The 72,089-nt window shown below is 41.3% G+C and overlaps 1 protein-coding gene and 1 long non-coding RNA gene across 8 annotated transcripts; one reads left to right on the top strand and one right to left on the bottom strand.

Moving 5' to 3' along the window:
- Nucleotides 1–14,263: 14,263 nt before the first annotated feature.
- On the bottom strand, nucleotides 14,264–28,886 carry LOC112545186 (uncharacterized). Its single transcript, XR_003088631.2, has 3 exons — nucleotides 28,749–28,886; nucleotides 24,804–24,957; nucleotides 14,264–18,763 (listed from the first exon to the last, which is right to left on the bottom strand). It is a non-coding gene; the product is annotated as an uncharacterized LOC112545186 (long non-coding RNA).
- Nucleotides 28,887–37,084: 8,198 nt separating this feature from the next.
- HNRNPA3 (heterogeneous nuclear ribonucleoprotein A3) lies at nucleotides 37,085–58,638 on the top strand. Of its 7 annotated transcripts, XR_012905231.1 has the most exons (14): nucleotides 37,085–37,323; nucleotides 40,461–40,563; nucleotides 46,083–46,205; nucleotides 46,285–46,431; nucleotides 46,521–46,731; nucleotides 46,949–47,038; nucleotides 47,126–47,245; nucleotides 47,329–47,403; nucleotides 48,575–48,745; nucleotides 51,547–51,672; nucleotides 51,756–51,825; nucleotides 55,470–55,548; nucleotides 57,346–57,420; nucleotides 58,321–58,638. XR_012905231.1 is itself a non-coding variant. In XM_014571718.3 (13 exons), coding segments are annotated over exons 2-12 (1,221 nt in total). In that variant the 5' UTR covers nucleotides 37,169–37,323; nucleotides 38,301–38,433; the 3' UTR covers nucleotides 51,809–51,825; nucleotides 51,918–52,289. The 7 variants fall into 7 exon arrangements, 6 of the variants coding, with proteins under 6 accessions (XP_006119524.2, XP_014427204.2, XP_006119522.2 ...); XM_014571718.3 differs by lacking the exons at nucleotides 55,470–55,548; nucleotides 57,346–57,420; nucleotides 58,321–58,638 and adding exons at nucleotides 38,301–38,435; nucleotides 51,918–52,289 and having other exon boundaries at nucleotides 37,169–37,323; XM_006119460.4 differs by lacking the exons at nucleotides 55,470–55,548; nucleotides 57,346–57,420; nucleotides 58,321–58,638 and adding exons at nucleotides 38,301–38,417; nucleotides 51,918–52,289 and having other exon boundaries at nucleotides 37,169–37,323.
- The last annotated feature ends 13,451 nt before the right edge of the window (nucleotides 58,639–72,089 follow it).

Consider the following 72,089-nt stretch of genomic DNA (forward strand, 5'->3'; position numbering starts at 1 on the left):
GGTGGTTAAGCCACGGTGACTCTTTTTTAGGTCTCTTCCTATGTTTTTTTAATTTGGGGTATACGTTTAAGTTGGGCCTCTATTATGGTGTCTTTAAAAAGTTTCCATGCAGCTTTCAGGGACTTGGCTCTAGTCACTGTGCCTTTTAATTTCTGTTTAACTAACCTCCTCATTTTTGTGTAATTCCCCTTTTTGAAATTAAATGCCAGGGTGCTGGACTGCTGAGGTGTTCTTCCCACCACAGGAATGTTGAATGTTATTATATTATGGTCACTATTCCCAAGCGGGCCTGTAACGGTTATTTCCTGGACCTGATCCTGCGCTCCACTCAGGACTAAATCGAGAATTGCCTCTCCCCTTGTGGGTTCCTGCACCAGCTGCTCCAAGAAGCAGTCATTTAAGCCATTGAGAAATTTTATCTCCGCTTCTCTTCCTGAGGTGACATGTATCCAGTCAATTAAAATCCCCCATTATTATAGAGTTCTTTATTTTGGTAGCCTCTCTAATCTCTCTCAGCATTTCAATGTCAGTATCGCTGCCCTGGTCAGGTGGTTGGTAATATATCCCTACTGCTAATTTCTTATTATTGGAGCATGGAATTACTATCCATAGCTATTCTATTGAACATGTTGATTCACTTAATATTTTTATTTCATTTTATTCTACATTATCTTTCACATACAGTGCCACTCCGCCACCCACCCGGCCTGCTCTATCCTTTCGATATATTTTATATCCCGGTATGATTGTGTCCCACAGATTTTCCTCATTCCACCAGGTTTCAGTGATGCCTATTATGTCAATCTCCTCATTTAATACGAGGTACTCTAGTTCACCCATCTTATTAGTCAGACTCCTAGCATTTGTGTAGAAGCACTTTAAAAATTTGCCACTGCTTATTTGTCTGCTCTTCCCTGATGCATTGGATTCCTTTGTATGTGGTTGTTTGTCTGCTCTGGCCCATGGTTTGCCCTCTCCCCTCTTCTCTTTCTGACTACAGCTTAGAGAATCTCTATCAATGGATTCTCCTCTAAGAGAAGTCTCCCTCCGATTTACGTGCATCTCTGCACCAATCGGCTTTCCCCCATCTCTTAGTTTAAAAACTGCTCTACGGCCTTTTTAATGTTTAGTGCTAGCAGTCTGGTTCCACCCTGGTTTAGGTGGAACCCATCCTTCGTGTATAGGCTCCCCCTCTCCCAAAAGTGTCCCCAGTTCCTAATAAATCCAAACCCCTCTTCCCTGCACCATCGTCTCATCCATGCATTGAGACTCTGAAGCTCTGCCTGCCTACATGGCCCTGCACGTGGAACTGGAAGCATTTCCGAGAATGCCACCATAGAGGTCCTGGATTTCAGTCCCTTTCCTAGCAGCCTAAATTCTGTGCATTAATGTTCCCATATCTTCCCCTCCCTGCCCCCCAACTCCTGCTGGACCTAGGCAATGAGGAGGAAGAAGCTGCCTGATTTGAATGAAGAGGAGACAAGAGCCAAACTGGGGAGGGAGATTTGTGTAGTGAAGGAGGCAATTGCCTGTGAAGTTGGAAGGTTTATACTATTTGAAGAACGGGCACCCACAAGTCCAAGCTCTAACTGATTATGGGGAGACAACAAAGGAAAAACAGGAACAGGAATGAGGTCAAAGGCTGAAAATCAAGGAACCAAAAGAAACAGAGACTCTGACACAGTGCCCATCATCCCTGATAACTGGCTTAAGTAGTCAGTGGATCCTACCCAGAGGAATTCTGCTCAGAGATGTAAGGAGACAAGGGACATAAATAAGCCCCACAATCAAAGGGTACCTCACCCCCATTTAACTTCCATTTTGGCCAGTGTCAAGAGGAGGCTGAAGAGGAGATCATGTGTCTCTGTGGAGCCTAGGCTGGATTATGCATAGGTCTGATTTACATAAGTCAGTGTGGGGAAAAATGCAACCAGAACCTCAGTAAGGAGTTCTGGAGGAGCCAGAATGGGCAGGGAAGCCAACAGTCTGTGCGGGCTCCTGGGCAAGATGGAGGGAGCTAGCTCCATGCTCCCCGAAAAGGTGGGGCCTGAGGCAAAAAGGGGTGGAGCTTGGGGCAGCCAGCCTTCTGCACTGCCCAAAGTGCAATGCACACCCCCCACTCCCGGAACCACATAGAGCATATGGCACAGCACTCCAGCAATTATTTAAAGGATTCAGGGTTCTTGCCACCACTCTTTGAATCACTGGGCCCTGGGGCAACTGCCCCTTTTGTGCCCCCATCCTCACTGGTGGGCTTGGAGACAGATTGAAGTCTGAAATGGCAGCCACAGAAATGACAGTGCTAGGGGAATTTATGCAGAAGAATGTCACAAGACATTACCGAAAAGAGAAAGCAAAATCATTGTAAGTGGATATAAACTAGAAGTGGAACAATACAAACAGGCAGCAAAAATACCAAAATGGGGTTCCATACAGCTGTGGAAAACACAGAAAAATACTGCCCTTAAACAACTAAGATCTTTCTTCACTGCTGTATGATTATTTGTTTTTTCTATCTCAGAACCACTGACATATGAGCTATCCCAAGGAAAAAATACCATGAAAACAAGGCACTTTAGCTTTCTTGCCATGTAAACTAGGTTGGGTCAACCATAGGTGAGGATAAAGTGCTGACCTTGCCTGGTTTACCTCATAATAAAACTAACGTGGAATTCACTTCTTCAGGGCAGTAACCCGACATCATCATTTGTGTTCGTGTAATAGCAAGTGCTGTACATTAGAAATCCTGTGATGAGAGCAAGATAAGAATCTATCCAGAATTGCTACCTGATCCTCATATGATTAAATGATAATAATTAATATGTTACACAGACAAATGTAAAAGAAATATTTCACTAAATCTTAGACCTTATCCCACAAGACTAAGATTCTAAACTATATAAATGTCAAAGAAAAGCAATTCACAAAGATTATTCTGATCAATTAAAAGAGACTGGCTTGTGCACAACTGCATAATTAAGATTCAAATAGTTAAGAAATTGTTAGTTGAGAATTCCTTTATTCAATGTACCAGATTTTGAAATTCACATTAAAACAAATATTTTTTCAGAATTTTAACAAAGCTTATACTAATTTCAAATTTTAAGACTACGTGAGAATCTCAAAACTCAGAATTTCTATGGAATTAAGGTACATTTGAATACATCAAAATTGAATATCAATATGGTATCATATTTGTGTTCTGCCACTTCACTACGAATATGTATTGAGTTAAATCACATTCATTGCACATAATAATGCTGAGATTGACTGTCTCTGATCCTCAGTGTAAGATCTCTTCTTTTTTGCGTGAGAGCTTTTTTGTCCCTTTCTAGTTCATTCTTTCATTGTATGTATTGAATATGGCATTGTTCTAGTCTCTGAATATTATGGTTTTTGTCAGCAAAGTGTAACTGTTCTAACAAAGCTCATTCATCAATACCAAGAGCCTTTTTAGACCTAAATGCTATCTAAATGAATTACAAAAGATTTAGTTAGAAGAATGGTCTTTTCCTAAAACATCTTAAATTGGAAATGCAACTAAATTAATGCAGTAATGCCATGACTTTTTATGAATGAATAAAAACAAGACAAAGGCATAACCTTGAAATATTCAGAAGCAACATATTAAAGACAAATAGATAGGTTACTGTCTCTCCTGATAATAATGTATATTTAAAGGTAGCCACTAAGGTGTCAACACCAGTGGATCAATTCAATTACATACTGTTAACTTTTCCCACTTAATCTAATTTATTAAAGTTGCTGTATTTGTAGAAAATCTGTACCTATAATTTAACAAAATACTATAAAAACAACCAGGTCCAAGAAATAACTAATTTAGTTTATTTAAACATACACACCTGTTACTAATATAAACACTTGCATTGTTCATCTAAAGGTCCCAGAGCCATTATTCCTTTATATTCAGGAATGAACCATGGCTAATTACAATACTCCAATTCTGTGATCTAAAGAAGAAAAGAATCCTGTTCGGCAAGCTGGCCTTAAACATTTTTTGTAAAATGTAAGGAGTTTAATAACTGAGTAAAATATTATTTAAAACATTTGTTACCTATGTATACACTCAAAACACCAATGGATAATGATAATTCTTTGCACCTCTGTAGTGCCTTCTGTAGGAGGCAATTTAATTAAACCACACTACAGCACTGCAAGGCAAATGAGTATTCTTATTCCTATTTATCCCACACTGATGACATAGGATTTTTCTGTACAGATCAGTGGGCCATGTAAAACATCTGACTCCAAACTCTTTCCTTCATTGGAATCCATGATCCAGAATCACAGTTGGTGTAACCCAGCATAGTGATTTACACCAGCAGAGTAATGGTCTTCCATGTGTAAATCAACTTTTTCAGTATATTTGTTTAAAAGATATGAGTTGTTTAATTCTGCTAGCTGTCAAACAGATTTGTCAGACTGTTCTCTTTGGGAAATCCTAGTGTTCATATTTGCAAATTTAATAAATTTAACAACAATCTAGTTTAACATAAAATGGATTCAAATATAGACTTTGAAAATGGATAAAGGTTGAGCAAGAATGTGATACACAGATAAACTATTAAATACACTGCATAATACAGTATCTCATTTGTTTGGAGCTAGTCTTCTGATTCTATTTTTACTCACTATGATTTACCACCAGTATCCTCTGGGTGATAGTTAAGGAAACAGATGCTGGGAATCTCTGTCCCTCTGGTTCCTGAGAGGAGGGCTCTGAGTCACATTCATGACCAGTCTCTCCTTTGTACTCACACATGCAAAGGGTGGTGGAATGAAACTTAAATTACTGCTTGATTTCCAGTTTCTCATTGCCAGTTTCCTCAAAGTTTCCACTTACGTATTTTACAGTTTTACCAGTTTCATTTAAAACAGACTTTTATTACATGTTTCCCCTTTCAAAACCTGAACTGCATGTTCCCAGGACAAAGTTAAATTCTTTTCTTTGAAAATATTCTGTATTTAGGATTTTCCAAATGTAACTAGATAGAAAAATGTACAGATCTGAGACTAAGTTAATTATTAACAGATGTTTTATTCTGATTTCTTCCTGTGACACTGGGGAAAAATATTTGTAAATAGAATAGGATCTTAGTACTTGAGGATGAGAAACATATTAGCTCATCAGTTTCATCCCATAAAAGGGAGGAATAGAGCTCTCCAGCACAGGACATATATTATACAGATATTATTATATGGCGTGTGCTTATTTATAAAGGCTATCATAAAACTTTGTGTGTTTGAGTACATAGGAAAATATTGACAGGACTGTTGGCTTAAAGTATTTCCTAATGGGTTGAAAAAGTCACAGGCCAAGGTAATTTTAGTGGTCCTCTCCAGTGCATTAGGACATACCAGGTGTGACCTTGCACGCTATTGAACTCAATGGATTTTTTTTTAATTATTGCCAAAACATGCAGCCTCCTAGCAGTGAAGGAGTTAAACTTCTTGCTTTTTACTGTTTAGAGATGTCTGCTTGGATAGAATAAGTCACAGCACAATTCTGAGATGTGGTCCAGTGCTATTCAACAATGTGTTCTGGCCTGGTACAGTTTATAGAAGAAACAGTATAATTAATTTGGTGGAACAGCTGGATACACAGAATGCAATTAATTTTGCTCTGAATATTAACAGTTCCACAGTAGTGGGAAAGGGATGATATCAGTCAATAGATTTTTAGATTAAATAGTTTGTGAGCAATAAAGCAAATTAATGCTGGCATTATAACAGCATTTAGATCAAATGGAATATGAGAATAAATTTAACAATTTAATAAATATGCACACACATTTACATAGGAGTATATAACATGTAAATTTCAACCTCTAGCCAAAAAGTAGAGAGAAGAGTCAAAGAATTAGATTACTCTGTTCATTAAACAGGGCAAACATGAATCTTCCTTAGTTTATTAGTTCATCTTATAATATGTAAATAGATATATCAGAACAGTGCATAATTAACATCCATATGTTGAAAAACTGCATCTCAGATCATCAAAAATACAGGAAATGTCTCTTTAACAGCTTCTTTCAGGAATATTTCTCTAGTAAATGCTGGAGTTCCAGACAGATGGTCACTGAACAAGAAATAGTTGAACAGTGGCACCCAGAGGTGAAAAGTGTATTGCTCCTAGAGATTTACATTATTTGCAGTAATGTATTTCTGAACTACCCTTTCTGTCACTCCCATTTTATGCCTTCCTCCTTCTCCCAATCCTCTTCCAAATAACAAATTCCAGAAATAGTCATTTTTGCTGCTGTTTGGAAGAACATATTGCAGTTTTTAAGAAAACCAGCTTTTTTGTAGCAACTTCCTAGTGCAGTTGGGTAGAGAAACTTTTTTCCCTATATATTTTCTCTACTCCCCCTCCCCCCAAAAAATAAAAATATTCAGATGTAGTGTTAACAACATAAAATCCTGCACACACATTCTAAACCAGCAAAATGTAATGGGTAGGGACAGAGTATTAGAGCAACCCTTAATATCCCACTCAAGGAGGATGGTGGATTTTGGAGGGGGCGGGGGGAGTTGGGAAAGGTGGTAGATGCAGGCCTGCCACTCACACAAGTGGTCCATATTCTGCAGAATGAAACCGCTTTCAATAACTTTCTACAGGCTGTTCTATTATATAGCATAGAAACTTCAGCAGAGTGGCACTACAAATGGCTCAGCACACTACTGAATATATATTAATACACGTAAAGGCCAGTTATTTATTTCACCTAAACCTTAATTAAATACACAAAAAGAAAACGTGTGGTTCCCCTGCACTAATCTAAGCAAGGCCCAATAAAATCAGGCCCATTGATTTTTAATTAGAAAGGCTATCCACGTTTGCAATTAACAATGGTGCCTCTATTGCGCAGTTAAGAGTAGGGCCCTGTACCTGCGCTGAATTGCGGCAAACCATCTCCACACGCTGCCTCCAATAAAGCTTCTGCTAATGGGGCCGAAACAGGGCAAGGATTTCTACAAATGCTTGATTATAAAAACAACAAAACTGGCCTTTCCTTTTGGCTCAGATCTGAAAGATGTTTATTTAACTGGGGCAGAGGGGTCTAGGGAGGCAGTTGGAATTAATCTGGCCCTATGGATTTTCATTGGCAGCTCACTCATTTTGTCTGCTGTCTTCCCCACACACGGATGTGTGTGGGAGGGTGAGATATTATTATCACCATGTGTGAGGGGCAATGGTGATGTGACACAGGCGCCAGAATAAAACTCGTCTTCCCTTAGCTATGCCTCCAGTTCACGCTTCCATAAACTCTAGGCAGAAAGAAAAATGCTCCCCAACTTCTCTGCTCCAGCCCGCACAGAATTTCATTTCAATGGCCTACCATCCCTGCGTCCTACAGGAGCCATCAACTGAGGTTAATTTTCAACAATTTATGGAAAAGGATATTTCTCTTCACCGGCCTTTCAAGCAGGATTTAAAACAAATATGTAGAAGCACCTGAGGAAAGGAATTATGGTTTCATGCAAATCAACATCCACGCCCCTCCCTCACTCCCAAATGAGAATGGGGCAATTTGCATGGACTTTTTTGCACTCGAGGTCCAGTACAGTATCATGCTGCATGTTACAGTGGAATGTAAATTGCTGGGCTGTGAAGCACTGCAGGCAGATCCCCTTTGCAATGCAACGATCCCGTACAGATCGCTACCATAAATGTATCAAATGTCAACCTTATTGCAGATTTTAACAGATCTGAGTGTTTATTACACATCAGTCATATTGAGCTATTAAGTTGCACTGCTTCATGCATGGGAAATCAGTAGCTGCTCCAAATGCAAAGCCTCTCTGGGAAGGCAGGAGGGAGGGGAGGACATTTGGAATATGCTGCAGTAGGTAATGGCGCCACCCTGTGGCTTGACATATAACTCTTCTATATGTACAAAATAAAACAAAACCTTGCAGTGCACAGTTATAATTTGCATGCTTAAATAAGTTTTCAAATACATCATCAGGATGTATTATTATAAAGTCTGACACTAAGCAGAATACGACAATGGTAAGCATCAAGTGTTTTTTTAACATATAGCTCTGTGATTTATTGACATTCAAGACATTTTTCGTTATTCATACTAACAGAAGTTTTCACTTATAATTTGCTCTTTTACAGAAAAACCCAATAAAGATTGATTCAGACATTCAGTATCAGTACAGAATCCTAGCTCATGTAATATGCAGCCTTTCAACTGCATCAATCATTTTTTGATGTCCAGAAAATATTTTAATGATCCCATTTATAACTGTTTGACTTTATTGTTCTCAATATGTGTTCTTTTAGCAGTTATGGACAAGGTTTTGGCTACATTGTTTTTACATTTTAAGTTTTGGTTCCCAGAAAATGTCATCTGTAAAATGATCTATTCCTTCTGAAAGAAATGTTACTTAAATGCAAGACTCAAAATATAAAACTTAGCAACAATGTTTTGACCACAATTCCACTTTCAGGACTGAGCCATAAAGAAAAAGATATGGAAATAAATTATATTTATTGCCAAGCTTTAAATAAAGACAACTTCATATAAATATATAGGACAAGGAGGAAATTTTTGAAAAGGGAGGGAGGGAAGAAGGAAGGAAAGAAAGAACTACTGTACCTTCTAAATAACCACAGTTGCCTTATATAGATGTATGAAGAAAAATTAACAGTCTTTACTGTTAAGACCAAGTAAGAGAAAAGTTGAAACAGCATTAACGTTCTTGTTTCAACATAGGATGATAAGTGGAATACTAGGGTGAGGGTAGTTTAGCCTTCCTCCTCCTACCATCCTTTAATTGCTTTTCTTTATGTATGTCCTTTTAAAATAGCTTGCTGGGGGGTGGGGGACCATTTTCAATCCTGAAAACAAAAAGATGTTGCCTTAACCTTTGTTGTTTTATGCATTCCTATCTAGCTTTTCTTCCTAGATGCTATAAACTAAAGGAGCTCTTTCCATATTTATTTGTCAATGTTATGCTTAACTGCTCAAACGCTGTTCCCCATACCCGATCCCCTATCTATCTTGTAAACACTGCTGCTTACTCTGCATGTGTGTTCTTTAACACACAAAAAATGATATGTACAACATTGTTGCATTGGGATGGTAAGTGATGTGAGAATTATAACTGTGAATTCTCTTTTTCCATTATTAATATTTCTGTTGCTTGCATTCATGCATAGAATCTAAAGTGTTCTGTAAATGATAAATTATTTTATATATATACACACATCCCAAATAGAAACTATGGGCCTGATCCTGATGGTTGCTAAGCACTAAAATTCTTGCTGATGTCCATGAAAGCTGAGAAGAGCTAATAGTTCGCATCAGTCATCATATTAATAAGTGATGTGGGTACTAAGCACTTTTCAAAAACAAAATAATCAGAGTAAACTGGATCAGGTCAATGGTCAAGCTAATCAAACATCCTATTTCCTGTAGTGGTACATACAAACTGCTTCACAAGGAGGTGCAAGACAAACCATAAAATATTATTCTAGAATAAGCCATCAACAGTGAAGTTTTTTCACAAGCTCAGGCAGCAAGTGGTTCGCATGCACCCTGAAGCATAAAGGAATATATCTCGTGTAACACTGAATTTTCTCATTCAAATTACTGGTTAATATTTTGAATCAAAACAAAAAAATATTTAATTTTAGATTGGAAACTTTATGCCAGTTGAAAATATAGCTGAAAAATTGGAAGCATTCAAGAAAAGAGCAGGCATGACAAAGTATTACATAATGTAGTATAGAGGACACGCCTGTAAAGTGGCATGGAGATGGACTAGATTATATCACCTAAATTAAGTTGATACAATTAAAGTATATCGATGCTGTATAAATATTTATCATCAAGTTTGCTTATTTCTGGACATACAAATTATATGTTAAATAGATAAGGCAATATTATTTATTTTGTAATTTCTGAACCTGTTTAGAAAAAGTAGTTGCTTTATGCAGATATGTATAAAGCCCTTGCCCTGCACTTAGATCCATAAAGAAATATCCTTGACCCATGCCTGACGGTCATCAAGGTGATGATTTTATCATAATAAGATTATAAAAATATTACATAATAATTGTCAGCTACTAGACCAAACCAGTATGTTCCACTACTCAGGAGTCTTCAGTTATTTTACCTTCTCAAGAATCCCCCTCTCCTGCATGAATATGTAAATCAATTGCAAAATGTAAACCAAACAAACTATTTTACTACTCAAAAGAAAATCAATTAATCTACTTTTCTCCTGTTTGCCTCTCCCTCCAGAATCTTTTATTCTTTCTGATATTTTAATAGCTAATTATGGTGCCCAATGAGGTAATAGCAATCATATACTTTCTTATTGGATGCAGAGCTTGCCAAATGAATTTGCCAATCAGTGAAGAGCCCTTAGACCACCATTAATCTGGTCAGAGGACAGTCATCAGTGATGGGTGAGATCATCACTCTTTGGCTGCAGCCGCAAGTGGAATCCTCTTTATTGATGCCAGGTGTCAAGGGTGGCTGGACATAGACCCTAGCCATTTGAAATTTGTTCAGAAGGGCCTGGCATGGCAAATCAAAGTTAAGTATACATATGGTTAGGTTATTATAAGAGACTGGTTTCTGACATCACCAGACCATTATTCATACCATATTAATGCCACAGAGAATCATGGGAAGGGCAAGTGGGCCCATAACGGCTGCTTTGGCAACAGGTGTATTCTTGGATACTAGGCTCCACCTTGCCTGATCTTCTCAACCATTGTAGCTGAAGCATCTTCATTATTGTGTGGAGGAATTATGTTGGTTAACACCAGGAGCCATGACACTGGAATGAGTCTAATCGTTTAGGTTACAATTTGCATGGTTCAATATAGTTGCATGTCCATCAACTTGACCTGAGATGATTGGAGCCAGACTGGAGCATAATACTCTGCTGCAAAACAAAAGAGAGCTAATCTGGTTGATCGGTGTGTTTGAGCATTTGCCCCCCATGCCATGCTGACCAGTTTGCTTAGAAGGTTGATATGCAACGAAGGTATCTTAACCACCTTAGTCAGTTTTCCTCAAGTGGTTAAAATATGTGAGAAATCTCTTTAGGGTTACTCTGAAGTAGACTGGGTGGGATTTGTGTTTCAAGCAATATCCATTGAGAAAGATATTCAGTACGCAGGCTACTCTGGTGGTGTAAATATGAAACATACTTGAAACTATTTGGTCTCACATGGCTGTAAATGCCCACTAGCTACAATATTCGTCAATCTTAATCAAGTCACTCTTTAGGGTGTCTTCCATTCTGGGAGTGACCATGCTCAGTTGCCAAAGCAAATGTCATCTGTGTATGTGAACTTGCAGGACTGGGTAAGTGGAAGTCCTGAATACTTATCCGCTTTTGAAAGATCCAAAAAGAATGTATGCACCTGTAGAACCAATGAAGTGAGTTAAAATAATCATGTGTGACTTGTTTAATATTCACCACTTTTTAGAGGACCATGTAAACGGAGGAGTTAACATTATAACAGATAAAATCTAATGTTAGCAACAGTACAAAGGTACCAGAGCGATGTTATATTTGGGAAAAAATGTGTTACTCTTTCAATTGTGTCTTTGCTAACAATTTGGAGGCATCCATTGTATTACTACTGCTGTGTTATTGAGCTACTTTTATTAAGGCAAATTTATAGCAATGTTAGAAATTAATACCATTCTTATTTCCTCCACTGCCTGGCTTTATTGAATGCCGTGGGGCATATTAATCAGTAAAGCCAACTAGTGCATGAAATAAAAGTATAAATTAACCAGTAACATGAATGTAAAAAGGGGCTTAATAAAATAGGAATAAATAACACTTTAGTGATAATCAACCCAGCCTGGCTTACCCAAGCACATAGTGTCATACTGTTACAGATAAAAAAGAAACATTTAAATAAAGTTTAAATTGTGACAAACAACAAAATATCCAAACTTTAGGATAATACTTAATTCACTGCATTGTTAAAACACGCACACAAAATCTTTCAAGGTCCATTCCTGATATAGGCAAAACTCCTAATGACTTCAGGATCAAGCATAATATTTGGATTATTTACCTAAGAGATAAGAATGATATCGGAGTAATTTTGCTTTGTGACTATCTATGGCAGGGGTTGGGAACCTAAGGTCCAGGGCTCGGGTGAGGCCCCTGGCTAGTCTGGATCTGACCCCCGAGGCTCAGGGCTCCCACCCAGCATTGAGGAGCCCACAATGGTGCTCCAGCCTCCTGCTACTCCCCACAGGGCTGGAGCACACAATATCTCCTATCCTGGGCCCCCTAGGCTCTGGTGTGGGAGGGGAATGTGAAGAATGTCTTTCTCTTCTCAGTCACAGGCCATGTCAGTGAACAGTTGTGTGTGTTTGTTTGTTTGTTTGTGTGGTTTTTTTGGGGGGGGGGGTTGTTTTGGGTTTTTTGGTTTGGTTTGGTTTGATTTTTTTGCTTCTCACTTGTGTGTGGCCCCCAACTGATTTTTCTGTGGGTCAGGGGTCCTCAAACCAAAAAAGGTTGATCTACGGTTAAATATGCAATCGTATAGGGTCTTTCACATAGTATATTTAATATAGATATATAGATATACACATCTCCAAGTATCCAATATTTACCTGATAGAGCAAACAGTCTTTTCATAACCATTTCACCTGACACATGATACCTGTGTAATGTGTGTAATGATTTAGTAAGGTTTTGACCTTGCAAAGCATGAAGCCATTCTAACCTGTAATTAAAATGCATATTTTTTAAAAACATGTATGACATGGTATATTGAAACACCTCTACTGAGCAAGTCCTTTTTTCTCCAGGGTCCTGTGGAAGTCAATAAGACTACTCACAGTGCCTAAAATTAAGCCCCCTTTTTAAGGCTTTGCAAGATCAAAGCTCATTTTGCAAGCACAAAATTGCTCACGAATCCATTTCTACAATTACTGCATTTGTCCATACAAATTGAATAAGAGCAGTCTGTACCTTCCAATTCATTAATTGTACACTCAACATGTATATAAAATCAGAGACTGAAAATTTGGCCCTAAACCTATGAAAACCATAAAAGAGCAAAATGTGAGCTACTCCTGCTGGCTCTGCTGCAGCAGTAACAAACTGTTGCTAAATCATTCTGATATGGATGATCCTGACATACAAACATGGAGCAACTTCTTGAAAAACATGAGATTGGGTGGAGGTGAGGAGCAGGGGGAACACTCCATCAGTGTATGCCAAAGGGAGAAACACAAAAATGGTAAAGAAAAATGTTTATTTTCAAGATAAGATATTACAAAATAGAAAAATCTTTAAAAATTAAAATTAAAGTTCATTATATCATCATTTGAGAAATGCAATGAAAGCAGATGCAATAAAGATTTTAAAAGATACTACAAGCTCTGTTCGAGGCACAGTCCTTAGACAGAGACTTATACAATGACAACTGGTGCTGTTTAACTTTGTCACATTTGCCAATTGTATAAAACAGTCTGGCTGCATTTAAAAGTGTATCCTGGGTCCCATAGAATTGGCTAAGGACCTTATTTTGAGAAAATGTAATGACAATGAACAGGAGGCAAGCTTAACATTTAGTCCAAGTGAGGTCCCAGTACTCTTCGGTGATGTTCACTAGGAGTTCTGTCAGCTAATGAGTTGAACCATCTGTAGCAGTTTCCTAACAGATGTGGCAAACTCCCATACTGAGTCACAACATCTTCTAATGGAGAGATCTGTGGAGGCTCTAGTGACAACATTCGGAATAAAGGATGGGATATTTAGCCATCAGGAACTCAAATGTAGCAATTCTTCTTTGTAAATAATAAATCAGCTTTTTTGCCAGAAGGCTTTCTATACCCTAAATTCCCATTGACTTCACAATGAGTGCTATGCATGGAATGGCTGAGGAATCAGAAGACCTTTCTTTTCAGTCTAGTTCAAGTAGAATTAAATACAAAAAGTGAACAAACAGTACACACAGTGAAAATAACATTAGGTGTTTGAAATGCCTTCTCAATTAATAATACCTAATTTGTTTTTAGTAATAAATATTTTTCTTCCATATATAATGTTAATCTCAACTATCTTTTTATACTAGTTAATGTAAATCCTCAACAAAAATCAATGTTTTATTATTCAATGGTATTAGAAATATCAATGTATTTCAACTAGTGCAGTCACTCACATTAGACTCAGTGTTTCTCAAATGGTGTCCCATAGAACCCCAGGATTCTGCTAAGTGAAAATAAGGATTCTGCAAGAAAATTCCATTACAATAGCATTTTATGATTTAAAACAAAATTGTACACATTAAATGTGATTTTTGTTTTTAAATATGTGCAATGAAACTAAATGTTGATCTCATGACCTTGTTTAGCATTTGTTAATTATTATCCTTACTTATTTGTGGTCTACTTTTTTCAGCTTCACATACAGGATTGTTATAAAATTGGGAAACACTTGACTACTAGTAAGATTGTGACAGTTCTGCTTATTGCTCACAGATGTCACTAACATTAGATCTATCTTCACAAAACATTATTACAATAATATTCATTTGGGTTGTCCTTATACAGAATAAATTATCTTTGTGGGTACATGTGACATTTAAAAAGAAAAGTTCTCCTTTACAGCCTTCAGTGTATTTTAGCTATAAATTACCTGTAGAGCATTAGTAATAATAATAGATTTTAGCAGTAAGTAGTAGAGTTATAAAAAGGATCCTACTATTTAATGAAAGAAATGCCTCAGCTTCAAATTTTATTTATTGGCATTTAAGAACCCTCCACAACCTCTCTAATATCAGTTATTGCTTAATTAAGCTAGAAAAGATAGCCATGATTCTTTATTCAAAAAATTGCTAAGTATACTTTCAATTTTCCTTCATATTATAATTGTCTCTATTCATTTACATGTTGATTTGAGTACAAATAATGCTTGATGTACATGCTTGGTTGAATTTTAGCTTATATGCTTATAAAATTACTTTTATTTTCACTTGATGCATCAGAAAAATAGTCACTGAAGAGTTTTACACATTAATAGCCACTTTATAGCTTTATTTCTTAATATTCATAAGTGAATCAACAGCAGAGATAGAATAGATGCACTCTGGGAAAAAAATACTGAATTATTGTGAAAAAACATTATATTAAAATACATGACATTTTTAAGAAATGCAATATTTCTAATGAAATGCTACAGTAGTTACATGTCCAGAATAAATGGCTAGTGAAACCAGAGACTAAATACAGGTAAATGGTCTAATAAATGATGCAATCTCTCCATCAACAGTGGCAAGAAGGTTTCAAGTAAACAATCCCTAATTAAATCATACTGAAAAATAATGGGAGCTGCCTGTTTTTTCACCAGTCACAATGCAGTGATAACTGACAAATAAAATATAATGTCACATTATCATGATGCACATAAAAATATACTGTACACTTACATAAATGACAAGTATGAAATACTATCTGTATATCATCTCTCACCACTAGCTGGCACCAGAGCTTTAAAAATGTGGTGATGTAGCCCATTTTATATTTTACTAATTAACCAGCCAGCCACATAATTTCAAACAGAAAACAATTATTCAAAGCAAATGAGAAATATTTGGGCTCATAAACTAAAATGAGTATGAAGGTAGTATTCTCAGATAATGGTTATGTCATTTGCTGAAAAAAGAAATGTATAACAGTTAATGGACTCTGAGCTCATTTTTATTAAACAGAAATAAATGGTTCTGTACTAGAGCGTCTGATTTCCCCCACTCCAGATGAGAAATTATAGAGGTCAGTCACCATTTTGAGTTATGAGGGCATAAACCCAAATCAATTGCCACTTTACTAGACCTTCCAGTCCCAAATAACCTCACAGGGCACATCAGGTTCCCTTCCAAGGAAGCTTTTTATTGGACCTGTTAATAAAACTCTCACAATATTTCTCTCACACCGGTTTCCCTTTCCTAATAAGTAACGGGAGGTGTATGCCCCAGAAGGGTAGGTTTCTGCTCTGGAACCAGAATAGCCTTCATAATTGCTACCATCTCCACTGCTGCACTCTGTTCTGAACTTCCAGAATCCCCCCTGAAGAATTCACACTGTATTCACAGGAAAGTCAGCCAAGGCCAGCCTCATATTGCTTGCCTTTAAAAGAGAGTACAAGCAAATACATGGCACTGGCAGTGATCACAAAATGTCCATTAGCTTTATGCTTCTTCATGTGAAAAAGAAAACAAAATAAAAATGTATGTGTAATACAGATAGTAGTACCCTGGGTCTAACCGAGCAGAAGTAAAGTAAATATGGGGCCTGAATGATCCCTCCCATGTGAAAAGCCCCACAAAGGTTATAACACTGTGAGGAAATCATTACTAAGAATAATCCCATTTTCCCTTATGCACCCAACAGAAAAATCATTCTGAAATATGGGGCATGCACAGAAGACTTGTGCAGTTGCAGTGGCTCTTCTGTCCCCTAATATTTTACCTTTGAACTCTGGCAGCACAGCGTCACTGGAGCATGCCCATAACTCCATTAGGGTATTTGTGCAATATGCAGCTATGCCACTGTACTTGCTTTCTCAGCTGTCTTCCGCAGAACCAGAGGGAAGATGTCTTGCACCTTGACTAACAATGTCATCCATTACAGATACTGTGCAATAGCTAGTCAATACACCTTTTCTCACAACTGTTAAACTAGTCTCCAATCTCTCCCCACAGCAAAACTCACATTACTGAGACAAAAAGAAATCCTAAATACACAATGTAGTTGGGAGAGGGTGTTATTCAGTAACATAGAAGGTGGCATTTGTAAGCTCCACTCTGAGAATGTACACCTCTTACATGATTTTTTATACATTTTTGGGAAGCGAGGATTCTTAAAATAGTTTGCATACAGCACTGCAAGGTTCTCCTTGTTCCCAGTACCCTTGAAATCAATAGGGACATTACAAAGAAAGACACTACTCCATATTGGTACGGGTATCCTAATCTAGATATAAGACAACACTGTTAGTGGTGTTGCTTCTCTATCAGAGCAAACAAAGGAGCAAAAACAACAGTGGCATTGAGCTCTTCTGTCACTGAAAAGATTACACACATAGGCACAGAATTTCCTGTGCTAACAGAGTGAGTACTGGCGTCAGTCTAGACTGAGATTACCATTTCTACTACATGATGGATTTGGAACAATATATATGGCAGAACTTGAAGTTACTGAATAAAATTGCAGCAGCTTATAGTCAGTGCCACATTTTTTTCTTTCTTCTAATTAAAAAATGTTCCTGTTCAGAAAAAAAATCTGAAGAGTAATAAGAGGAACACTGCCAAAAACATATTCCTTTTCAGAGTGTTCAGTCTAAGGTTGCCCCACATGCATTCTTGGCCAATGGGGCTGTATTTTTTAAGCAGGGTTCAATCCTGCATTGTCCAGGATTGTGACCATGAATGCTTTGTTGTCTACGTTCTTTTACAAGAAAGGGTTTACAATGAGGGTTACAGAGTTGGAGTAAGAAGTCCTCCAACCTGACAGTATTGCAACATTATTTCAAAATAACTGCCTGCTGTGTAGACAGGGACTAAGTTATTTTGAAATTACACTAGTTATTTTGAAATAATGTTGCTGTGTAGACATACCTTAGATGACATGGGAAACAAAGGGCAACCAAAGGGTACTAGGTGGGACCATTACAGTTACCATTTTTCACTATATGTTCTATCATGATATCAACACATCATAATGTCACAACAGAGCATGCTGGTAGTGCACTGTCCCACAACTATTTTGGGTTTCTTTGGTGGTCCTGAATATGCTCAACAGCACAGTCCCGTGTAACTGAAGCAAATCCACAAAATTCAGGACAGATGGCAATGTAAAACAAAGGGTCGTAAATTTGAGAAACACTAGTTACAGTGATTGCAATAGAGAAGCTTGTAATGGCTGCAGTACGTTAAAGAAGTGTTAGAATTAACCCACTGCTATCTGTCTTTATTTTGCTAACCCATTTGAGTGGATGCCACAGCACTGAGACTACATTAATCAAAATTTGGGATGACCTGCTTTTCATTGCAAACTGCATGTATCTTTCTTTACTGATTGGCCTTGACCTGTCAGCTGCATTTAGTACTGCTGACCCTGGGGATCTTTTGGAGAACCTTGAGTACAATGTAGGGTTATCTGACTCCGTTCCTGCTTGGTTTAATTCATATTCTACTCAACGTACCCATTTTATTTCCAATAGAAATTGCTCATTTAATTGCACTGTAAGTTTTATGGAGTATGCCCCAGGCTGAGTTCTTTATGCCAAGCTTCTCGGTATTTATACGGACAGTAGTTGGAAAGGAGGAGGGGAAGCCACTTACAAAGCAAAACCAGGTTTCACAAAACTGACAATTTTCAGCTCTTTATTTTGTGCAAAAAACAATCCTCTGCAGTAAAATAGTTTTTATGTCACAAGCGTAGACTTGTCAAATGTACACTTTTTTATTTAGTGAACTTCAATATAGAATTTTTCCTCCTGAAGGATTCAGGATTCCTTTTCTTAGTGCAGATGTTAAACTAGAGGTGGACCCATACCACATATTTCATTCCAACCATTCCTGAAGTGTAGGGATGGAGTTGATAATAAGATCACTAATCTGTATTTTGTAGTTCAGTTCCAAGACGTTCATATTAGTGCTGCTGTACAAAATGCTCCCTTTAGCTCTGCGAAAACAACTCTGATTTGAGCTCCTGATGTTTCCATTTCTAGACATTTCCTGAATAGAGACCAAAAAACATGCTGTAACTACTTAGTGTATTTGTGTTGTTTGCTAAAATATACTGGGGATTAAAACTGAGGCTATTTCTTCTAATCAGTTAATTCTAGATCTTATTTCCAGATTCCAGAAAGGCATTCAAATATTATGGACTATAAAGAGATTCTTATCAGAGCAGTCCATACTCCTGCATAGGAGTGCCACTTATTTTAACAGGTTTAGGCAGAAAACAGAGGAAGAGGAGATTACTCACCTCCTGTAACTGGTGTTCTTCGAGATAAGCATCCCTGGGGGTGCTCCACATCAGGTGTAGAGTATCCCAGAGCCTCTGGATGGAGTTTTGCTAGCAGTGCCTCAGAGGTGGCCACTCATGCACAGTGTGCAATGCGTGCGAACTCCCTGACTAGCTATGCAAAGGCGTGGCCCCCTGCCTCCCTTCAGTTCCTTCTCTATCCGGAACCAGGCAGAGGAGCATTATTGACAAGATTGCTTTTATTTTAATTTAATTTAATTTTATTTTATTTTATTATTTTATTTTATTTTATTTTATTTTATTGGTTTCCAAAGTAGAGGGGAGGAAAGGAGGGCAGCGGAGCACCCCCAGGGACGCTCATCTCGAAGAACATCAGTTACAGGAGGTGAGTAACCTCCTCTTCTCCTTCGAGAGACGTCTTTGGGGGTGCTTCACATCAGGTGACTACAAGCAGTCTATCTTATGGAGGTAGGGACTTTGGATCCGGTAAGTATGCTGTCTGCATGCCAGCCTTCGCTCACTTAGTGTGGCGTAAAGGACCCAAGAAAAGCGAGTAGTTTTTCATGAAAGTGTGATCCATGGACCATGTTGCTGCTGCACAAATGCCCTCCTTTGGAACTTTTCTGAGGTGTGCGACCGAGGTTGCAACTGGCCTAGTAGAGTGTGCTCGAACTGGAGCAGGTGTAGGTAAGTTATTAAGTGAGTAGCAGGTATTAATGCACTCTGATAGCCAGTGGGATATTCTTTGAGATGATATTCTCTCTCCCATGTTATGGTTAGCGATGGAAACAAACAGGTGAGGAGAGAACCAGAATGACTTTGTTCTGTCAATGTAGAAAGAAAGATGTTCCAGAGAGTCCCGGATCAAACCCATGGGCAGCAGGGCTGGGGCTCTGTAACAGCCCTGGCGGGGGTGCTGGGAGCCCACCTGTGGCAGCTGAGCCAAACATACACTACAACCTTGGCCAGGGCAGCAGGAGCCTGCCCACGGCAGCCCTAGCTAGGGCACTGGGAGCCCACCCGTAGCAGCAAGTGGTAGGGGATGGGGACTGGCCTGGCCAGCCAACCACCCAGCTAGGCCAGAGGCAGGGGTGCATGGCCTGAAGCAGAGCTGGCAGCAAGGAGGGATAGTGGGCTGGGGGGCTGGTGGCAGAGGAGCTCCCCTGGTCTGGCAAATTTGAGACCACTGTCATGTCCCAACAATGCCAGACCAAGGAGGTCGAACCTGTAATAGGATCTACAATCCTACAGTTATTCATGGCTTGAACTAACCCAGTACTTTCTGGCCAGAATGGGGCAAGGACTGGAAAGTCCTGCAGGAACAAAAACAGGGAGAAAACTTGGGCTTGAGGCTTATGTTCAATTATTACTTAAAATATCAGCAAAGCAGAACCCAAAAAGGAAGCGAATTTGTTTTTTCTAATGTAGACATTTCTAGTGTAGGCAGCTTACAACATGGTCCATTTCTCCCTCCATACCCTATAACAAAACTGTGTTTTAACCATGATTTAGTTTAGATGGGAGTTTAATTACCAAATTATATTGCAATTTCAATCCTGAATCCCACTCTAGTGTCTTTGCACTGCTCCAGCATAGCCATGTTTTATGTCACCCTCCAGTCAGCCCCCAGCACACGGAGCATACTAGTGGCCTTCCTGTAAGGAGACATGGCTGGTGTGCTCATGTCTAATTAATAGCCTGTTGAGGGGCAGAGACAGCCAAACATACTGTAGTGTAGCTCTGGAGCTATGCTGGGGCTGAACTGGTCCCCAGCCAGCCTCACAAGTGGGAAGGCATGAACAAGTCCTCCCACCTCAGCTACACCCCGCAGACTCTTGCTGTAGCTGAGCATTGATGGGGTACGTCTTACCTACCTGGCTTTGCCAAATAGTGTATAAGTATATTTGATAACAGTAGCAGATCATTCCTTGTATTATGTTTACTGAACATCACATTAACACTATGCTACCACTTAAGTGGATGTAACTTATGTTACTCAGGGGTGTGAAAAACTACTTCCTGAGCAAACAGTTACATCAATTTGAAGCGGTGTCTCCTGCTGGCATAGCTTCCGCCTCTCATTGAGGTGGAGTAATTATACTGATGGGATAGCACTTTCCCATCAATATAACTTGCCTTCATCAGACACGCTGCACTGGCACGACTGCATTAATGCAGCTGTACTCATATAGCACGGTAGTAAAAGATAATCCCTTAGGCTATGTCTAGACTGCAAGCCTCTTTCGAAAGAGGCTTTTCCGAAAGATACTTTCGAAAAAGCCTCTTTCAAAAAAGAGCGTCTAGACTGCAAGCGGAACTTTTGAAAAAGCAAGCCGCTTTTTCGAAAGAAAGCGAGTGAGTCTGGATGCTCTCTTTCTAAAAAGCCCTGTTGGCATTCAAGAATGCCTTTTTTCGAAAGAGCACTTTCGAAAAAAGGCGTTCTTCCTCGTGAAATGAGGTTTACCACCGTCGAAAGAAAAGCCATGTTCTTTCGATTTAATTTCGAAAGAACGCTGCTGCAGTCTAGACGCAGGTGAAGTTTTTTCGAAAAAAGGCTAATTTTTTCGAAAAAAAACCCTGAGTCTGGACACAGCCTTAGGCTCTGTTCACACTCAACAGCCACAGCTAGAGGCATTCAAAAATGAAAAAGAGTGTTTGCAAAAAATTCATAAGTTTCATAAATGTATTCAAAATGTTTTGATTGGAAAAGTGTCAATTTGAATTCTTTTCTCTGTCTCTTTCTTTTTTCCTTTTCACTGGTTTCCCCTTTTGGCACTGAAAATGTGGGGAAAAAAGGGGGGGGAAGGAAAAACTGAAATGGAAGTATAGGAGAACTAGCTTAATTTGGTTTTGGACTAGTTCATAAAAAAATGTCAAAAAATTAAATTTTCTTACACATTTTTGTTTTAAAAAAGGATTTTTATACCTTTTACATTAAAAAATTTCTACCAGCTCTTGCCACAGCAATATTTGACATTTCACATCAAGCACTGTTCCAATTATTGATAACTAAGTATTTGTAACTACTGTAGCAAGATTTAATGCCCCACTTCAGAAAAGGATTTAAAAACCCCATCCAAATTTAAGCATATACATATTTGTTAAAACCATGATGAAATCCACAAGTTAAAGTCGAAATTGTTGACAAAGGGTCACTGAACCAAACAAAAGGAGAGGGGGGAAGAGAGCTGACAGCAGGTGATATAGCCAAGTGTAACAATGTTTCACAATTGACTAAGAGTAACAGCTCTCTCCTCTCTTTTCCTGCTATTACCCACTACTCACTCTACAGTCATGGTCAGAACTGGCTTAACTTGTGCTACCCATTGGCCAACTTGTAATATTACATCAGGGTAATAGTTAAACAGCTTCTTCCTTCTGTCCAAGTGGCCTGAGAATGGCTTCATTTGCCAGGGAGACCCTCCCAGCATAACTGGGATTCCACCAACAGTTAGATTCCACCAACACTACAAAATCATCAAGTGTCTCATCAAGGAGACAAGAGTATTATGACCAGTTCCCTTGATATATAAGTGTAAGTTAGATGGACACCATGTTCAGTATGGTTTGCAAACCACATTTCAACTGTGTTTGAGCATAACTGGTTTTGCAAACATTGATACAAGCTCTTCTGTAGGCAGAGTCTTACATTATGAAAACTTCTAGATAGCTTTCAACAGCGCCCAGAGGAGATCAAATAGATATTTCATAAAAACCTACGCTTGTCTGCTTATTCTATCTAATACTGATAAGTAGTGTTTACTATAGTTTTACAAAGATATTTTCAGTGTGAACACTGGTTTCGGAGAAGTAGCCATGTTAATTTGTTTCAGCAAAAACACAAGGGCTGTGTCTACATTGGCACCCTTTTCTGGAAAAGGGATGCTAATGAGACACTTCGGAATTGCAAATGCCGCGGGAGATTTAAATATCCCCCGTGGCATTTGTATGAACATGGCTGCCGCTTTTTTCCGGCTCAGGGCTTTGCCAGAGAAAAGCGCCAGTGTAGACGTGATCTTTCGGAAAATAAAGCCTTTTCCGGAAGATCCGTTATTCCTCTTAAAATCAGGAATAAGGGATCTTCCGGAAAAGGCTTTATTTTCCGAAAGATCCCATCTAGACTGGCGCTTTTCTCCAGCAAAGCTTCGAGCCAGAAAAAGTGGAAGCCATGTTCATGCAAATGCCACAGGGGATATTTCAATCCCCCGTGGCATTTGCAATTCTGACTTGTCTCATTAGCATCTCTTTTCCGGAAAAGGGTGCCAATGTAGACACAGCCAAGGAGCCTGGTTTTAGAGACTGACAAATGTATTAGTATTAGGTTATTAGGATTATTAGCTTTAATGAGATACAACTAAGAAAGAAAGAAAGAAAGAAAGAAAGAAAGAAAGAAAGAAAGAAAGAAAGAAAGAAAGAAAGAAAGAAAGAAAGAAAGAAAGAAAGAAAGAAAGAAAGAAAGAAAGAAAGAAAGAAAGAAAGAAAGAAAGAAAGAAAGAAAGAAAGAAAGAAAGAAAGGCCCAGGGATGGGAATGTGACATCAGTACTAATCAAATCAGAGTGTGCATGGCTCATGACCAGCAATGGTGAGAAGGTGAGAGTACCTGAATGAAAAATTACCTATTGTAATTGCAAGAACCACTACATGTGTCTATTTAGAAGACCTTGGTGTGAAATTTACTTATGAATTCCAGCTCAGCAGTTTCTTCTTGCAGTCTGTTTCTGAAGTGTTTTTTTTTTAACATGAGAAAGGCAACTTGCAAGGCTGAAACTGCATGTCCGGGGAGGTTAAAGTGCTCCCTCACTTACTTTTGCCATTCTTCTAATGTCCGATTTGTGTCCATTTATTCTTTTGCATAGAGACAGTCTGGTTTGTCAGATGTACATGGCAGAGGGACATTGTTGGCACGTGATGGCATATATTACACATCAGTAGATGTGCACATAAATGAGCCTTTGATGGTATAGCTGATGAGGTTAGGTCCTGTGATGGTGTCACTAGGGCTGTGTCTAAACTACATCCCTTTTTCAATAAAGGGATGTAGATTAGGCACATCGATATCGCAAATGAAGCTGGGATTTAAATATCCCGTGCTTCGTTTGCATAATGAGAGCTGCCGCTTTTTTTCAAAATGGGGCTATTTTGAAAAAAAAACTGGCAGCTTAGACGAGGCATTTTCGACAGAAATGCCCCATTTCGAAAGATCCTGTACTCCTCATTTTTCTGCCATTTGTTTGTTTGTTTGTTTGTTTCGAAAAAAAGTAGCAGCTACCATTATGCAAATGAAGTGCGGGATATTAAATCCTGGCTTCATTTGCAATATCGATGTGCCTAATCTACATCCCTTTATCAAAAAAGGGATGTAGTTTAGACACAGTCGAGGGCAGATGTGTGGACACAGTTGGCAACAGGGTTAGCTGCTGGGATAGGTTCCTGAATTAGTGTTTCTATTGTGGGGTGTGACATTGGTGGTATATGTTTCAGATTGGAGGGCTGTTTGTAAGGGAGGACTGGCCTGCCTCCCAAGGTCTCTGAGAGCAAGGGATCATTGTTAGACCAGGACTGAATTCTGTCTGTGAGAACACAGGTACTCCACCCTTTCTGTATCTGTGTCACCAGGTATTAGTCAAATTAGACTCAGATGACTGGAACAGTAACTGGTTCATTAACATGAATTAACTTAAAGGACAAACATAAAAATCTGGATGTCATAACAACAATGGCTTGAAGCCAGAACCCACAATATAAACGGGGGGGGGGGGGCGAAATACAACAACAGGGGGTCCTACCATCATCACGATGTCCAGTGAAGCTTCAGGATAGAAAAAGGGAACTCATAGAGACAGGTCAGAGTTGCAGAGACTCAGGTAGGTGAAAGGTCTTCTTGCTTCTAGTCTTCCTTTTTCTTTTCTTCTATTCTTGATATGCCACCCTACGTGGGGACTGGAAGGAGAGTAATGGTAAGTATGCATGTGAGTATGACTGGCCCTGCTGCAATCTCCTTACCTGTAAAACAAATAACTCACACATTACAAGTGTGGGGCACACGGTTGCTGCACCATAGAGTACTCTCCCAGACATTCTCTCTGGTGGGAAACTACCACCCTCTGTGGTGACAGCGACCAAGCTTCTGCCTTGGATGGCCTTATATGCCAAACAGTGTACTAGCTGTTGCTCCAGCAGCGCTAAGTTATGCATGTATGTAGAGAGCCCTGAGGGTTAGGTGAACACCCCTTATAAATGCTTTGTTGCCAGGCAAATTAGTCAGGTGACACACTTTTCCTGCCTTTTTTTTCCTTTTCCCACTCTTTTCAGGTAGGGGATGGTGACAGGGAGCGTCCAGACTACCGCGCTGAGCTGCCAAACAGCTGATCGGCTCAGCGCAGCAGCCATTTAAATTTAAATGAAGCGGTGATTATTTAAATCGCCACTTCATTTTCCTATGCCGGGTAGTCTAATCTGCATGCCTCTGTTGCCAGAGGCATGTAGTCTAGACGTACCCTAAGTAATGGCTAGTGGCATTCTGTTGCTTTCTTTGTTGGGTCTGTCCAGTAGTAGGTGAGTTCTGGGTATCCACCTGGCTTTGAGTTATGTGAAATCCCTTGTTTAAAAATTAATCATGGTCTCAAAATATTATTCCATTTTATGTATTACACAGTTGACCTTATCCTAAATTTTTGTTTGTGTAAACTGCTTACACTACTATCCTTCTTATTAATATATGGGAAATGATTAATTATATGGTCAACAAAACCAGGAGAACTCAAATCATATGTGTCCTGAAGGCAGGAAATGTCATCAGGTTATATATTGCCATAAATATTTCTAGTATATTCAGCAGTTTCCAACTGTGCCTGTTGCAATGTGACCTACAGTATTTGGTAAACAGGTGTACACCGTCATTAATGTGATGAAATTGGAACATATTAGTGCCACACAAATGTTCACTAATAACACATACGTCTTATATACTCCCAGTTATATCCTCCCAGTTGATTCTACGCATATATCTCAATAAGAGATTAAAATAGCTGCAATATATAAATGGAGCCCAGCCATTCTCTCTGACAGATACACAGCTTTCACTTTGGAGCTGCAGGTGTAGTTCAGATAAAAATTAAAGACAGAGAGGATTACTTAGAAGAAAACACCTGGAAATCACCTACGGTCCTGACACATTCTTAAAACAAGACCGTTTCTCATAATAGGGTGACATGTATTTGTACTTACAATTATTTGTTCCTAAATAAAAAAAATTTTCCTGCTTATAAGGAGAAATGAATGATATACTACTGTTTATTCAAAAGTAATATCACTAGAAAGCTGTCTGGATACATGTATTTTTCTACATATATGTCTTAAGATGAAAGTCCCAATGTAAACATTAGTATAAAGCAGAGGTAGGGAAGACCCACGGAAAAATCAGTTGGAGGGCCGCACACAAGTGAGAAGCTCCTGACTGAGAAAGAAAAAGACACTCCCCACATTTCCCTTGTATACCAGAGTCTTCTGGGGCCCAGGCTAGTAGATTTTGTGTGCTCAAGCCCTGTGTGTGGGTAAGAGAGAGGCTGGAGCACTAGCATGGGCTCCCAAAACTGAGCCTCGGGGGCCAGATCCAGGCAAGCTGAGGGCCACATCCAGCCCCCGGGCCTGAGGTTCCTCACCCTGGTTGAAAGTGTGGATATGAGACACTACCCTGGAGAAATCAAGAAATTCACTCTGGAACCTTGAGATAAACAAAGTTCTATTCATATATGTTTTGTGCTACAAATAAAAATAAACTGTAGTCACATTCCTCAGATAAGTACTCTGAAAGTCTCAAAAGAAAAGAAGTTACCCTCATCAAGAACAGGTGAGGAAATATTGTATATAAAATCAATTTGAGAAGACCTTTTAAAATTCCAGACACCTTAGATTAATAAAATGGTTATCATTTTTTAAAATAAAGCACAATTTTTTAACAGAACATCGAAAACAAAAAGGCAAGACATGTTATAATCAGAAAGCAGGCTCCTAGCCATTGGGAAGAGTAAACATAACTGGGAGAGTAAATTAAGAGTAGGAATTGCTTATCTGAATATAATATGATATTTTGGAAAAACTCTGGAACAATCCCTCATTAAAACATTTTTAACGGTAGCTATTTTTATGCTGAAAAGTAGTCACAACTGTGCTTTCTATAATGTAGCCAGAGCCAGGAGAGTGTATAAACTCAGATTAGTAAATAATAGTGAGTTTTCCATGTTTAGCAAGGAGGAAAAAAACATATTGAATCAATCCCACACATTTTAATCCAGTCCCAGATGGAAGGCTGGCTATTGGTTGAATGCTGACATGTGTTTGAGCTGTACAGATCCCAAAACCCCTCCCAAGGCAGATCTGCATTGCAGTCAGTGAAGGAACAAGATTTATTTCCTATACCCGTTTCACATGCACAGATATGTAGACAATCAGAAAATTCACTTGCAGATCACCCACAGTAATACACTATCGCCTGTAATGTTTATTATTTGCCTAATAATACAGTTAATTTTTATTAGTGTGTTCCAAGCTGTTAAACATGGGGATTTAATAATCACCCAAGACAGGGGTTCTCATCTTCATTGTGGGGAGTGCCACCTTCTGACAACAAAAATTACTAAAATGACCCCAGGAGGGAGGAGCCAAAGTCTGAGCCTGTTTGAGCCCCATTGCCTTGGGCAGGGGTGCCAAAGCCCACAGACTTCAGCCCCAGGCAGGCAGCATGTAACCTGAGCCCCACAGTCTGGCACTGAAACCCTCAGTCTTCAGTTTTGGCCTCTGGAATAAAATTCAGGCTTTGGAATCCGTCTCATACCTCAGCAAGTCTAGGCCAGCCCTGATGACCACATTAAAATAAGTTCAGGACCCACTTTGTGATCCTGACTGACAGTTGTAGAACTGATGACCTGAGATATTAAATAAGACTTATTCATAAAATAAACTATTACTTTTTAACACTTTGATTTAAGGAGCACAAAATACCTTACTTGAATTGCCATAAGGCTCAGGTCCTGGGTTTGTTTTCTCCTTTGGCAATATTACTTCTAGGGATGTTAAATTTTGATTAATCAGCTAATTGAGTAATCAAAGGAATTTCCATCAACTACTCGATTAGTCAGTAAGGGATGAGACAGGGTGCTCGATATCCTGGCTATGCCTCTGCCTTTTAGATGTAGTAAGAGCCACCCACTCTTAGTACAGTAAAGTCTCGGTTATCTGACCTAAACAGGACCGGAGGATGGTCGGATAACTGGAAATGTCGAATAATAGGGATGGTGCTGGCTCGTGGCAGGACAGGGGCCCGGCACGCTCGGAGGTGGTTGGCGCACGCACTGCCCCCTCCCCGGCGGATTCCAAATGCTGCGTCCTCGTGAGGGGCCACGTCCTCCCCCATCCTCTTCCTCCCTCTTCCCCTGGGCCGCCTGGACGTGCAGAAGGCCCCAGCACTTCTGCCTCTCCTCAGCCCGGTGGCGGCCCCTCCCCTTGCCACACACCCTCCTCCCCTTCCCTTCCTGCCTCGGCCTGGACTCCCCGCTTGCTCCAGCCAGGAGCTGGGCTCGCTCCGCAGGGGGCAACTTCCTCCCTTCCCCACCCCCCCAGCCCGCAAAGTTTTGGGAGGGGGAAGCGGGTCCGGGCCCGCTCCTAAAAGCGGAGCCACTAACACAGCAGGACGGCCAGGATCGGGCCCCGAGCGGGGCACAGGCCCAGCATACCTGAGCGCCGCACGAGCTCGCAGCGTGGGCATGAGCTGCTCCAGGCGTGGGGTGGGGAGGTAAGGTTGCCGAGCCCGTGCTGCATGTTCAGCTGAGGGGAGCCCCCGCAGACCTGCCAACCAGCGCTCCTGTCCAGCCCTGGAAAAAGGGAAAGAAAGGCCATTGTGGTATGAAGTGTCCCTGGAGCCCCTTGCCATCACATGACAGGAGGCACCATTGGATAAAACGGAATGTCTGATAAGTGAAGGGCGGAAAATCGAGACTCTACTGTACATTTAAAAAGCTGAGGTGCAGCAGTCGGACCGGCAAAAGCGGGGGCTGCTTCAGTTTTCCTCCCCTGCCACACACATACACACACAGCCTGCGAAGGCGGTGCTGGGAGGAACCAGCTTTCAACCTGTTTCCTCCCAGGACCGGCTAAGAGGCAGCGGTGGCGGGGAGGGGGTGACTAGTCCACTTGACTACCCAATAAGCTTATTAGGGTAAAAGCAGCGAGAAGTCCTGTGGCACCTTATAGACTAACTGAAGTGTAGGAGCATAAGCTTTCGTGGGCAAAGACCCACTTCGTCAGATGCATGCAGTTAGTCTATAAGGTGCCACAGGACTCCTCGTCCCTTTTGCAGATTCAGACTAACACGGCTACCCCTCTGATACTAATTAGGGTAGTCAACTAGTAGCTTATATCCCTAATTACTTCTGTGAATTTCTCTTTCTCATCAGGGATCATTTGCTGGTATGTTAGGATCTTTTCTTTTCTGTGGAAAAAATGCCTGCATTAGTTAAATCTAAGTCAAAATATCTTATATTTACTCTTTGCCTCTTTCCATATGGTGATGACATTAGCAGTGCTGGACCTAAGTGCATTCATTAGCACTAGCCTCAACACAATTTAGCCTGCAGCATATTAACTGGGTTTTCAATAGTGGTAAAATAAACACAATGCAACTAAGGATGTTAAGAGATGGTAATTGGGTAATTGTGTAGCTGATATAATTTGTATCGACTACACAATTAGTCGATAAGAGAAGGCGCTCAGAAGTCACTATCCCCACTGTGATTCTACAGTTTAAATGTAGTAAGAGCTGGGCTCTTGGAGCTGAGCTCGTGATGGGTCCAGCAGCCTCTGTCCACAGGGATCTCAGTGGGGAGTTGCAGCAGCACCATGGAGAGAGTACTGGAAGGAACCAGATTTTAAGCCACCTGTCCCCCCTCTCCCCCTCCGTCCCGGCTCTTGCTTCCTCCTCCCCAAGCTACCTCTAATATAGAGGCAGCGGGGAGGGGGAGAGGGAATGTGAGTAATCGAGTAAGTCTACGTTTATCGGGTAGTTAACTAATCGACTACTTTTTTACATCCCTACATGCAACTAACATGATTGAAAAAACCCACCATTTTCTCCCTGACAAGACACACCCAACATCTTTGTCTTTCTTCAGGCTAAGGCCTGGTCTATACCCACAGGCTACGTCTACACTGGCCCCTTTTCCGGAAGGGGCATGTTAATTTCAGCTATCATAATAGGGAAATCCGCGGGGGATTTAAATATCCCCCGCGGCATTTAAATAAAAATGTCTGCCGCTTTTTTCTGGCTTTTAGAAAAGCTGGAAAAAAGCGGCGGACATTTTTATTTAAATGCCGCGGGATATTTAAATCCCCCACGGATTTCCCTATTATGATAGCTGAAATTAACATGCCCCTTCCGGAAAAGGGGCCAGTGTAGACGTAGCCAGCGAGTTAGATTGATGTAGCTTATATCAACCTAACTCGGTAAGGGTCTACACGAAAATGTAGCTCCCATCCCAATGATATAAATCGAACACTACACTAACTTAATAACTCCAACCCATGAAAGGCATAGTGCATAGGTTGATGTACTTTAGTTGACACAGTGTAATTATGGTGGTGGCTCTACATCAACATAACTTAGGTTGACTTAATTTTGTAGTGTAGACTTGCCCTAAGATTTAAAGGTGATATGTTAGCTAACACTAACACATTTGAAAATCATACACAAAGCACATAGTCTTACTAAGCTGCTCAAGTTAAAGTGGGTTACTCAACCAGTTTGGCATTTTTAAACATATATGCTGCCTCCTTATCTACAATAGATTTTTCAAATGTATTTGCTAACACATTCTAACAGAGGGGTAGGCAAATACCAGCCTGTGGGCCAGATCCAGTTCCCCAGCATTAGCCTCTGCTGGGCCAGCACTGCAATATTTTCCTGCATGCCCTCAGATATAGGTGATTGTAGCTTCTGGTGGCCACGGATCACCGTTCCCGGCCAAAGGGAGCTGCAGGAAGCAGTTTATCAGTCTGTGCTGCTTTCCACAGCTTCCATTGGACAGGAACGGCAATCCACAATGAACAGGAGCTGCAATTGCCCGGACCTGTGGATGCACAGGTAAATATAGCAGTAGCAGCCTGTCGGGGGCTAACCCTAGCAAACTGCCACCGTTTTATTGCCCACCTATGTTCTAACATTACCACTTTAAATTCTAGCTTAGAAAATGGATTAACTGATAAAATTAGGTCCTCTGAGCCAGCCTATCCTGTGATCCAGCCACCAGAATACAACTTTGTTCACCAACAATAGTGCAAACTCACATTTCACATTCCCACATTACACTGGCACCTCAGGAAGCTCACTTTGCCTGATTTTTTGAAGTCTTATTTATTATATGGTACATCTGAATAGGCCTTGGAAAAACATGCCTGGTAAGCAATCTCCCCCCCCCCCCATTTTTTGTCAGAGGGACTCTCATTTAATCCAGAAAATTATCTGTTCAGTAATATAATTTAAAAAGAGGAAAATGCCACTAAATCAGTCTTAAGGGGAAAAAAAGATTGAGCTAACCCCACAAAATCAAAACCATAAATATGTCCAGATGTGATTAGTGTTCAGCACATTATGGAAATTTGATTTGTCTACAAAATAGTACCATACTCACAGCAATCCAAGATATGGATTATTTTCCATATGGTAAAGGCTAATCACAGTGTGTGTGTGCATGTGCATGCAAAATCTTTACAGAATATAAACCCTTTTGTACAGAATATTGCTTTAGAAAAAGTCTCTCTACTGACTGAATGAAAATATACAGCATCTCCAAGAGAAAAAAAGCCATTTAAAAGTGCTTTTAGTTGAGCTATCTGCTATTTAATATTCTTTTTTTCTGTGGTTATAGCCCCATGAGAGTCATGGCAACCAGGTGTACTTCTTCAGGGGACAGACATTTTGCAATAAATCTAAGAGAGCAAACAGAATAGAGCAGTCATAATTTCAGGAGGAGATGTTGGAGTTAATGTGTAGTGTTCCTTTGGTTATTATAGGCATGTATATATTAGACATGGAGAGGCTTTAACAGAATAGGTAAAAAAATATTTAAACCAAATGGTGTTTAAAATAGAACAAATGTATACTTGTTCAGATTTTTCATCCAGACACCTAGAGTAATTTTGGCTGTAGACGTTTTAACATTAATTGGGTCAAGTGCATGTTTGCAGTCTACATTGGATAAAAATGAATGCAATTATTACTGCCACCATTTAAACACATTTACATACTGTGTATGTTCCTATGTTTGCTCAGAAAAAGTAATGCAATAAAGTCAAATACAGAGGTCAAATGATGGGTCCTAAATAAGAAGAAATTGCAAATTATATACTAGTTCAAGCTTCTGCTGTAGCATCCATATATATACAATATTATGTTCCTATACATTCAGGAAAAAACCTGCCTACTGAACAGCCAACTGCCTTGCAAACTAATTTAGACTCTGTAGAATCATATAGCCCTCAGGTCATCTAAAGAGTGAGTATAAAATACATGCTTTTTAAAGTGCAAACTACTGTCCATCACTGCACAGAGGAGCCTGAATGTTTGCAAAAGCAGCTGGAAAGAAAGGAGGAGCCATCTCAGTGACCTCCTGATAACTGCTGCTACGTAATATGCCATATTATGGGGGGGGGGGAGAGGAAAAAAGAACCACTAGCAAAATGGATTAAAAATAATTATATTACATTTCCACATAAGAAAATGTTGTGTGTTCATTAATGGAAAGGAGTATGTCCACGAGATATGATTAATTCTGAGAATCCTGGAGGCAAGTTATCCACCTAATAAAAATTCTCTCAACTCATGTGCCGAACTGGCAAAATTGGCATAATACATTCTGTCGTTTCTTAGTTATTCAGAATGGTTCCATTAAAACTACTATGAACCTGTGTAATCTGAAAACATCAGCTGCTGGTGTTCATTGTTCTGCGCTTTATATAGTCTTTGACCAATGTAAAATGTATGTAAAATCCTACCATTTTCAGTTAGTAGCATTTTACTCCCACTTTACACCTATATGAAGGATTGCATGCAGTGCAAAGTGATGTAAATGAGGATTTTTTAACTCAAACTTGATCTGTGTGAGGACTAGCAACAAGATCAAATCAGAGGAAAACAGAGTTCCAATAAAACTGAATACATTATTTGAAACCATTAAATTTCTAACATTATTGTGATAACTACACACATACGTGCAAATTAAACTTACTTTACTGGGAATGAGATTTTTACAATAATATCTAGACAATATCACACAAACAGATGAATTTAGAAAAAAAATATTTAAAGGAACTAATACAGAGATTAACCTGTCTATTATGTTTCTATTAACGAACAGAATTTCTATAAAACTGTGTTTACTCCTGCTTAACATTATAATGAATCAAATGTATTGATATTAAATGAACCACATTAGTTCCTTTAAAAAAAAAAAAAAACTCACCTTTCCCTCATGTTGTCATTTATGGATCAGTTTAATTTCCCTTTATATTCTCCCCTTATTACTCCTTTCCAATAAATTATTTACTATATATTTACACTGTTACAAATTGTATTTTATATACTGCATGACTACAAAGTTTATTTCCACAGATATAGCCTACATCAGAGCACTATTTCCAGTGTTTAAGTTTAAATATAAATAAAAAGAATATCTTTGAGACCTCAATAATGTACTGGCTTTTTCAGATGAAGACTTGAGCCATGTCACTCTTTGAATGATGTAAAGCAATTCTAGAAAAAAACAGTAGAAAACTTTTTGCTATATTTTTTATTTTAAAAGTTGAAGTCAGTAGTTGCTATAATGCATATCTTTGTTGCCCATAGTGCTTAATTCTGTAATCGAATAGAATTCTAAATCTGGCTTGAATCTGAAAGAGTAGCAATCTTCTGAGTATTATAGAGTTGATACTTGATCTATAAAAAGAAATAGTCATTAAAAATGTACAGGAGACTATGGACACATTTTTTCCCCAAACTGTGTTTGTATAACTGTAACAATCAGGATGTTTTATCAAAAAAGAAAGTTTAAATGCACAACAGTAGTACAAGCCTTATTATAATAGAAGGTATATGTTTCCCCCTCTGTTCTGCTTATTTACTCAAAATTTTTTGAGTACTGTTTCTGCTCAACTTTTTATAGTGCCTTTCCCCACCTGCACCCCCTCAATAAAACCACACCCTCAACAATTGATTTACTCCACCCAATAAACAGATCTTGTGATCACATATGGGGGGGAGAGGAAAAAAAGCCTACAAAGGCTTAAATACTGACTCATTCTACGTATTATTTTGGCTAAAAGGTGTAACTGAGTTAGGGTATCCTCTTGAAATGGCTACTGCAGCCATCAAAGAGGAAAAAGATATTCAGGACTATGTGAGAAGAAAGGAGGAAGACTTTTACAGGTTGAATAGGGTCTTATTTGGGTGGGATTATGCTTATTCTAATGCTCTTCTCTAGAGAGACTGAAAGAATTGCCTACCTATACTTATTATTCAGTTTGTATCCTTCTTCTAATGCTAGATGTAACAAACTGATTAAGTACTTCCCAGTCACACTTACTGAATTACTTGAAAGTTTGTTAATCCCCTACACCAGGGGTTCTCAAACTTTGTGATACTGTGACCTCCCTCTAAGTTGCTCATGACCCCCCGGGGGGGTCAGGACCTACAGTTTGAGAACCACAGCCCTACACGTTTGTATAATAGCAAAGTCAAGAGAAAGCAGACTTTAATAGTGATGTTGCTTGTTAAAATGCTATTGTTAAAACTTTCAGAAGTGACTGCAGATTGCTTAATTTGAGACATCTTAAAATGACTTGACTGTTAAAGTGTAGGTACTTAATAATTCTGGCAAATGAAATTTATTTACAATATAGCCAGTTGAATAGCACTGAACTGTGAACAAACATGGTCAAGATTTTTCAGGGGTGATTTTTGCATGGCTTAGTTTTGGTATAACCTAAACTTACTTTTGCAATATAGACTTCTGAAAATTTACCATTTTGAGACCAGAAGCAAGGCTTTTCCAGTACTGCTGTCTCTTATGAGAACTGCAGTGATTTTGTGGTAGTTAACATTTCTTATGAAAACATGTTGATAAGTGCCAATGTATCAGTATTCCCTTATTCAGATATCCCTTATCCAGCAACTCCTATTACTATCAATGGGGCAGCAGTCACCTAGATGACCACCATGTCCCTACAGTCCCTTTGCATGTGGTAGTGAGCCTGCTCTTGGTTTGGATGCCATCTCCAACTGTTTTCAGTAAGACTGAAGTCATCCCCACAGGCAAAATGGCTGCTATTCCATGGTTTAGGGAGCTAAACAAGCCATAAGTACCTGGAGGAGCAGCATGGTGAAAGGTGAATAAGGTAGAGGAACAGGTGGATCTACAGGTTGCATGGGAAGGTGGGTCTGGAAGAGTGCAGAGGAAAGTGATGGGGCAAAGAATGGTACTACCTGAAGTCTACAATAATGGTGATAAAGGAGGGGGGGGGGCTCTCTGAGTAACCTGGAGACAGTAGTCATGCCAACCCTGGCAAACTGATCATGCTTATGGCATTTTGGCATCTTCAGGGAGCCCTCTGCTGTGACATGAGAAGTTTCTCTGAGTTTGTGACTTTTTTCAGGACTGGGCAATAGCATGCTGGCAAAATTGTGTTTGAGTGCCCTAGGGCTGAGAATACTACAGACACTTGCCCTGCCTTCAGGTAGGGAGAGGAGCACTCTAAGGGCAGTTGAGTGAATTCAGAGACCTGGTGTTGCTGCTGGGTCACAGGTGGAAAATACAAATGTTGCTGTTTGGTGAAGAGAGTAGCTCTCTTATCTCAGGGTGAAGAAAGAGTAAGAACTTCCATCTGAGCAGCCAGAGAGAAGATTGCATTTTCTGTGCATTACTTTTTAACCGTATGTTAACAGACACTGTAGGCAAATAAGGGGGAGGGGGTAACTGATTTAAAAACCCCAGATTTTTCTGGGACAATCTTTTTTCTCTTTAGGGGTTTGTCTCATGACTTTCAATCTCTTGAGAGGGCAATACTGTCTGTCTTTTGTCTGGACATCAATTACATAACTTAAATTGAAATATGTTAATTTAGCTTTTAGTGATGTCTACACAGCAGAAAGTCAAAGGAAGAACACTCTTCCTTCAACCTCCCTTACTCCTCATGAAATGAGGGTTACAGCTCAACATTATTTTGAAATAAAGGCTAGTAATGTAGATGCAAGCTACATTATTTCAGAATAATGCCAGCTATTCCAAAATAATGCTGCTGTGTAGCTGTACCCTAACTTTGATAAGTCAGTGTTCGAGGTGATATATTGTTTAATGCTGTAGTATACTGGCTACGTTCTGTATATTTGCCCCCTTCCTCAAAACTGGGTCTATTCTTTTTTTATTTTGCTTGATGGAAGTGAGCCCACATTCTTCCGATGTAAATTCTGTAGGATTTTTGAGGGTGAACGTATGGCTACCCTTCGAGATGGGTCACCCTCATTCGTTCCTACGGGAATGCAGTTTGCTGTGCGGGAAGATGGCTGCTCCTCTACGCTGCCAGAGCTGGCAGGAAGAAAAGGCTGTGTTGAGCAAGTGACCATTGGAAGAGATGAGGAGGGAGGTCCTTGGACTGTGGAAGCGCAGGAAGAGACTGGGACGCTTGGAGGGTGCAGGCTCGCAGGGCAGAAATAGGGCACAGTTCCTAGTCAGTCGGTATCGTCCTTCCATCGGGGACGCTTTCATTTTTGCGTATACGGACTTAGGGGTGACTGGTGACAGAGTCTCGCATGTGCAACTCAGGCGCCCTAGGCTGCTCCCAGGCTCTTGCAGGGATAGTCCCTGCAGTAAGGGGCTTGGGCCGCCACATACAATCCTACGTAGGTAGCGGAGTCGGGGGATGGTGCATGACGGAGCCTGCCACGCGCCTTCAGAACAGGGAACTTTCGCCCCCTCCCGCGTGGCTATTTCCTACAGCGCGCTTGTTCGCAGCTCGCCCCCTCCCGCTTCCGGGGCTCGGAATGAGCGGCCTCCCCCGCGGTAGCCTCCTGGCGGGAGAGACAGGAGGCGGCCCCGCCGCTGCGCGCGAAAGCTCTTCCGAGCGCTCTGTTAATGAGCGTGCGCACGAGCTGTCTCGAGCCCGCCTCCCCTTTTCTCACGTGACTCCTCCTTCTCTTCCCCCGCCTGCCCTCGGCTCCATATTGAATTTGAAACTGAAGGAAACAAGTCTGGTCACAAAATGGAGGTAATCGCCGCCACCGCGTTAGCGCCGCGTGGAGGGAGCGGGGCTGCTGTCTGGCCAGAGGCGAGGGAAGGGTCGGGAAGCCGCCTGCCGCCGCGATCCTGCCCGGGCTCCCCGCGGGGGGGATGCGGGACGGGAGCGCAGGCAACTGGGTGTGTCTGGCTGGCGCGGGGACGGGGCGGCAAAACGGTCTCCCTCCCCCAGCTCACCCGAAGAGCTGCCGCCTTCAGGCCCCTTTCTCTCCGCACCTCAGCCGCTTCGACGCTGCGAAATGGCGCACTGCCCCGGGGGGGAGAGGGGGCCTCCATGTTCCTGCTGCTGGAGCAACGCGGCTTTGGCCGCCATTTTGCCGCCCTGAGTCTTCTAGTCCTGGTGGAGCGGGAGGGGGTGCTGGCACCGTGGGTCTGGCCGGGAAACAGCAGTGCTCGTAATGTTCCCTCCGTCAGGGGGAGGGGTGAGCACCCAGTACAATCCGCAATACACGCACCCAAGGGGAAGGCGTACGTAATCTCCAGCAACACCCCTTCTCCCAGCATCGCCAAGCGGCCTCCAGTCGGCACCCCACGGAGGCTGGAACGGCCGGTAAGCTTGAAGTACACCCCCAACCGCGAAGAGATACAGCTTCAAAATGCTGTTCTCTAATTCCTCCTCCCTCCCCTTAGAGACAGCCGGAAAATGCCTTCTTAGAGGGACATTTACCCCCACCAGCAAAATCCCCACTGTCCCAAGAGAGACTAAAGAGTCTTGTATTAAATTTGATCCAAAGCCCATTGAAGTTCAGTGGGACTCACTGACTGCAGTCGGCTTTGGATCTGCTCCACACTGAATATCAAGATACAAAGCAAATCGCACTATGAAGTCCTATCTCTGGGAGCAAACTAGTACACAGTTGTTCCGTTCTCTGCAATCTATTGGGGAGGGATATGGGCATCCCTGCTCAGTAGAAACTCACAGCAAGATTCCACCACTGCATTTCTCAGGTGTCCATGGCTGAAGCTTGTAAAAGCAACTAGAAGAAAGGGAGAACCTGACTGCCTCCATTAGTAACTGCTACTACATTAGAGGCAGAGAGGAAACTCGAGACAGTAGCAGAACAGGTCAGAATAACTTTCCATGTAAGCAGTTGTTTTAGTTGCTTGAGGAATGTCGGTGCACAGTTGGCAAATGGCAGGGGAACTGCCCAACTAACACGTAATAATGTGGATTGTGATTAATATAGCTTGAAAATCTGTGGTATGCCTAATCACATTAATATTTTCTTGCTCTTCACAAGAGATAATGTTACTTACGTTGGGAATGGTTGTCTGCAACAGCGTAAACCATTTACATTGTTTCTAGCCCACATTTCATAAACTCTTAAAATCTTCAGATATAATTGCTTTAATTACAATCATGTTTAAATGTAATGCCCTAACTTTCTGTGAAATGCACTGCAGATGGCACTGCCAAATGTTGTCACTTCTGCATATTGCAAAACCATCAGGCCTGCATCTCAATTGATGCCTCATGCATTTAATTGACCTCTAAGAAGTCTAGTGCTGGCCAACATAGAGCCTTGTAGTAGTGATAACAGCTCCTGATATGAAAGTGAGAAGAATTAGAACCGTAAAAAGGTACAATAGAGGGAGAACAGAATGGGTGGCCTCCCACACCCCTAACAACTTCCCTTGGGCCTGTGCTAGTGTGCATCAAAACCTACCAAGGCTCCCTTTTGGCAGCCCCTGACTGTCTTCAAATCCTGATTTCACCACCCACCTCCTCCAGCTACTCAGTTCCTTGCTTATGTGGTATATATCGAATAGGCTCCTATTTGCTCTGGCAAATCTTGAGAGAATTTAGTAACTTTTACCAATGACGTGACATGGATCAGACTGCACCAAACTTAGAATTGAGGTAGACATTGCCTGAGGATACTAGAGAAGTACTGATGGTACTTTTATAGAAGCATTTATGCTTCTAAACAGGATGGATTGTGTTAAATCACAGCCTTTAAGTTTTATTACAATCTGGTAACTTTGAGTTTAAATGATAACAGAGTTTAGGTGAGCATTAATTTTTATTCTATAATGATAAAAGTTTTGACTATCACATGCTTTAAATATGTAGGCTGCCTACCTAAACAGCTAATATTTCTACTAATTACATTTTTCAAATACTGCTATGGGAATAAACATAGAATTGCTCCTGATTTACCAGACTGTATTAACTTATTCAGAGATCTATAGCAATTATATGTTAGAATTAAACCTAAAACAATAATTACCAGAATATTTTGTTCAGTAGATTGTATTGTAAGCTACCTATGGTGACTAGAAAGTTTATATGTTTACTAAATATGTGTGGTGGTGTCCGGTATTCAAAATTGTAAATTGAGGGCCTAAACTTCAGTGTTAACTGACATAACCAAGGAGTAGTGCAGACATTGCTGTCCTTTACTATAAGTGAAAGACTGGATCTAGCACAACTCCAGGCACTTTTTTCAATCTTGGATTGTCATGTTGACCACCTACCTTACTTAAACTCCATTCATCTGAAGAAGTGTGTGCCCACAAAAGCTCATGATACCATCTGCGGTTTTTGTTAGTCCTGCAGCACCTTAGAGACCATTGATTGTGTTTAAAGTTTTCAGTTATAGACTAACACAGCAATGGTTTTTTCTCCCCATGTTACAGTGCTCCTCTCTTGTAGGATTCTTGCTCGGTGAGTAGAACACAAGGGAATATTCCAGATAAAAGTAGGGAAATTCTGTTGTTAAAATTTGTTAAACATTGGAAGCTTTGAAGGCTATCAGGAACACAATCCAAGACCAGGAATATTTTATACAGTAAGATGGCTGTTGAATATGATAGCTGTACAATAGCAACCAGATTTCATGATGTCTTAAAACAACTGCAAAACACTTTTCAGACTTCATTTTCCTAACTCTAACAATTAGAATTGAACCCTGCTGCAGCAGTTTCCCTCTAAGTTTCCATCTATTTGCTGTATAAAAAACAATAGAACAGATTGAGTTTTACCACACTGACATCCCCTCCCTCCATCCTTAGTAAAGCTACTTGCTTTTACCTGCCTATGCTGCTTTACATATGGGGAAGAAGACCCACAAATGTAAATACTGATTCATACTGCTTGTTATATAGGCTAAAAGGAGCAACTGAGTTAGCACATCCTTCCAAAATGTCCTCCATGAAAGAGGAGAGAGATATTGAAGACTACAAGAGGAAAGGAAGAAGGTCTTCACAGGTAGCGTTTCCTTTATTCTTAAGTTTGTTCTGTTTCTCCTATATGGGTGGATGAAGGGTGTTGTCTGTTTCTATGCCAGGTATATAATAGTTCACTACACTGTATCATTCATGCCTACTGGATTCTATTAACAACTTGGTCAGACCCTCCCATCCCTTGCATTATAAAGAGAAACATAATATTTTAGCAGCAAATTTGTTGCTAAAATGTTATGTATAGTTTTACTTCCATAGGACAGACTCTCAGAACATGAGGTAAAACCTCCCTTTTTTTCTGTTGTTACAAAGTTCTTATAAATGTCCTCAAAGTTGCTAACTTTCACAATTGAGGCATTCTCTACCTTATTGCTTATGATCTCAGGAGCATCAGTAGTAAACTAATGAATTCTTGATCTTATTCAGAATTCCTTCTATTGTTCTCAGAAAGAAGGAAGACCGTATATCCGTAACTAAAATGAACACCCAATTCCTTACTTCTGGATGTGAGACTATCCCTGGTAAATGTAACATCTTTATCAGATATATCAGTCTTCTCTCTGGACTAAACATGCCCAGTTTAAAAAACCTGACCTATCAGATTATAAAACCTTTATCACTTCTGTTCCTTTCCTTTAGACTCACTCCAATTTATCTCCATCTTGCTTAAAGTGTGGCACCAAAATCTGACCCAGTACTCCAGCTGAAGCCTCACCAGTGCTTCAGTAGAGTTGAGCAGTTACTTTCTATGTCTTATGGACAATATTCCAATTAATGCTAAGGATGTTAAAATGTATTTATTAAAGTAAACATAGTACAAAATGGGAATAAAGGATATTTTGTACTAAAGTGGCCACTGAACCTGTGGGAAACAATCCCATAATTATTTTTTGTATCAGCCTTATTGGAGTACAGATAGAATGTAATATCAGTAGCTCACTCCCAACCTACAAGGATGGAATGAGTCTTATGGTCACTTTAGTGCTGCAGGTTTCGTGATGAAAATGTTAGGGAGATTGTGACTTCTCTCAGAGGCATAGCCATGTTAGTCTGGATCTGCAAAAATGAGGAGTCCTGTGGCACCTTAGACTACCAGACTTCTTAGGGCATACGCTTTCTTAAGTAAAACCCATTTAATCAGATGAATTGAAGGGGAAATTACAGAAGATGGTATGTATATATAAAACAGGAGTGGGGAACCTAAGGCTTGCCTGGATCCAGCCCCCAAGGCTCAGGGCTCCCCCACAGCATTGGAGAACCCATGCTGGTGCTCCAGCCCACCTGTTCCTCACCACATTAGCTTGGCTGGAGCACACAAAATCTACTAGCCTAGGACCCTCACCACTGATATAAAGGAAGAAGTTGCTTGTGTTAATGAAGCTAATCAAGTCAGTGTGGAAGTGGGTCATTCATAGCATTTGGTTTGGAGAGGTAAACATCTCCTTTTTGTGTGTATGAGATTTCTCTGACTTCTATGTAGAAAGGCCCTAGGTGAGTTGTCCTGCCAGTCTGGTGAAAAGGGGAGGCCCTGAAGGTGGGGAATGTCTGAGCTTGCTGAACTCCTCAGTGGTGGCTCCTTTGAGATTGGGTCTGGATCCCCATTTTAGGCTTTGCAACATGGGCACAGGGTTATAGTGGTACTGTGATTAAGTGACCAGGCCAAACCTGAGTGCTTGCTGTCACTCAGTGAAACAGATGGCAATATCCAGAGGAGAAGAGAGCTGGACCCAGTCCTACAGGATATAGGAGGTTCCACTGGGACGAATAGAGGGCAGACTTGCTCAGCAGCCTCCCTCCCCTTATTGTGCCAAGATAAGTGTTGCAGTACAGAGCAGTCTGTTTAGGGGGGTCACTGCTTCAGGAGTAGGAGAACATGCTGTCCTGTGACTTTTTCTTTTCTTTTTTTTTTTTTTAAGCAAGGTATGTTAAACATTTTCACTAACCACAGTCTTTGGCTTTTACTAAATTTATCGTGGCTGTAGTTGTTTTTTTCTTGATTAAAAACAGACAGATCTGCAGCCAGTTTTCTAGACAAGAGTCTTCACCAAATATTGTCACTGTTAAGTCTTATTTTTGGTCTTTAAACACTTGGGGACTGAGCTGTCCTATCTTATTCTTAAGTAGGGTTGGTTCCTGCAGAGCAGTTGATATATGCTAACAGGAATTGTATAAAAGCTTGTGTTGGCACTATATGTACATCTTTCCCCAACACTTGATGAAAGTTGTTGATATCTGGAGCTGTGAAAACAGCACCTGTAAGTCTAGGAAAACACTAATCTAAAAAGCGTTCCTCAGAAGTTGCTGTGCTATGAATATGAAACAAAGGAATGGAGGAATGGACATTGGAGCTGTTTCTTAAAACTTAATTTGCTGTTTCACTTAGCAGTGCTTTTGAAAGGGAACTTAAGTGGCTAGCTTTCAGTGTCTCCAGACAAGTGCTGTGCAGGCCTACTGAGGGTTTTGCTGGCAGTTCCCGTATGTAGGTGGGAATGCCTAGGATCTGGAGAAATCTGTTAAGGGAAAGGACAGACTTCGGCCTGCAGTATCTTGTACTTCCCGCCTCCCTCATACTTCTCTGTTGTGGCTGTTAGTATAACAAACCTAGGGAAATGTTGGGCTGGCGAACGGAGCCGGAGACACCGTGAAGTCGGTGGGGACTGCAACCAGCCCCCTTCTTCCCCTTCTCGGTGCGCGCGCTGTCTTGGAGTCCGCTTTGCTATCACGTGATCTCCCTTTCCTCTCGGCTCCATGTTGAGGCGAGGGTGAACGCGGCGACTAGTGTCCGGTCACAAAATGGAGGTTACCGCTGCTGCGTTAGCGCCGGGAGGAGGGAGCGTGGCCGCTGGCCTTGGCTGACGGGAGGGAGGGGGAGGCCTTATTGAAATTCAGGGAGGGGGGCGGGCGGCCTGCGGCGAGTGCTGTCTGCGCGGTGCCGGAGCGAGATTGGCCGCCTCCCCTTCCGGAAATGAATGTGCGTCCTGCATAGACGCGTCCGCGCCGCGAAATGGCGCCCTGCTCCGCAACGTGGGCTTCGGGGAAGCTGCTCTTCCCCTCGGTTCCTCTCCTCAGAAACCCCCTGCTCGAGGGGAGGGAACAGGCTGAATGTAGCTGACAAGTGTAAACGACCTAATCCTCGATCGCGGAGACTAACACCACAGTCTTATCTCGTGCACTCGTGAGGGACTGATGATCTCATCCCCTGGAAACTAACATCCTGGAAATCCCAGCCAGCCATCTCCAAAGAATGAAATCCTTAAACTCCCTAGATAAATATGTTCATCTTCTTGGAGAGCTTTTCTGAAAAAAAAATCATACCCCCTAAGAACTTTTGTGCAAAAAAAATTAGTGTGGGGAAACTTAAGTACCCAGCAAAATGCCTCCTGCCTAAGGGAGAAATGAATCATTTTGCAAAAAAATGCACTAGATATCGCAGGGAAAGACTGCAGTGTGTGCCCCACCCCAGGAATGACTCTTGTGCTCCAGGAATATGACTGGAGCACAGATAAGACATGGATTTCTTCCATATTTTAAAATACACATTTGCTAACGTTGAAGAAAAGGGCCCATGTCTGTCCACCTTTTCTGTTTGCAGGTCCCTTTCAACACAGGAACCCTGCTCAGATTCTCTGGCAGTTCAGTGTTAGTTTTTCTTCCCCATTTCTTTTTGCTCCGTTAATGTGAAATATTCAAGACCTTGTTACTCTATAAATTCAGTGTCTAGTAAAACTAAATCAGGCAGGCACATCAGGGGAAGCATTGTGTTTGTGTACACAATCAAAGCTGGCTAATGTAAAGGTAGAATCATGTAGGTTAATATTCTTTAGCATATGTCATGTACAATTATAAAGCTACTAATTTCATTATATTGCAGTTAGAATCAGGTACTAATTGCAAGTTTAGTCATAGTATACCCTTAAATTTTTTTAAGTACAAATGTAATTGAAGTATTTGGAGCAAAGGTACTCAAATATTTTCAGAGTCTGGGCCACTAAAAATAGTTCATGAACCATGTCTCCCACTTGCAAACACAGGACTCCTGAAACCCTCTCCTCTCCCTTACCATCACATAGTATCCTGTATGGTAACTAAATCAGTTTGTTTAAATACAAAACTGATAAGGGGCTTGCTTTTGGCGGTGCGCACAGATTCTCAACCAAAAGTGAGAGCCAGCTCTTTTTGACTCCTCAGCCATTAGTCTTTGCACTATAGTCAGGTATCCACTTAATTAATAGTTCCCAGAAGTGATACAAAATTCAGGCATAAGACTTTGTTTGCTAAGCACTCTTGCACAAATAACTTGTAAAAAAGTTGTCTTTCAAAGCATCTATATTTCTTTAATTCAAAGGGAAGTAAATATTTTTCTGGGAGGGAAAAAAAACCTAACCATCTCTAAACTGCAGGTTGGAGTGGCAGACTAATTTGGCCTCAGATACAATGTTAGACTTAATGTTTCAGAAGGCTTTACAATGGGGCTTTGTAGAAAAAGGTTTTAATGAAGACACAAAATAAGCTTTACAGTTAATTCCGTCTTCCAAAATTTTTTAAATTTTAATTCCAAAAATGTCATAAATGTTAGAATTAGGGATGTTAAAACATTTTTTGTAAACAGTTAACACTGTACACTATCAAATCCCTAGTTAGAACACAATTTAAGTGTTCTTTAGAATTTTGTATTTATTTTTTATCAATATTGGACAACATTTTGGGTTTGTAAAAGATGAGCATTTTAAGAGCTATTGTCATGTCCATACAGGCTTTTTCGCAGTTTAACTCTATTCTTATAACAACACTTTCAGGTAAATCAGTACAACTCTACCATATAGACAAAGCTTTGTTTCACTCTTGGACTACGTGTTGTCCACAGGTTTTTTTTTTAAAGGTGGGAGGGGAGCACAGTTATACTTTCGACAGGATAGCAACAATTCCATTAGCCATGTTAGGCTGAATGTTGGCAAAGGAGACATTTAAATCTTGCTGTAAAAGTTTTTACAACTTTGGCTAAGATTTTCAAAGTGATTTTTTATATATATATATATATATATATATATTTGGTTGCTTATTGTGAAGGGTCCCATCCTCTGAAAATTGGGCCCCTTTATCATGTGTCTAGTGATTTTTGGGAGCCCAATTTCTCCTACCTGAGGGTAAAATGCTTTTTTGCCAAACCAACATGACTATGGTCATCAGTTCCTTGATAGTGCCTTTTGGCTTCAGGGTTCTTTATTTTAAATCTGGTTTTAAATCTGCCAGTATATAGTGGTGGTTCATTTATAATCTTCCAAGTCTCGGTAACAAATAGCATTAACATTAGTAGCATTAACATGTCATATTGAGATAAACTGTGTCATATGCTTGTTACATAGTTATAGGTAGGACCAAGCTATTGTGAACATGCATTTTTAAATAAAAAGCTGTATATTGGAAAAACTGAAAATACAGAAGAATTACTATTTTATAAAACTTTGTTGGCTTTACAGAACACAGATAAGTATTTGTAGTTCACTGAGGAAATATCTTATGGGTTTTTGTGTGTGTGTTTTTTAGGGCCATGACCCGAAGGAGCCAGAACAGTTGAGAAAACTGTTCATTGGAGGCCTGAGCTTTGAAACAACAGATGATAGCTTAAGAGAACATTTTGAAAAATGGGGCACGCTCACAGACTGTGTGGTAAGTTGTCATAATTCAAAAAATGTTTCTGAAATTATGTGCATACTTACTACATTTAAGGTGATATCTGATCTTATAGGTGATGCGAGACCCACAAACAAAACGTTCCAGGGGTTTTGGCTTTGTGACCTACTCTTGTGTAGAAGAGGTAGATGCAGCAATGAGTGCTCGACCACATAAGGTTGATGGGCGTGTGGTTGAACCCAAGAGAGCAGTTTCTAGAGAAGTAAGCTAATTTAACTTATACTTGAGTATATTTATTTATTTATTATATTTAGAAGTAATGAATACTAAATGTAACTTCTGGCCTTCTAGGATTCTGTAAAGCCTGGAGCACACTTAACAGTAAAGAAAATATTTGTTGGTGGAATTAAAGAAGATACAGAAGAGTATAATTTAAGAGACTACTTTGAAAAATATGGCAAGATTGAAACCATAGAAGTCATGGAAGATAGGCAGAGTGGAAAGAAAAGAGGATTTGCTTTTGTAACTTTTGACGATCATGATACAGTTGATAAAATTGTCGGTAGGTAGCTTATAGAATGTGTGAAATTGAAACAATATTCTGATTTTACACATCATCAATGCATGGGATGTGCAATTAGTAAGCAAGTTGTTGACTAAACACTATAGGAAATATATTGCATATAGCTTTTAATCTGTATTTATGCTTTTCGAAAGCTTTGGGTAGCTCATGTTCTAGTGAATAGTAAAAACTATTTCAAAACTGTTTTATTTTCTAGTTCAGAAATATCATACTATAAATGGCCATAATTGTGAAGTGAAAAAAGCACTTTCTAAGCAAGAAATGCAGACTGCTAGTTCACAGAGAGGTGAGTTTGGGGTTGTGGATAATAGGATATTTGTACATAGTTTAGTTTTCTTTTCATTTCATTTAACATCTGTAAAATGTCTTGTAGGTCGTGGAGGCGGCTCAGGCAACTTCATGGGTCGTGGAAGCTTTGGAGGAGGAGGAGGAGGTAGTGGTGGTGGTGGTGGTGGAGGAAACTTCAGCCGAGGAGGAAGCTTTGGTGGCAGAGGTAGATGATTTGAATCCTTTTCATATAGCATCAAAATGAGAGCTCAAACAGACTTGTTCATGGAAAAACTTTCTTTGATTCAGGAGGCTATGGCGGTAGCGGTGGTGGAAGCAGAGGAAGCTTTGGGAGTGGTGATGGATATAATGGATTTGGCGATGGTAAGCATAATGTCTCTTGATTAGAACTAGTTTTGGACTTGGAAAGTGAGGTAATTTTGGCAATGATAGCTTGGGTTTTGGGCAATGTGATTTCAATAACTTCCTTTTTTCAGCACAATTACATCTTACTTGGAGGTGAGATAATTAAAATGAAACTGATACAAATTGCAAAATGAGCCTTAAACATGTATTTGATTATCATTTACTTAAATGTAAATATATATGGAGTGAAAATAGTTAAATGAAAGCTATTCTTTTTCTGTTCTTATGCTTGCTATTGGCTGAAATCAAGGGTCAAGATTACATGGAAGTTGTCCTAATATCTGAGGTCCATATGTAAAATTTCATAAATTTATCATCTTTGCAGATTTGGGTTTGGATAAGAATCCAAACCCATGGCGGGACAAAACCTCTGAATGTTGCCCACCAGCAAGATGTTTTCAGAAGCAGAAATGCCACTTGTACAATACAGGAAATAGTCAAATTTCTGTTTTTAGGCCTGATCTTCCAAAAATGTGTGAAGTGGTCACATTGAGTTCACTGGGTCTGTGTAAAGTTTCTCTCCAAACCTGTTTGTGGGATTGGTGTGTATGGCTACGTCTAGACTGGCATGATTTTCCGCAACTGCTTTTAACGGAAAAGAGCATCTAGATTGGCACGGACGCTTTTGCGGGAAAAAGCATTTTTGCCATCGGGGCTTTTTTGCGCAAAACAGTTTTTAGCTGTCTACACTGGCCCTTTTGCGCAAAAACATTTCCGGAAAAGGGCTTTTGCCTGAACGGGAACATCAAAGCATTTGCGTAAGAAGCACTGATTTCGGATAGTAGAACGTCAGTGCTTTTGCGCAAAATCAAGCGGCCAGTGTAGACAGCTGGCAAGTTTTTGCGCAAAAGCAGGTGCTTTTGCAGAAAAACTTGCCAGTCTAGACACAGCCCCAATGTGTTGTATCCTTTTGGTATGATTTTCTTATGTATTAAGCAAGAACACCTGGTAGTGCTGGTGCAAATATAACATAAGCTACTTAATTGCTTAGATATACAAACTAAGGTAACTTATATAGCTATTAATTCATCAAGATCATTCTTGTAGCTATCAGTCTATACCCAGATTTTTTTGGTACAGTGACAATCTCTCTCCTCCTCTTCCCCCCCCCCCTTTTTTTTAATTAAAGGTGGAAACTATGGAGGTGGCCCTGGTTACAGTAGTAGAGGGGGTTATGGTGGTGGTGGTGGAGGACCAGGATACGGAAACCCAGGTGGTGGATATGGCGGTGGCGGCGGCGGCGGTGGTGGTGGTGGTGGAGGATATGATGGCTACAACGAAGGAGGAAATTTTGGTGGCGGTAAGCAATATTTGCAGATCTTTAAAATGTTTCCCTCAATTTACATTTGCTAGGTATAGAACCTAAAATTACAGGATATGCTAATGATTTTAGAAATTACAATGAGGTGAGGATATGGCCCCAAATATAATCAACTAAAGGCTAGTAAAGAGGGAGCAAGAACTTGCCTTACAATTATACTTAATTGTACAGTCTTCCATTGCTCTGGAATTCTTATTTAAAAAAAGGGGAGGAGGCTGTAACTTTGGGGAGAGGTAATCAGATAGTGGACACCTTGAGTGAGGAGGTGAGAATTCCCAAGACCATCCCAACTTGATGTATCATGGCATGCCTGTCATTTCAGCAAGGTATGAACCCCAAAGCCTGCATAAGACACTTTTGCTAATAGTTGAAATACTAATATTTAAAGGCTGCTTTGCTATTAAGCCCCTGTGTATGAATTCTTAAAGAAGGGATGGGTATGCATGAAATGTTGAAATATCATCTGTCTATATATGCAACTTTCAATGAGGACACTATTTTTGGTTGTATAATAGCCGGCTTAAAAACCCCTTTTTCTCCCTCCCTGCTCCAGCTGTGTCTCAACCTTGGGGGGGGAGAGGCACAGTGGTCTGGGAGCTGGGACTACTTAGTCCCAGCTAGTGCGGTTCTGGGACCTGCCTGTGTGCCTGACACCACCTACATTTAAACTGCAGAGCTTCAGCTGGGCCCCTTATCAACTAATTATGTAGTTGATGCAGATTGTATCAACTACACCATGAGTCAGTTACCTGCTTCTTAACATCCTTATCAGTACATTGGAAAAACTGTGCTTCCGCAGAATATAGCATACATCCCTTGTTATCTGGAATAAGAGATGCCAGAAAAAGCAGATTTAAATGTACAAGCTAAACTCACAATGGCAGAATGTTCCTAGTGTAATATACTCTGTAATTATACCCACAAAGCCCATTTAGGGATTGTCTGTGGGGCTGTGCGCTGCAATATGCACTAAACCACTTTGTTCTGTGTAAACCCTGTTAATATGAGCATAATAGCTACTTACTTCACATTAATATACCCATGGCAGTGTATGCTGCAACTTGCCCCCAATGCAGGCTGCAGAGGAGTGTTTTTGTAGATCTGGTCAAAGTGTGAGCCTCTTTTTGAAGATAACTAAGGCTCTATTGGCATAACAAACATGTCCTCTTCTATTCAAGTGATTTGGAAACCTTTCCATAAACCCATATAGACAGTTGTAATGTGTGTTATCTTATGAGTTCATCTGACTTGATTGGAAAATATTTTTTTTTGGTCATGTTGACAGTTTTGGGAGCTCTTCTACTTTCAGGCATTGCACTGATTAATAGATTTAATTCACTGATTAACAAATTGGTGTTTCATTTGATTAAAACCAGTGGATCTCTTTTCAAAGACACTTTAAATCAGAGTGTAAGAATGCCAAATAGAAATTTAGCTAAACTTGGTGATATTAGTTCAGCCATTCTTCCACTGATTTAAGAGCACCCTGTCTTCCAAAAATCATCAGAATAGTTAAAACAGAGAGGTTTAAGAAATACATTTAGTTAAATCCATGCACTTATATGTAGACCTAACTAAACTCTTCAGTTAAGCACGCACTGAACCATTGATGGTTTTGATTAGCCATGTACTTTACTGGATTCTTAGGATACGGAATGAGGAGTGGGCCCTAAGTTGAAAGAGAAATCTTTTTGGTTTTGTTTTGTTTTTTTTTTTTAAAAGAGAAAACTGAGCTGCAGTTTCCTGGATAACTTCTTTTCCCAGTATTGGTGGGTAGCTAGTAGCTATTAATCGCTTGAAAGAGTTTCAGCTTGTTTAACAGGCTCTACAAATACGATAATCCTCTAGATGTGCTTTTCAGTGACCAATATAGCAGTATTTGTGGGTTCTTACAATAAGATCGTCCAGAAAGAAATCCTGAATTACAAGTGAAAGCTGTAAATTTGGGTAATTAATTGGTCATGACGCCTCTGTAGAAAAACTGACTTTCTGCCTTTATGGAAATAGAAATAGGAGTGAGATAATGGTATGGACGCTTGGTCACAGGCAAGGTAACTGATGTTGTTTTCCCTGAAATTGTGTTGAAAGTTGGATTGGCATGAGCTAGTGTGAGGCTGTGGAAAGCCGTGAGACCAAAACTGTGTAAAACTTGATTGTAAAGGCTTGTCTACGTTGCATGCACTCTCTAAATAAATAAATAAAAAGCTTTGCTTTTTGATTGTACCATTTTCAGCAAAAGTTTAAGACCCTATTATAGGTATGTCTACATTTGCACCCTCTCTCTCGAGGGATGCAAATGAAGACATTCAAAATGGCAAATGAAGCCAGGGTTTAAATATTCCACACTTCATTTGCATATTCACGTTATGGCGCTATTTTGAAATAACAGACGCTAGCTATTAAGACAGTTTTTTCGAGAGAAGGGTTTTCTCTCGAAATAACCACGTCTTAACAGCATGTTATTTCGAAATAGCGCCATAACGCGAATATGGAAATGAAGCATGGGATATTTAAATCCTGGCTTCATTTGCGAGTTTGGATGTCTTTATTTGCATCCCTCTCTCTACAGAAGTGTAGACATACCCTATCTGATTTAGTGGGAAGTGAGAAACTGCTGTTTGTTTTCTTTGGGAGGGAGAAGGGAGAACTTGTGTTGAAGGCTGTATTAACAGTGCCAGTTTTGAGTGTTTTCCATTTCTGTGGAGTTTCTCACGTTTTTGTGTTTAAAGCTGCCTTGCATGGTGAGTTTGGGATGATTAAAAACATGAAATTTGTTTCAGGTAATTATGGTGGCAGTGGAAACTATAATGATTTTGGCAACTACAGTGGACAACAGCAGTCGAACTATGGACCCATGAAAGGAGGTGGCAGTTTTGGTGGCAGAAGCTCAGGCAGTCCCTATGGTGGTAAATATAACTTTGAGCAAACTTCTTTTTTTTGTTTTAAATAACATGCAAAAAAAAATGGTCAATATATGTATTACTCCTAGGTGGTTATGGATCTGGAGGTGGAAGTGGTGGCTATGGTGGCCGAAGATTCTAAATGGAACCAATAACAGGGTGGGTATATTATATGTATAGATGACGACGATGATGATGATGAATATGCAGCTGTTCACTGAGTAATAATTTTCTTATCCTGTATTCAACAGGCTACAGTTCTTAGCAGGAGAGAGAGAGCGAGGAGTTGTCAGGAAAGCTGCAGGTTACTTTGAGACAGTCGTCCCAAATGCATTAGAGGAACTGTAAAATCTGCCACAGAAGGAGCGATGATCCATAGTCAGAAAAGTTACTGCAGCTTAAACAGAGAACCCTTCTTGTTCAGGACTGCCATAGCCACAGTTTGCAAAAGTGCAGCTATTGATTAATGCAATGTAGTATCAATTAGATGTACATTCCTGAGGTCTTCTATTTGTTGTAGCTTTGTCTTTCTTTTTTTTTTCATTACATCAGGTATATTGCCCTGTAAATCGTGGTAGTGGTACCAGGAATAAAAAACAATTAAGGAATTTTTAACTTTTCAATATTTGTGTAGTTCAGTTTTTCCACATTTTAGTTCAGACTTTAACAAAAATAAAGAAATGTAGTTCAGGGTGTTTTTTGTTAATAGAGAAGATTTATGCATTTCTCAATTACCATTTTGTGTTAATTTAAAGGTAAATGTAGAAACACCTGATTTGCAGTCTTAAGGGGTCTAGTCTCAATGTGTATATGTAACTCCCATTGACATGAGTTATATATATGCAGATCGAGAAAATGTTGCATTATAGTTTGTTTTAGATGTATTACTAGGATTGAGTTATTTAAACTAGTGTTGTGAATGATAGAATTAAGCTTACGCTCAAATGAAAATTTCAAATTACTTTTTGGTTTGTGCATATTTTTTAATTTGTAGTTCTGTATAACTTAGTGCTGGCTCTGCAAGAAAAAAAGGCATGATAAATATTTTAACAAGACTCTAAAGTCATATTCAAACTGCCTCCAGTCTCATTTGAGAGATAGGGTATACCTGCAGTCTCTTGCTCCAGTTCTGGGTGAAGAGAGGATGGACTTGATTTTACCTTTTTCAAATTCTTGTAAAGGCCAAAAGGGTGAAACTCAAGTGTCTATTATCCTAGGATATGAAGTTAGATATTTTTAGATGAACTTATGCTTTAAAGAGCAGCCTCAATCCAAGAGAAACACATGAACTATTTCATTTGAATGTGCTATCATAGGAGAGAATAGCTACATGTTGTAAACAATTTAATGGCTATATGCTTCCTTGTATACACCCTAGGCATTTTTTCTGGACACATCCTTCTGACTTGGAACAAAGAGTAGCACAGGTATAATCCCTGACAGTCTCAGGTAATTCATTAAGCCTTATGATGGACAAACTGTCATAGTTAAAGTCCTTTTTTCCTCTAAAGATTGAGCTCAAGTAAGAGATTCAGGGTTATTTGAAAATAAAGTTGGTCATATTTCAGTGACAGGACACCTTTTTAGTTCTAAGATTTGATACCAGGGCGAGTTTGATTAAAAGAAGCCCATAATTAGAATATGCATATCATTTCAGATTTAGGTCACTGGATGGTGGTGGTATAGCAAAACAATTCAAGCAAAACAACTGGGTGACGGTAATGCTGAAAAGGATCTGGGGGTTGTAGCAGATCACAAATCAGTCGTCTATGGTGTATTTGCAAAAGGGGGGAGGGGTTGATATTCTGAGGTGTATTAACAGTATTTCCATGTAAGATTGGATTGGGGGCTTACTTGTTCCTCTCTACTTGGTGTTAGAAAGAAAGGCCTGAGCTCTGGAGTATTTTCTAATACTAGGTGCCACAATTAAATAAAGTTGTGGATAAATTGGAGAGGCTCAAGAGAAGAGCAACAAATAAAAGGTTTAGAAAACTTGACCTACGAGGAAAGGCTTAAAAAAATTAGCATGTTTAGTCTTGGGGAAAAAAACATGGAGACCTGATAATCTTCAGCAACATTAAGGGTCTTTACAAAAAGGATGGTAATGAGTTTTTCTCAATGTGCACAGAGTGTATGACAAGTAGTAATAGGCTTAATTTGCAGCAGGAGATTTAGGTTGGATACTCTGGAAAATCTGTCATTCGAGGCCTTTTTAATAACAAGTAGGACAAACCTATCGGGGATTGTCTGATTACTTAGTCCTGCCTCAGCACAGGAAGGAGTAGATCACCTCTGAAAATCCCTTCCAGTCCTCCATTTCTGAGATTGTTGTTTATAGTCCTAGCTAGAGAACTTGATGCCTTACTTTGAACACCACATTCAGGCACTAGTCATCCTATTTGATTTTTCTCTCAACTCTTGCCAGAGCAGTGCTTTGCGTCCTACAAACCCCGAAGAGTAGGGATACAGTCAGTAGAAGAAAAACCCCAGACATTTGACAATATGTGGTGCTCATATTGCTCTCACCTGTTTCAGTATAAGGTGGTAAATGTGCAGTATAAGGTGGTAAATGCAATTCCAGCACAGGAATCCATCTTCAAAGATGTTATGAAATGGCTTAAGTTCCTATCAATCAAACAACAAAAGTTACCATTTGAGTTGTAGAAGAAATAAAATTCAATAAAATATTAAACAATGTTGCCAAACATTGTTATGAGGGTGTGTTCAAATTTCAGAATACTAAAAAACATGGAACATTGTCACGGTTGATAGGCACCAAACTGGATTTTTTTTCCTACTTCTTCAGTTTTTTCCTGTGAATGTTCTAAAATGATTTTTCTCTAGGTTAGTTTTAAAGAAAACTCAGTAGCTCAGCATCTGCATGAAACTAGACTTTACTAAAATTGCATACATTGAGATGGGAATTGATGAAAGGGTACTTAAATGAGTTACTTAAATCACCTTCAAGAAGCTTGTAAAGAATGGGTCAAACTTTAAACAATACCTCAGATCTGGCATCTTACCTGGATACTTGCAAAATTGTGGGTGAGTTCTGCAATCACACATTTCAATCACTCCTTGACTTGCATTTGCAGATGCTTGCCAACAAGGAGTTGGGTAAACTTAAATTTGCATCTGATTGCAGGGAAAATTAGGATGGGCTGAGGTTGACTGTTCTCTTTTTTTTTTTTTTTTTTTTTAAGGCCTCTCTCTGTACCTACCTTAAACTAACATAGTAAGTGTTACAGGATTGTTTATTAACAAGACTCATTTGCAACTTTAAAGAGTTGAAGTCTGCAAGTGACTTGTTCTTAGGTGGGTGGGGTAGGTTAGTTGTGTGCATTATGGAAAAGTGTAAGCTATGAGACAGTGATTAACCAGCTTTAAGAATCTAGGATGTACTTCTTAGCAAAGTATGGATCAAAGGACTCATAAGACAGGACTTCAGCAGCCAATTGAGTATGGACAAGTCAGCATAATTAAAGAATGACAAGGCAGCAGCAGCAACAGCAGCTTCAACTTCCAGAGAAGTGAAGGCATAAGATACTGTGCTGATAGTGAGCAGCTTTCCAAAGGCTAGTTAAATCTGCTGAAATATCGAAGAAAGTCTAGCAAGAGTTCTTCATCTTTTGGAACCTCCTTGAGTGATAGCTACTTGAGTTGACACAAAATCAATAGGTCTAGCATTTAGACCTGAAAGGAAGGGCAATGAGATAGGTAAGGTTTGCCTTTAAATTTTTTTTCATGAATTAGAATAGTGGGGTTTTTTTAAACAAGGTAAGAGTGATATCTTTACATTGCAGGTTGAATGAGAAGCTCCTGCTTGACAAAGTGAGGAATGTCTTGCGTATCCTCGTCAGAAACCTTTTATTAACTGAATAGGTAAGAATTCAGGTGCATGATAAGCATTTGATCATGACTGACCCTTTCACTCACTCCTTTCTAGATTCCGCCCCCTCCCCCCCCCCCCGCCTTTTTATTAGATTTGTAATGAGCTTCTTACTAGGTGAAAATAAATTTGGTAATGCACTAGCTCATGCCACCTTCTTTGGCCCCTTTACATTGTTTGCAGACATGAGCCTCAATTGAAGAATACTGTGTTGTTATAAACGAACATCTGCCTTAAATAAGCAAAGAACAAACAGGTGGTGTGAACTGGATTAGAAGAAACATACCTTCCTTCGTAGTATTAAGGATATTTGTTGTGAAAACAATTCTAAATACATAATTTCTCAACTGTTTGTATTCTAGTAATACATGGAACAGTGATTGAGCAGTGGACTACAGGCTTTCTGTTAAGAGAACTTGTAAACAACCATTTGAGCCCCAATCAAAATAAGTCCTCAACATGGTAGTGACTGTACAGTAATGCAGATTAAAACATTTCTCCTTGTTAATAACAATGATCTATTGCTTTACAAAAGTCTAGGCTCCCTAACCACATTAGTAATTAGCAATGTATAAAGATAGGTTGGGTCAGTCATTTTTCTGGCTCTTATTTTTTCTTTAGGATGTCCTATAACAAATATGGATCACTTAGGGAACGTCTAGACTACAGGCTCTTGTCGACAGATACTGTCGACAAAGTGCATCTAGACTACATCCAGTTGACAAAGCAAGCTGCTTTGTCGACAGAGTATAGACGCAAAGGACAGTGTAGATGCAATAATGCCTTCTATTGACAGAACTCTGTCGACAAGACATTATTCCTCGTAGAATGAGGTTTGCCGCCGTCAACAAAACTGCTGAGTTTTGGTGACAGAAGGCCACTTGTCAACAAAACTCTGTAGTCTAGACACACCGTTAGTGGCTTTTGACTTAAAAGAATGGTTTTATTTGTGTGGGGACAGAAAAACCGTCCAATGAACACTTGCTTGTTTTTCTGTGTTCATCTCTAGAGACCAGAAGGTGTCCTGGTAGGGAATCTACATTGTAGCCTCTTTTTACACTGGTATCTAGTACATGTTTACTTGACTGAAAAGTATTTAATGTAAAACAAACCAAAAAAAACCCCTCAAATACTTCTTTCAGTGAATAATCATAGTTCCTGTGCTACTTAGCCAATATTGTCTGTTTAAATTACACTAAAATGGAAAAAATAAACATTTCACTTAAATGGTTTTAGCTGTTAAGTATTTGTTTATGGTTTTTAATTAGTACAAGAATCCCACCTGTGAGCACCTAGAAATCCAGCCTTTGACAATACTGGTGTGAATCGGTATTAAATGTCTTAGTTTTCATCCTCTCGTTTGATAAATGGTATTGATTTCCTCATGTAGTAAATGGTATTGAGTTTCTACAATGAAACTTATTTAACATGGCATGTTTGACAAATGACATTTTCATGATTTACAATCAGTTGCTGCAGCCTGCCTAATCTAGCATTTTGAAGTGCTTAGAACATATAGCGTATCCAGATATAAAATTCCTAGAAAGTATTTAGTTCAGTTGGAAGATGTATAGATTGATATACTTGGTGCTTATTAGGATGGCTCTAGAAAATAGCTACAAAACATCATTCTTTCTGTGGACTTAAATGCTTTGGAGATTTTTTTTTCTTACTATCAAGTGTAAAATTAGGTATCCAGGTGTCTGAAATGAGCTTCCTAATATTGCTAAATAACAAATAAGTTATTGAACTAACTTCTGCTTACTGTTTTTCCATTGCTTATGTTTTAGTTTCATCATACCAGGAGATCAACAAATCTGTAAAGAAAATGGATACACGATACACCTGAATATCTGAATTTCCAGGTAGTACTTACTAAGGCACTTTAAAAAAATGAGAATTGTCCTGTTTTCTTGACTGGACATTTTCTTTAGCCAAACTGTTACAGGCTTCAGATATTCAAACCAATTTACTTGGTGTACTGCTGAATAAGCAATAGCTGCCATACTTGTGACCAAAGTAACTGCCAGATCAGTTTCTAATTGGTTGCTTTGTAAAGTACGTTTGGGTACCAAGAGTGTGAAGTGTTACTGAAATCAGATTATAATGAAGGATCAATTTTATTTTTCTGTCTTTGCTGTTAAAGGTAGTTACAAGGCATTTATTCCTTTGTTGCCACTTAAATGGGAAACTCCATTAAATGCTTAGAAGTATGAAAACTTCAGTATTTATTTATCTTTTAATTGTCATCAATGTTGAGTATCTGGTCTGTCTTGTTTCCCAGCAGAGGCCCAGTTTGATATAGTGAGACTGAAATTTGGTTTGCCACTAGAAATTTTGGAAATAAGTCTTCAGATTAATTAAGCTGGTGGTTATCTTTTACTACTTTGAAAAATTCTGGTTTCCAGTACTTCACTGGATGGAGGGAAAGATTCTAATCCTTCCGTGCATCAGAGTCACGGTATCTTGGCTTACTAGCTCAGCTATATGTTTAAGACACTGTAAATGTTTAGGTTGTGCCCATTAAAGGTCATGGTATTATCTATGTTTTTTGTTAATCTCTAAGGTGCTGCAGGACCATTCATTGTTTTTCTAGTTCATTGTATAGTTACTTCACTGGAGCATTCCTTTTTAAATACCAATCTGTGGTCCCTTTTATTAACACTTGTATTTTTAAATTCAGTTGAACTTAATGATACCAAGATAGTCTGGGATATGCTAACTTTAATGCATCTGATATTTTTTCTCTTCTGTGGATGCTGCAGGATGAATCCTCTACCTCAGGAAAAAGCTATTTTAGAACTCAAAGGTGCAAGTCTATCCATCGTAGAAGAAATACCCTTTGAAATTATCCTCTGTGGAAGACTCAAACAAATCTACAATTAAATTATCAGATAAGGCGTATAAAGGGTAATAGTGTAACTTTAAATCTTTCAATCAAACAAGTGTTAGAAAAGAACATCCATAAATGTTAATACTGTAGCAAAGTATTGTTGATGGATGTAAATGTTAAAATATTTCTACTTCTCTTTGAGAAGGACGTGTACATTGTCATGAGTTTTTAATAAAATCTTGGTTCAGTGCGTGTGTGCGTGCGCGCGATCTTTGAGGCTTCCCGAGCAATGGGTTAGAACTATTCAGATGAGTGTGGTATAAGCAACCGATCTTATGCTCTTTGACTGGAGTTAAATGTGTGGTCTTTATTGAATTATTTCCCTAGTCCATTGTGTGAAACACTTGGAACTGGTGGGGTTGACCAGTAGGTGAATTGCGTTTCCATGGAGATTTGAGACAATAGTATATCGATGTTGTGTTACACTGGCAAGGTTGAATAGGAAAACATGAACTGCTGCCACCTTGTAACTTATATTACTCACACTCACATCTTGGGAGGAAAAGGCCAATTTTCAGGCTATCTATTTTCATGTGTACTGAAATCATCCTTTTCAACTGGAGAGTTGTGCATGTGAGGGTTTGTGGCTCTATGAGCTTAGCTCTTAGTATTGGAGATGAGGCAGGATATTTGAACTTCAGGGAGGCAGGACAACTTAGATTTAACAGAAGACCATAACGTATTAAAAATCCTCCCCAAAAATTTATTCCATTGATTGAGCATGATATTTCACCAACCAGTAGATTAGGATCTACTGCTAGATCTCAGAGCCTCTGACAGGTGATCCTGACTGGTTTGGCCTGGAAGCTATCAAGTGCTGATGCTTAAGTTGCTCTTCTACCCACTCATGGTGCTTCTGCCCTTTGACTTGGAGCTGCCCCCCTGGGAGCATCCTGCTTGCTGTGGACACACACTCCTCTCCTGACCCAATACATAGTTGGGGGGGGGGGGGGGAGTGTTACTACTTTGACTGCTTGCAAAGTGTGTGTTTTGGCTTTTGACTGGTCTGTGCATTTAATAATTTTCATTTCTCTTATGCTTAAATTTAATTCTTGGAGTAGTGAGTTTTAAAATGTCTAACTTGTTGTGGTTGGAGTCATGGTAACTGCTGTTCCTGGATGTGGCTGGCATGTCCCTGCAGCCCCTGAGAGTCAGAGCCAGGGGCCTTCCACGTGCTCTCCTTGCCTGCAGACATCACTCCTGCAGCTCTCAGTGATCAATAACCAGGAACCATAGCCAGTAGAATCTGTGAGCTCAGTGTCTATAGATGAGGGGCAGCACATGGCGCCATTGCTGTACATGCCACTGCTTTCAGGAATTGTGCAGGACCAGGGCAGGAATAAGCCTGCATTAACCACACTGTTTCACCACCCAGAAGCCATCTCAGTTAAATGATGCCCAGCCAGCATCTGCTTCCTGAACTTCTATCCTAGCCCTGAACCTCCTCTTGCATCCTACCTCCTGCCCTAGATGTGAGTTCCCCTGCACCCAAACTTCTTCCCAGAGCTTGCACCTGAAACCCCTCCTGGACTCCATCCCATACCCTGGGCTAAGCCTGGAACCCCTTCCACACTGTGGCACTGGAAACATGTTACAAGATAAGAGTCGATTATTATAAAATAATTCTCAATTCTATAGTCTTTTGTAACTTCTCATACCTCCTGTTTGCATTGGGTTTCTGAAATGCATCTATAAGAAATATCCCTGCCTAAAGTGCCTTCTCTCTTTCGCATGCAGAGGTGTTGTAACCATGTGAGTCCCAGGATATTAGACAGTGTGGATGAAGTGATATTTTAATGGATAAACTTCTGTTAGAGAAGATTTTGAGCTAGAGACAGGTCTTTCAGATCTGGGGAAAAGTACTGTTACAGCTAAAAGTCTAGGTTGAACAGACAGTTAACACAAGAAGTTGATGAACATTCCGAGGGGGACCACCATGTGGAGAAAATGAGCAGCAATATGTTTCTGAAAAAATGTTGAACACACCACAGCTACACTATATCACCTGTGAGGGTTCTGCAAAAGCATTCAGTCATTTTGTATCTGAGTTGTCCTCAAAAGAAACCACAACATTATGGGCCTGGGAGCTTACATTTATTACTCTGCTAGATTTTAAACAGTATTTCCTGAGTAGAAATCTAATTCCCTTCTCTCCAACCATCACCAGTGACTGCACAGAGGTTAAATGGCCACACTGAATGGTCCCTTTGAATTGCTAACTGCTTCTTCTAGTAGGCTAGGATTTACTGTCAGGGGCTGCGTCTAGACTGGCAAGTTTTTCCGCAAAAGCAGTTGCTTTTGCGGAAAAACTTAACAGCTATCTACACTGCCGCTTGAATTTCTGCAAGAACACTGATGATCTAATGTAAGATTGTCAGGTTTCTTGAAGAAATACTATGCTGCTCCCATTCGGGCAAAAGCCCTCTTGCGCAAATGCTTTAACAGAAAAACTTTTCAGTTAAAAGCATTTGCAGAAAATTATGCCAGTCTAGACATAACCAGGGTGTCCTGACAGGTCTCCTACTCTGTCTGAGCACACATACACGCATCCTTCTGGTTATTACAATCGTGTGCTGTGTTGACTTGTGCAATTAGTCAACACAGCAGAATCAGAGCCCCCCCCCCCAGCCCACAAATCAGATAAGGATCAAAGGTTCCCAGCCAGGTTCATTGTTAAGGGGAGTTTAGTAACGGTTGTCAGTAGAATCTACTGAACCACTACACACATACCCATAACAATGGACAAAAACTGCTTTCCCCTGCAAGACACCACTTTATATACAGGTACAAATAAGTTAAACATCACTCCTTAGGTTTCAGGTTACCACCCTGTGATGTTACCTAGATATCACCCTGCTCCTAGTGGTTTGATTAGAACAGGGGTGGCCAACCTAAATCTGAGAAGGAGCCAGAATTTACCAATGCACATTGTCAAAGAGCAACAGTTATTTCACCAGCCCTGATTGTCTCCCTACCATCACTCAGCGCAGCCCCACTGGTCAGTGCTTTCTCCTTTTCCTCCTGTCCAGTGGGAGACACTGGAGGGGGAAAGCATGGGTGTGACAGACTCAGTGGAGGGTAGGAAGTGGCAGGCTCCTAGGGGGAAAGGGTGGAGTGGGGCAGAGCTGGGAGTTGAACAGTGAGCACCCTTCATCCCAGTGGAAAGTTGGCACCTGTAGCTCCAGCCCTGGATTTGGTACCTATGTAAGGAGCTGCATATTAACTTCTGAAGAACCGCATGTGGCTCTGGAGCTACAGGTTGGCTACCCCTGAATTAGAACATCTCTAGCCATTATGCTGTCAAGTTAGACCCTTTCCTGAACCTGGGTGGATATCTGTGGGGAATGTAGGTATCAAGGCTTTTAACAAACTGGTGGTACCACCCTTTTGGACTGTGCTTTCAACTTATGACTAGTAGCAATTTCTGTTTTATAGTCAGTTGCTAGTACCAATTACTGTTCTACATCTGGGCCTATTACCAGTTGGTGTTTTACCCTCAGCTGTGTAAGCAGGGGCCTGCCTCTTGCTCACAGTTTAGCTTTGCATTATATTAGCCAAGTTTTGACCATTGTTAGCTAGGTCTCAAACCAGGCCTGAGTTCAGGGCCGGCCGGAGGCATGGGCAAGCTGGGCAGCTGCCCAAGGCACCAACCGATGGGGGGAGGGGGCCTGATGGCAGCTGTAAGGGGTGCGCAGTGTCCCTTGCAGCGTCCCTTACAGCTGCCATCAGACACCGCACGCCCAGCTCCCGCAGCGCCGGCCCGCCCACATCCCCACGACACCGGCCAGCAGTGCTCTTCCTCCCTCCCCCCCCCCCCCCCCCCATTCCCCATGGCCCGGCTCGTATGCCAGCAGTGATGACTGGGTCACGTTTGCGCCATGTGCCCCGGGGGGGGAAGACCCCGCGCTGCATGCCAGCGGCTGTAGCTGGGCTGCGCGTGCACCTGGGGGCGACACCACATGCCCGTGCCCGGGGTGCTGGAATACCTGAGGCTGGCCCTGCCTGTGTTACGTGAACTTTAATTTCAGACCCTTATCTTACTATACTTTATGCTTAATCTTTGCCACCAGGCATTTAGTTGACCCACTAAGAGTACATTTCCTAGCCTCGAATAAGAATTCTGTAAGCTCAAAAGCTTTCACCGATAGCTTCAGAAAGACGAACTGTAATAAGTAACTATTTCAGAAATCACTGCTGTTCTGCTTTTACTAGGCTAGATCATTAGATAGTAGCTTGATGCATTTACTATAGTCTGACTACTGTTCTGACTTCAAACACAGTATGGCTGTGTCTAGACTGGCCAGTTTTTTCCGGAAAAGCTTGCCAGCTGTCTACACTGGCCGCTTGAATTTCCACAAAAGCACTGACTTCCTTCTGTAAGAAATCAGTGCTTTTTGTGGAAATACTATGCTGCTCCCGTTCGGGCAAAAGGGCCAGTATAGACAGCTGAGATTTGTTTTCCACAAAAAAGCCCCGATCACGCAAATGGCGATCGGGGCTTTTTTGCGGAAAAGCGCATCTAGATTGGCCATGGACGCTTTTCCGCAAAAAGTGCTTTTGCGGAAAAGCGTCCGTGCCAATCTAGACGCTCTTTTCCAAAAATGCTTTTAATGGAAAACTTTTCTGTTAAAAGCATTTCCGGAAAATCATACCAGTCTAGACGTAGCCTATGTGTGTTCCCTGTTTAGGTGCAAGAAATAGTCAGTACAGTGTTAATGGCAATACAAAGGGAAACTCAGGGTGCATCTGCACAGCAGGGCTTAACTTGAAATAAGCTAAGCAAATTGAGCTATGTTAATTGCGTATCTTATTTCGAAATAGCTTATTAAAAAAAAAAAAGAATGTCTACACAGCACTTCTTTCGAAACAGAGCACTCTTCCTCCGACTTCCCTTATTCCTCGTACAATGAGGGTTACAGGAGTTGGAGCAAGAAGTCCTCCAGCTTGATAGTATTTTTACACTTTCAGAATAACTGTCTGCTACGTAGATGCAAACTAAGTTATTTCGGAATAGCACTAGTTATTTTGAAATATTGTTGCAGTGTAGTCGTACCCTCAGTTCTGTACTGTGTGAGGATTTTCCCCCCCTCCCCCCTTCTACTCCCATACTATACTATTAAGGGTCAGAAAAGGACCAAATAAAGTACAAGGGTAAAAGATAAAACCAGCTACTTGGCTGGAGGTGTCAACCATAGTGCTAGATTTGTACTAGACACAGCAATTTGATCCCTTACAGAATTTTCTGATAAATTATGTAAACTATTAAAAGTAGGTTCAAGAAACTTTGCCAAACTCTGTCTTAAACTTATCTATGCTTTTATAGTTTAATTCACTATATGCAGAAGTGCCAGCCCTCACTTTTCCATCCTGTTTTTTGTTTTTTACATAAAATCGCTTTATAAAATCATGGCTGAATAAGGAAATAGTTTTGTGATAGGGATGTAAGCGACTAGTAATCAAGTCACTACTTCACTAGTCACTTCTCCCCCTCCTCCACTTCTTGCTGCCTCTATCGGAGAGAGGCAGCAAGGATAGGGAGCAGGAGCTGGTGCTGAGGGGAGCCAGCTTAGAATCCGGTCTCCCCCAGATCCATCTCTGGTGAGACAGAGGAGACACAGGCATAGCGGGAGATCAGTCACAAGCCTGGAATCAGCTGATTTCAGAGCATCATGTGATACAGACTCCTGAATCCAATGGAAATCTCATTTCTTAATCCTAGGGCCACAGTTCTGATTGCATCAATCTCAGTTGTCATATAAGGAAATCACCTATCCCTTAAAACTGCTCCTAAGATGGTTTACATACCAAAAACTGAAACTTGAGGTGCACTTATACAGGCAGTCCCCAGGTTACATGGATCCGACTTACATCGGATCCCTACTTACAAATGGGGTGAGGCAACCCCGCACTAGCTGCTTCCCCCCAGTAGACCAGGGAGACGCGAAGCTAGCGCCCCCCCTCTCCCCCCCGCAGCAAACCAAGGAGACGCAGAGCAGCTTTTCTCAGCAGACACCTCAGCTTGAGAATAAAGGACTGAGGGAAGTGAGGTGTGGGAGAATAAAACTGAGCTCTGGAGAAATGTTTGGCTAGAGTTTCCCCTACATTATGTACCAGTTCTGACTTACATACAAATTCAACTTAAGAACAAACCTCCAGTCCTTATCTTGTACGTAAGCCAGGGACTGCCTGTAGTTGTCTTAGACTCATACATTGTTATGCTTATTCAGTCCTGATCCACGGGCAGGAAACAACTTAATGCTAAACTTGTGACAGTGTTGGTAAATCTCACAATATTTCATGGCTCTTTTCAGCATAGTTCCTGAAGTCACATGAATACAATACATTTGCAGAGAAAAGGCTGAAAATGTAACTTGACTGTTTTCCAAAAGGCAAGTAAAATCAACCCAAAACATATTATTTAAAAGTCCAATAAGTTGGGGGTGGAAAGCTGATTTATAATTTTTGCATGCTTGACTTTGGCCCAGTTGATTGAATAACTTGTCTGAAAGATGTGAACACTGAGATTTTAATTTTTGCTTTGGCTTTTTTAAGCCAAGCTGAGAGCTGATGTAGCATAAAGCCCTAAAAACTCTAGTTCCAGCAGAGGCTCTGAAGGGAGAGCCATAAAGGTCTGTCATGGACACCTTGCAAGCTGTTGTGTCTGAAATCTTCAGAGACCTCTGACTCAGGCTGCCATTACTCTGCTGTTTAAGTTACACCAGTGTGTATATGCAGCCCTGGGAGCAGCCTAGAATTAAGAGTGCACAAAAGTGGCTGAAAATTGCCATCATAGCCCAGAGTTGTTGGTGTGTCTGATAAATCTCATCCTTTGTTGTTTATGAAATATGCTCAGTACTCTACAAACCAACATAAAAGGCCTAAGCCTGTTGATTGGTGTACCTGGTCAAAAGGGAACCAGCTTAGAGGAATGTCCCCCTGTGCACTTCTGTCACTGGGGCCATGTCTACACTCGTGGCGTCTTGCGTCAGAAGTATGCAAATGAGGCTAAGTGTGGAATATCTGTGAGCCTCATTTGCATACCTAATGAACCGCCATTTTTGCAGAAGAGGCTCTTGCGCCAGAAGGAGCTGTCTACACTGCCCCTTCTTGTGCAAGAAAACCCCCCGAGCGCAAGAGCCTCTTCTGCAAAAATGGCCGTTCATTAGGTATACAAACGAGGCTCGGCAATATTCCACGCTTAGCCTCATTTGCATGCTTCTGATGCAAGACGCTGCGAGTGTAGACGTAGCCTGGGATTTTTTTAGCTCCTTAAGAGAAATGAAACCAGCTAGAATGTGGTTGCAAACAAACCGGGTATTCAACAGTTCCAAACAAGGTAAACAGTAACGAAAGGATTAAGAACCAAAGTATAACAAGGACCTCCACAACAAAAGATAAGTAACAAAAAAGTGGCATGCTGCCTGCAACACAGATGAGTTCCCTCCCCTCATGATGGGATCCAGGTAAGAGATGGAGGACTAGGGAATCTCTACCAGCTCCTGCAGCTTAAAGGACACTCACTGTGATGAGACAGGTCTCCACCTGATCACCTGCACTATGATACCATCTGATGTTAGCTCTCCAGCGATGATTGGCCCACTCTCTCCCTGCATCGTTGTGGGTGTGTTTTGGTTCTCGGGGGAATGGCAGCTGACAATGCACTCCTTCCATGCAGGTAAGTTCACCCTCCTGCAACCAGACTTACATGCATACATGGGCGGCGAGTTATTTGGGCTCGTGGTGCCCATGCTCTAGCAATATTCAGAGCCGGGGGCCATGCGCAGCATTTACAGGTGAGTGGGGCGACGCCCAGGCATGACGAGACATCATAGTCCGGGACTTCAAAACTGCTCAGCGTGGCGTTGCGCAGCCTAGCTCCAGATTCGGAGTCTGGGGACTTCTGGGGCTTAAGACATGGCAGCAGAGAGAAAAGGTAAAGGTTTATAAAATACTTATTAATAACTTGGGTGTCACAGTGGCACATCCAAACAAGCCACATGAACTCAGTATTGGTGCACAACACAGAATTCATTCTGCTCATGGGAGGAAACTCTTAGGCTATATCTACACTGTCAGCTTCTTGTGCAAGAACATCTTGCCCAAGGGTTCTTGTGCAAGAACATGTCCACACTCCCATGTGCGAGCTGTACTTTTGCACGTGAGCATCCATGGCAGTGTGGACGCTCTCTTGCACAAGAAAGCACCAATGGTCATTTTAGCCATAGGGGTTTCTTGCGCAATAAATCCCTGCCAAGCATCCACGCTGCCCTTTTGTGCAAGATAGCTTACACCTGTTAGAAAAGAGTGTAGCTCTTGGACAAGACGCCCTTTCTTACCACACCATACTGTAAATTTCCTTGTGCAAGAGCAGGCAGGCAGTGGATACTCTGTGGGTTCTTGCGCAAGAAGCTGCGAGTGTAGACATAGCCTTAGAGGGAACACTTCCCCCAGCATCTCTGCCCCCGAGTTAATGCAATTGCAGGATAGTTGCATGAGAGGGGTTTGGTGGGGACCAAACTAATCCCTGTTGGTAGGAGGATGGTGGGAAAAGTCCTTTGAGAGGGGTGACATGTCACCTTTTACTTCTGGTCATGTGTCTATCTTGCCCTGAGCATGTTACCTCCAGAGGCCTGGTTAATGGGGGTCAGGGCATGGTTAACGGGTCAGGGGGTGTGGCTAATGGGGCACTACCAAAAATTATACAAACCTGCTGCCCCTGTATGCATACTACTGGTATACACCTCTAAGCAGCTTCGGATTCTGCCATTCAGAAGGGCAGCCCCTTAGAAATGGTGAAGCAGTACTTAAATAATTTTAGTGCTGGGCAGAACCCAGGTAACGTGTCCTATCTAATTTCCCATCAAAAGAGCAGGAAAGTGTCCTCAGGAAGAAGAAGGTCAGCCAAGATGGAGTCCAAGTTGTTTGGACATTCCAAGATGGCATACCCATATTGTTAAGCACCAGTCTTCCCCCTACAGGTCCAAGGAGCTTTTATGATACAGCAGGGGTGAGCAAAAATGTTTGAAGTAACCCCGGGCCACCCTGCAAGGGGCAGGGCCTACTGGGAAGGGGTGGGGCTACCCCAACCTTTGCCTCCCGGAATCCATGCCCTGGAAGAGGTTGGCATGCTCCCCCATCCCCAGGCCAATCAGGGCCTAGGGCCGGGGGAACATGGGAAGCCACCTCCCAACCTGCGAGAAGCATCTGGCTCCTCACAGGGCCAGGGCAGGGCAAAGGAAGCTTCACGCAGCTCCCCTGCCCCTAGGCCCTAATTGGCCATGTGCTCCTGCCAGGGCGGGGGCAGAGCAGGGAAGGCTTCAGGCACTTCCCCCACCCCCAACCCTAATTGGCCTGAGAGCAGGGGAGCAGACCGGATCCAGCTCACAGAGGCCTTTCTGCCCCACCCCTGCTATACAGGCTAACTCAGTGCTTGCTAGTATAGCCTGAATGTGGCAGTCCTTTGCATTCTATCTTGAGATTTTCTTTAGTGCACAGTCATACTGCAAACCTTTACTCTTTGTGAACACTTTCCAACTATCCTCGCTAAGCCTGGGGTAGTACTGCTAACTTCAAGCAAACAAAAATCATGAGATGGTTTGATTTTTTTTTAAATGTTATTTGTTTGACTTTCTAGCGCCCCTCAATTCTGCCAATGGCTGTGTTATTTTTAGATTGGAAAATTGATCTCTTCTCCTCAACCCTAAAATAGGGAAATTACATTTCCTATTACTGGCTTAACGTGCTCTCTTCTGAGGTTTTTTTCTTCTTCATTAATAAAAGGAGGACTGGATGGTAGATAGTATGGGATCACGGACCTAATTAAAGCATCATGATTCACACACATATTAAAGAACTTTAAATATCTCAATCATTCATATAAACAATGTTGGAGTAAAAATAATATGGGATTGATTTAGCCTTTAGTAAGAAACAACAGTTCCCTGTCCTTCACCCAAACTGCATTCATGTTGCTCAGCCCTCCTGTCTCCCTGCTCCAGGTCCCCCTCCTCTGCCCTACCTCCCCACTCCAAACCCCATCCTTACCCACATCTTGCCTCTTCCTGCTCCAATACCTCCCTACTTACATAGGTAGGTTTGCCAACTTTCTAATCAAGCAAAAACAAACACTCCTTGTACTGCTCTCCCTGCTGTTGATGCTCCTGTCCCACCCCTTCTCCAAGGCCCTTTCCCCTCTGCTCCATTCTACTTCGCTCACTCTCCCCAACCCTCACTCATTTTCACGAGGCTGGTGCAGGGGATTAGGGTGTAGGAGAGGGGGTGGGCTGTGAGGTGAGGTTAGGGATAATGGGATTGATGGGCAGGCACTGGGTGTTGTGGTATGTGAGGCGGTGCAGGCTTCCGGTGGGAGTGCAGGTGTAAAAGAAGACTCCAGGCTGGGGCAGAGGGTTAAGGGTCCCAGGAAGTGGCCACTGGCTCCCTGCTGCCCTCAAGCATAGAGATGGCCACTGAGGCTCCGTGCACTGCCATAGCACCTGCAGGCACTGCCCCCACAGCTTGCATTGATCACAGTTCCTAGCCAATAGGAGCTGCAAAGCCAATACTTGGGGAGGGAACAACACATCCTGCTGCCCTGTGTGAAGGGCAGGACTGGGGAACCCTTTTGGGCTGGGGGCTGCTGACCCACAGAGAAATCAGTTGGGGGTTGCACACAAGTGAGAAATAAATGCATTAAATTAAATAAATATCCTTCTCTGACATGGCTCCCATGGCACACCAAAGCCTTGGAGAGGCTAAGCTAGTAGATTTCGTGTGCTCCAGCCCCATAGGAGAATAGCGGGGGGATGGGGCCTGTAGCACCAGCATGGGCTCTCCAATTTGGGGAGGAGGGAGCTCTGAGCTGGATACAGGCCCCAGGTCTTAGGTTCCCCACCCATGGGTTACATTTACACTGGCATGAATTTCTGGAACTGCTTAAAATGGAATACTATTCCGTTTTCAGTTTTTCCAGAAAAGCGCGTCTACATTGGCCACAGACGCTTTTCTGGAAAAGAGCCCCGATCGCGAAAAGACTACTGGGCTGTCTACACTGGCCCTTTTCCAGAACAGTGTTCCGGAATAAGGACTTATGCCCGAGCGGGAGCAGAATAGTTTTTCCGGAATAGCAGCTGATTTTGTACAGTAGAGCGTCGTTGCTTTTCCGGAAATTCAAGGGCCAGTGTAGACAGCTCGCAGCTTATTCCGGAAAAGCGGCTGATTTTCTGGAATAAGTGGCCCAGTGTAGACACAGCCCTGGTGTGTAGAGGCTGCAAAGACCTGTGTCTGCTTCAGGGAGCCACATTGAACCAGGGTATGTAGGGAGCCTTCCTTAGACCCAGGCCTCCTCGCTGCACCACTGAAGGTGGGCTGTCATAAATGCTGGCCCTGAGGCAAGATGAGGGGGAGGACTTGGCTCTAGAATCCCAGAATGGGTGGGGCCTTGGGCAGAATGGATGGGGCTAGGGTAGGCAATCCTCAGCACCGCGCAGACTGTACCGTGCTGCACATGACTCCAGTGTCAATGGGGTAGCAGTGGCCAGGAGCTCTGGCCTCTTTTAAATCATTGTGCCCCAAGGCAGTTGCTCCCTTTTCTCCACCATCAACAGGCCTGACCACTGACTAGAATTTTAATGGCCCAGTCAGCACTGCTTACTGGAGCCACCAGGCTCCCTTTTCAACCTGGCATTCCTCTCAAAAACCAGATGGCTGGCCCATTCTATCCCGATTTCACCCCTGCTCTGCTTCCTTCTGCTGCAGGCCCCCAGCCTTCATTTCCCTCCTCACTGTGTCCTTATCCCCTGCGAGCTCTAAACCTGCCTTTTGTTCCCTTGTCACCTTTCACAGTACCTCTTCTTGGGGCAGTGTTTCTCAAAGTGGTCTGCAAAACCACTCTGAAAAACCCGGTAACTGGCCGCGCTGGTGTTTTTATTTACAAGCTCCACAGCCAAGGAGCCTCGTGGCGCCCATTGGTTCTGGTTTGCTGTTTGCAGCCAAGGGTAGTTAAGCCCTCCTGCAGTGTCCCAACTTTTTAAAAAATGGGTTAATTGCCCCGTATTTTCAGTACTAATGGGTCTGAATCCTTGCTCACCTGCAGCCCAGCCACCAGCACTGAGTGGGATGGGGGGGAGGGTCAGTTCAGTGGCTGATGATGGGGGTGGGAGTGCAAGGCTGGTGGTTGTGGAAAGTTGTAGCATGCAGGGCTGCCTGCTCCTCCTGCTGCTAGTCCATCAGTGCAGTTCCTGCTGCGTTCTGGCTCTTGTTCAGCAGGCTCTTGCCCCATCCCACCCCACTCCCATTTCCAGCCAGCACTGGCTGCTTGCTGCAGCTGTGTCTGTTTACCCTGCTGCTCCTCCATATCCCCCTGGTGTGTGTCCCAGGCCTGGCACTGACATGGACCAGCCCCTGACTGGTTTATTCAACTTACCAACTGTCTGGCTGGCCAGCTCCTTCCCACTGCCTCTGGGTGGGCTGATGCCCAGGAAAAGCTCAAGACCCTACAGCACAGGGTGCTGGCCATGAGGAGTCAAACTCTGCACGTGCCAAAGCCACACACAGCACTGATATGGGAAAGCTTCTCAGCCCCTCAGCTAAATTTTGCAGTGGCAAAGAAGAAGCTATTGCCAGCTTGTTTGCACCCCATCTCTACTACAGGTTTTGCTGCATCCTCCCCCCCTCCCCTGAGCAAGAGCATATAATTCTCTTCATAAACTGCCACTACCTAGATCCTGCCCCCAGGGATTGCAGGCCTTCTCTGTCCCTTAGCACTTTTAGCTGCTGAGCCACCTCTCTGGCTCAGTTTACAAAATTCGCAGTAAATTCGCTGAGCCCTGGAGCACAAGGCATTCTTAGGGCTTGACCCCTTCCTGCCCTTGCTTTAGCCAGGGGGGTCAGGAGGTGGTTGAGTTACATTGGTGGCCAGCAGCAGCTTGAAGTTATGAGCTACCTTTCAACACTATGCAGGCAGGTAGGGACAAGCTGCATTCAGCCACAGCGGAGCAGGGAGGGTTAGGACAGGAGGGAAAATACAACCTCTCTAATACACAGGTCAGGTCATTCTTACTCCCACACCTCTGTGCTGGAAGCAGCTCCCATTCCTTTCCTCCCACACGCTGCTGAAAAGCTGCTGCTGGCCATGCTCCAATGTAAACCCTGACAGAAATCTGGGGAGGGAAGCCTTGTGATCCCGCATTCCGCCCCCCATGTTGCCTCAAGAAGATGCAGTGCCAGGTACCAGGAGAAGTAAATCCATCCCAGGGCCCGACAGGCATGGAGGATGGAGAGCAGGTCAGTCAGTTATACCCCATCCCCGTGTGAGAGAGGTGTGTGGGAGGATGTGGGTGTTACTTCTCCCCATGAAAATCTTAAAGGTAAGAAGGTAAATAAAAAGACTCCAGCTAATGTAGTATTTCTTTTGAACAAGAACGTCAGTACTCTTAATTCTGATTGATTGCCATTGAATTCACTTGAATATGAGTAATTTTACCCAGTGTCCTGTTTTTAGCATAAGGAAATATGATCAACCTACCTTTGCTGCTCCTCAGAGTCCTTGTGTTGTCTCTAGACCTCTTGAACCATAGAATGGCACTGATTTTGCCTGTGAGGGATGGCTTCAATCTCACTGAAAATAGAAGGAAGTGGCTGCCA

The sequence above is a fragment of the Pelodiscus sinensis genome, chromosome 7, assembly GCF_049634645.1.
Source record: "Pelodiscus sinensis isolate JC-2024 chromosome 7, ASM4963464v1, whole genome shotgun sequence".
NCBI classification, from domain to species: domain Eukaryota; kingdom Metazoa; phylum Chordata; order Testudines; family Trionychidae; genus Pelodiscus; species Pelodiscus sinensis.

Bases quoted from the DNA above. Each gene is read 5' to 3' on its own strand.
- HNRNPA3 (XM_006119462.4), top strand. From the start codon at position 37,100: ATGAGCGGCCTCCCCCGCGGTAGCCTCCTGGCGGGAGAGACAGGAGGC. The intron at 40,564-46,082 runs GTAGCGTTTCCT...TGTGTTTTTTAG, and splicing joins AAGGAAGAAGGTCTTCACAG to GGCCATGACCCGAAGGAGCC. The intron at 47,404-48,574 runs GTAAGCATAATG...TTTTAATTAAAG, and splicing joins ATATAATGGATTTGGCGATG to GTGGAAACTATGGAGGTGGC.